The sequence below is a fragment of the Elephas maximus genome, chromosome 14 (assembly GCF_024166365.1).
Source record: "Elephas maximus indicus isolate mEleMax1 chromosome 14, mEleMax1 primary haplotype, whole genome shotgun sequence".
Lineage (NCBI taxonomy): Eukaryota > Metazoa > Chordata > Mammalia > Proboscidea > Elephantidae > Elephas > Elephas maximus.
The window spans coordinates 60,241,620-60,313,708 of record NC_064832.1 but is presented as its reverse complement, the minus strand read 5'-3'; positions in this window follow the sequence as shown (position 1 = coordinate 60,313,708).

Sequence of the window (72,089 nt, the reverse complement as noted above, 5' to 3'; positions counted from 1 at the left end):
AATTAACATCATTTCTGACTCATAGCGACCAGATTGAACAGAGTGGAACTGCCTCATAGGGCTCCCAAGGCTGTAAATCTTTATGGAAGCAGACTGCCACACCTGGTGGGTTTGAAACACTGGCCTTTCAGTAATCAGCTGGGCGCTTTAACAACTGCACCCCCAGGGCTCTAGCAATTATGAATTCTACATTATAAGACACTATAAAAAACAATAGCAACCCTTTCTGGCAACTGTTTCAAAATATAAGAAATAATAATCTATTTTGTGAGAAGTATTCGATGTAAAGTAATACTGTCTCAGAGAAAAGGGAAATTACTCTAGCATTTATTGAGAATCTATTATTTATCAGCAATTAAGTTAGAAAATTACATATATTAGCTGTTTGATTCCTCATGTGGGTATTACGTCTCTGACTGAGGAAAATAACTCTCATGCATTTTATGGGTAACTTTAATATATAAATTATCTCAAATGATAATTCACATCCCTATTTTTCTAGCTAGAAAATTGATAATGAGTTGATATAAAGTAGAAAATACTCATACATTAGTTATGCATGTGATAGTTTAGCAAGTTTTCTATATAGTTCATTACATCTTCTATAGCATAATCTTTATTAAAATATGCAGAATTCATTCTGAGTATTTTAAAATCTCATAAAGAATATTTTGTTTAGTCTTCATTATAATAGAACATATTGAATTAGTTAAATTAATAATACTGATAAACATAAATAATCAAAATTATATATTTTATTTTCATTTTTAAATTGACTATTTTTTATTACATAAATTTCATACCTAGAATACTTCTACAAGGCCAAACTTGGAGGCATCGTTAAGACCACACAGACTTGGACATAGATAAATGTGGACATGGGCTTGAATTTGGGCTTATCACTTTCTCTTAGTGTGTTTTTAGACATGGAACTTAACGGCTCTAAACATTAATTTTGCCTTCTGTAAAACGGGCCTTACCTCACATTTTCTTTTTAAAATGATAAGCCCTAAATAAATGACAATAATAATAACATAAATGATAGTTTAAAAAAGTTAACAATATTAATGACAGTAAAACCAAAAACAACAACAAAAATAAAAATGACATCTCTGTTTTTATTGGTCTACAACACCACTGATTACTTTTTGGTTATGAGGTCATTATTGAAATACCTTTGATTTATTCAAGTGTACCAGTTGACTTAGCCAAGTGTGTGTTTGCATGTGTGTGTGTGTTTGTGGTTGTGTCAATTTGTATGTTAAAACAAATAAAATTCACCTACTATTGGTTCTAACATTTTTCCTTCATTTTGCACTAAGGAGTTATAGTAAAATTCTATTTGTTATTTTAATTTAATTAATTTTAAGCAGTAAGTTCTAATGTCATGAAAAAGACAGTATAAACTTCAAAGTATATAATTTCAAATGGAATATGTTCTCCTATATTAGATTGTACATACCTTTTAGGAACAGCACATTTTAATTGTCATATGTCTTTGATAATCTTCTGAATATTTTTCACAGTTTAAATTTCTGAAGTTGAATATACCTTACAATTGAGGTAAAAAAAACTTTGCAGTCTCCAGGCAGAGGTGTATCCTGAAATAGAGACGTCACTTATTACTCAAGGAAATATTCAGCCATGCATGGAAGGTTCATCTGCTTCTTATTTTCTTTTAGACTTTTTAATATAGCATACAAATGAATTGTAATTTAATTTGAGTGCTAAGTGTTTCTTGGTAGTTTTAAAAGGGATTATAGTTGATGTTTTGCTAGAACAATAGCTTGGCACATACAAGAGGAGACAGATTGTCATATGTATAATAATTTAATTTAGAATAGATGAAAGTGCGACATATTTGAGAATTTTGTGTGAATCATTTACATATTGTGAAGGAATATCATTCAGACATCAAGAGAATTTCAATCTGTCAGAAATTCTGACTTTTATTAAAAGTCTTTATTTAAATATAATTTATTAAAGAACTATTTAGAGAAGAACATAATCATAATTTTAAAATATGGAAAATGGAGAAAAATCTAAGATCTGTAGACCTTAATATTTTATTTTCAGTTCTAAAGGCCCAAGAGATTAAAATTATGAACCAGGGTTATGAAAGACAAAAAAAGTTTCAATCCTACCCCTAACTGACATTGAATATAAAATAACACAGAAAGCTAAGAAATCTTGAAATCAAACTCTAATTATGATACTGAAAAACTGACTGCTATGTAATTTTACATATGTGTTTGGAAGTATTGATTAAAATCAATAAAATGTATAGCAAATAAGAGAATATTTTATTTTCTGTCACTAAATTGGTTGTGAATTTTGCTAAAATTATTGTCTTTAAATCAAAGAGCCATGATATGCTGATAGGTATATTCCATTCAATATTTAATAATACATGTGTTAGTGAACATATATGACTTGGTAATTAAAATTACTACCATTACATACATTTTCCAACTACCAATCCTTCTTCGTTTCCAACTTTCACATTCTAGTCACCAGTAACTATCAGTGCATCTTGAGTGCATGTTTAATTAATTTCAGACTGCAGAACTTGGAAAAAAGTCTTCAATTTCTTCATCTTTGGACCTAGTGGTTGGTGTATAAATTCGAATAATAGTAGTATTAACTGGTCTTCTTTGTGGGAATATGAATATTATCCTATCACTGACAGCGTTGTACTTCAGGATAGATCTTGAAATGTTCTTTTTGATGATGAATTCAATGCCATTCCTATTCGAGTTGTCCTCAGCATAGTAGATCATATGATTGTCCAATTCGATATGACCAGTACCCATCCATTTCAGCTCATTAATGCCTAGGGTATCCATGTTTATGTGTTTCATTTCATTTTGACGATTTCCAGTTTTCCTAGATTCCAATTATTAATGGATGTTTGCAGCTCTTTCTTCCCATTTTGAGTCATGCCACATCAGCAAATGAAGGTCCAGAAAGTTTGACTCCATCCACATCATTAAAGTGGACTCCACTTTGAGGGGGCAGCTCTTCCCCAGTCATATTTTGAATGCTTTCCAACCTGAGGGGTTCATCTTCCGTCCCACTATACCAGACAATGTTCCTGTGCTATTCATAAGGTTTTCACTGGCTAATTCTTTTCAGAAGTAGGCCACTGGGTCCTTCTTCCTAGTCTGTCTTAGTCTGGAAGCTCAGCTGAAACCTGTTCACCATGAGTGATCCTCCTGGTATTGGAATACCAGTGGCATAGCACCCAGCATCATAGCAACTCTCAAGTCCCCACAGTACAACAAACTGATAGACATGTGGTGGTACAAATGAAGCTGGAGATCACATGATTGAATTTTGCAAGACTAACGACTTCTTCATGGGAAATACCTTTTTTCACCAACGTAGATGCTGACTATACACACAGACCTCACCTGATAGAATACACAGGAATCAAACTGGCTACATCTGAGGAGACACAATGGAAAAGCTCAATATCATCAGTCAGAACAAGGTCAGGGGCAGAACATTAATCATTCCTATGTGAATTCAAGTTGAAACTGAAGAAAATTAGAAAAAGTCCATGAGAGCCAAAGTATGACCTTGAGTAAATCCCACCTGAATTTAGAGACCACCTCAAGAACGCATTTGGCATGTTGAACGCTAATGACCGAAGACCAGATGAGCTGTGGAATGACATAAAGAGCATCACATATGAAGAAAGCAAGAGGTTGTTAAAAAGACATGACAGACAGAAAAGACCAAAATGGATGTCAGAAGAGACTGTGAAACTTTCTCTTGAATGTCAAGTAGCTAAAACAAAAGGAAAAATGATGAAGTAAAAGAGATGAATAGAAGATTTCAAAGGGCAGCTCAAGGAGACAATGCAAAGTATTATGATGACACATGCAAAGACCTGGAGGTAGTAAACCAAAAGGGAAGAATATGCTCAACATTTCTCAAGTTGAAACAACTGAAGAAAAAATATAAGCCTCGAGTTGCAAAACTGAAGGATTCTACGGGGAAAATATTAAACTATCCAGGAAGTATCAAAAGAAGATGGAAGGAATACACAGAGTCACTATACCAAAAAGAACTGCTCAATGTTCAACCATTTCAGGTGGTAACATATGGTCAGGAACCAATGGTACTGAAGGAAGAAGTCCAAGCTGCACTTAAGGCACTGGCAAAAAACAGGGCTCCAGGAATTGAACAGAATACCAATTGAGATGTTTCAACAAATGGACACAGCTCTGGAAGTGCTCAATTGTCTATGCCAAGAAATTTGGAAGACAGCTACCAGGCTAACTGACTGGAAAAGATCCTTATTTATGACTATTCCCAAGAAAGGTGATCCAACCGAATATGGAAATTATGGAACAATATCAACAATATCACATGCCAGCAAAATTTTGCTGAAGATCATTCAAAAGTGGCAGCAGGAGTATATCGACAGGGAACTGCCGGGAATTGAAGCCAGACTTGGAAGAGCACATAGAACCAGAGATCTCATTGCTGAATGTCAGATGGATCCTGGCTGAAAGCAGATAATACCAGAAAGATGTATAAAAAAATACCTGTGTGTTATTGACTACATTAAGGCAATCGGCTGTGTGGACCATAACAAATTATGGATAACATTGTGAAGAATGGGAATTCCAGAACTCTTAATTGTGCTCATGAAGAATCTGTAAGTGGATCAAGAGGCAGTCGTTCGAACAGAGTGAGGGGATACTGCATAGTTTAAAGTCAGGAAACGTGTGTGTCAGGGTTGCATTATTTCACCAAACTTTTTCAGTCTGTATTTTGAGCAAATAATCTGAGAAGCTGGACAATATGAAGAAGAAAGTGGCATCAGAATTGGAGGAAGATTCATTAACAGACTGTGTTATATAGATGACGCAACCTTGCTTGCTGAAAGTAAAGAGGACTTGAAGCACTTACTGATGAAGATCAAAGACCACAGCATTCAATATAGATTACATCTCAACATGAAGAAAACTAAAATCCTCAAAACTGGACCAATAAGCCACATCATGATAAATGAAGAAAATATTGAAGTTGTCAAGGACTTCATTTTACTTGGACCCACAATCAACACCCATGGAAGCAGCAGTCAAGAAATCAAAAGATGCATTGCTTTGGGCAAATCTGCTGCAAAGGACCTCTTTAAAGTGTTGAAAAGCAAAGATGTCACCTTGAGAACTAATGTGCACCTGGCCCAAGCCATGGTGTTTTCAACAGCCTCATTTTCATGCAAAAGCTGGACAATGAATAAGGAAGAACAGAGAAGAATTGATGCCTTTGAATTGTGGTGTTAGCAAAGAATATTGAATATACCATGGACTGACAAAAGAATAAACAAATCCTTCTTGGATGAAGTACAATCGGAATGCTCCTTAGAAGCAATGATGGTGAGACTATGTCTCAAATACTTTGGACATTTTGTCAGGAGGGATCAGTCCCTGGAGAAGGACATCATGATTGATAAAGTAGAGGGTCAGAGAAAAAAAGGGAGACCCTCAGCAAGGTGGATTGACACAGTGGCTGCAACAATTGCCTGAAGCACAACAAGGATTGTGAGGATGGTGCAGGACTAGGCAGTAGTGCATAGGATTGGTACGAGTTCTGTTATGCATAGGACTGTTATGAGTCGAATTTGACTTGATGGCACATAACAACAACAACAACAAGTACATAGCACAATGTCTGATGTATAAATTGGGAATTAACAAATAGTACAGACTTATTTTCCGACTATAGTAAAGTTATTATTGTGTTTTCACGAAGTCAATGTCATTTTAAGAAAATCACTTTTGATTCTTGGGAGGAATGGTTTAGGATAAGGCAAAAGGAAAGCAGATATATCAAGGAAAATGTTCCTTTGAGAGTTTAGTAACATAAAATGATTGCCAGAACTAAGGGAAGAGATGTAGAGGTTAAAAGTTGTTGCATTAGAAATATTAGAAATTAGAAATGTATGAAATACCTAGAACAGGCAAATGCATAGTGACAGGAGTTTATTGGTGGTTGCAAGAGGCTGGAAGGAAGTGAGAATGGGAAATTTTGTTCTTGAGTTATAAGAATTGTTTGTATATTCTGGATATTAAACCCTTGTTACCAAATCTGACAAATATCTTGTCTCTTCATTTTCTTGATAAAGTGCATGGATGTGCAAAAATTTTAAAATATGAAGTCCAACTAATCAATTTTTTTGTTGTTGTTGTCATTTTGTTGCTAGGTCATTTGATGTCAGATCCAAAACCACTGCGAAAAACAAGATGTTTAATCTTTATCCCTGTATTTGCTCTTGAGTGTTTTATGGTTGTATTTATTTTTTTTTGTCTTTGATTCATTTTCTTTTTCTTTTTTTTTTAATATGGTATTAGGTATGACTCCCACCCCATTCTGCTGCATATGTAGCTCTAATTCTCCCAGAACTGGTAGATGAAAGGCTGTTTTTTTTTTTTTTTTTTTTTCCACCTAATGAATAGACTTGTTACCATTGTTTAAAAGCAATGGGTCATATAAATATGTATTTGTTTCTGGACTCTGAATTCTATTCCACTATCCTGTATGTCTTTCTTAATACCAGTAGAACACTGTTTTGATTATTATAGCTTTATAGTATATTTTGATTTCAAGAAGAGTAAACCCTCCTACTTTATAGTTATTCAGTTTTGTTTTGGCTATTCAGAGCCACTTGCAGTTTCCTATAAATGATCAGCTTCTCAATTTATGTAAAAAAAAAAAAAAAACCTACTGCAATATTGACCTGGATTGTATTAAATCTGTATATCATTTTGGGTAGTATTGATATTTTAACAATAAATCAAGTTTTCCTATTCATGGAGACAAAAGGCCTCTCCATTTATTTAGGTCCTCTTTTATTGTTTTAGCAATATCTTATACCTTCATTGTAGAAGTCTTTCCTCTCCCTGCTCAAATTTATTCCTAGTGTCAAAAATGGAACAGAGTTTCTGTAAAATAAGAATTTTATGCATTCAAAGGTTTGCAAATTGGGAAGCATCAAAAGGAAATTTCAAAATGGCATTCTGACGAGAGAGCATAAGTGCATGTCTTTTATTAGAACTTTGCACTGATGAAGGGGATGCATTTGACTGTCCGACATTCAATATGTATTGTAAGACTCACTTATCAAGAATTTATGTTGGCTGGGGTACACAACATTAGCCACAGTTTCCTGCATTCCAGTGTCATTTAAGAGTAAGGCAGGATACAGCCTGAAAGGCCCCCTACAGCCTCAAGAATTGATGGGTTTTGGTTCAGCCATTGTAGAGTTTTGCATCTTATTTTTCAATTTACAACATTCCTTTTTCCGGTATCCAGTTTTCTTTCAATAATGGCACACTCCAGAACAGAGTGGCCTAGGATTATTAGTTCTATGGAGTTTGCAGCTGTTGGAGCTGCAGAGCCATAATGCAATTTTGTTTGTTAGATTTATCTGTTCAGAGAGTGTGGACCATCTTTTCGGTTATGTTAGTAAGTTCAGTATGAGAATAGCCTTCTAGTCCAGTCAATGGCGCATTACTAAGGTTTCCATTTCTGGTTTGAGGACATTGATAAACAGAATTGAAAACTAGTCTACAAGCTCAAGAGCCGAGTGTTCAGAGAAAGCCTTGTTAAGTCTTTCTTTAAAGTTATACACAGATTCATCAGATTCTTGTTTGCATCCTTCCTCAATCAATTTTACAGAAAGCCTTTGGAATTCTGTCCAGTATTTTTTTTTTTTCCAGCAATAGCCTTTTAGCCTTCTTAATCAGATGCTGAATTAGGATCAATTGATTTAATGGCTCCTTTCCCATTTTTTTTTTCCCATTGGTGAGACTAATTCAATTTTGTGCTTCTCCTGGTCCAATTAGCATATGAATTAACTGATACAGATCCTACAGACCAGGCTGGTAAGCCTGAATTAAAATACAGAATGCCTTTTTATATTTTTGAGGGTCCGCAATGGGTTTTGGAAATTCCCTAGGTATTGCTCTTAGTTCAGCTTTACACCACGGAAAGAAAGTAATTACAGGGGGTTTGTTCTCTTGCCTTTCACCTTGTTTGTCATTAAAGGCCATCTGAGGCACCGGAGGAGGTTTAGGGTCAAGAGGCAGATCATCATTTGCAAATGGCATTTTGGACAGACCAAGATTCTTTCGAGGATATGAAGAAAGAGTGGGGTAGAAAAATAGAGGAGAAACAGAGGGGTCAAAAGGAGTGGGCTCATTCACTGTCTTATATGTTTCCTCCTTAAGAGACTTATTAATGTCTGGTGAATTTGGGTACCACATCCTCTAAAGAAGCCAATTTAGAATCATTGATATGTTTTTATAAACCTCTGAATACCAATCAAAACAAGCATCCTAAATCTTTTGTTTAATTGTACAGTTCTCTAATTTTTTTTTTTTCTAATTTAGATCTCAGGTATGCCAATTTTCCTAATTCATACAAACCCAAAAGTGGCCACTGGTCAGGCAAACTGTCTTTGGTCAGGGCATTCCAGGGTTCTAAATACAAACATGTAATGAGGCAGAGATCCACTAGGGGAATCCGAAAGCTTAGATTTGGCAGAACCCATGACCACACAAAAAAGAGAAAGACAGATGTCTGCAGACACAAACCAAAATCTGAGTAAAACGGAGCTGAGCTGCAATATAATCAGACAGAACTCAAGATCTGAGAGAGCTCACCAAACAGCCTCCAAGACTCCTTGTGGAGATTAATGCCTCAGGCCTCAGCAGGATTATTTGCCCATGACTGATAAGGGCTTCCAGGCCATAGGCTGGTCACTTCAGTCCCATTTCTGACACCAAATAATTGTCAAAAATGAAAACAGATTTTCTGTAAAATAAGAATTTTACTTAAATTCAAAGATTTAAAAATCAGGAAAAGCCAAAACGAAAGTTTAAAACACCATTCCAATAAGAGAGCATAAGTACATGTGTCTTAGAACTTTGTACAGGGTGAGGAAAAAGTACAGGGTTTGTTTGATTGGTTGACATTCTTTTATCAAGAATTTATATTGGCTTGGGTACACAACCTTAGCCACAATTTCCTACATTCCAGAGGTGGTTCCTTCTGGGTCACCTCAGAGTGTTGCCGAACAAGTTATCTTGGTCAAACTGTTTGTCATGGGTCATGTACATTAAAAAGCAAAAGCAGGGATCTAGGACAAAATGGAGTCCAATTCAGACTTAATTTTAGTTATGTCAAGTGCCTCCATTTTAGAGTGCTCTTTCATACTAGATTATTTTGTTACTTTAGATGCTCTTGTAAATAGAATTGTTTTTTAATTTCCTTTTCAGATTGTTCACTGATAGTGTATAGAAACAGGACTTTTTGGCCTGTTTGACTACAACTTTCATTGTAATGTAGAATATCAGTGGTAAAAGCAGGCATCTTTACCTTGTTCTTGATCGTAGGAGGAAAACTTCCATTTTTTTTACCACAGACTATGATTTTTTTTTTTTTTTATGATGTTAGTATGATAAATAGAGAAGAAATTGAAGTTGTCAATGATATTATTCTACTTGGACCAACAATCAACTTTCATGGAAGTAGCAATAAAGAAATAAAAAGAAATATTCCATTGGGCAAGTCTGCTAAAAAAGACTTCTTTAAAGTTTTTTTTTTTTTTAAAAAAAGAAGATATCCGTTTGATGGCTAAGGTGCACCTGACTCAAGCCATGGTCTTTTCGGTTGCCTCAAATACATGGAAAAGTTGGATTTAAAAAAAAAGGGAAGGCAGAAAGAGAATTGATGTGTTTGAACTGGGCCATTGGTGAACAATATTGAATATACTGTGGACTGCCAGAAGAAAGAAGAAATCAGTCTTAAAAGAAATAAAACAAAACTGGATTACTCCTTAAAAGCAAGGATGGTGATACTTTGACTCACTTACTTTGCACATGTCATTAGGAAAGACCAATCGCTAGAAAACAACATCGTGTTTGGTAAAGTAGAGGGTCAGCAAAAAAGGAGAAAAACCCTCAATGATATGGACTGATAAAATAGTCACAACACTGGGCTCACACATATCAAAGATCATGGAGATGTCCCAGGACCCTACGGTCACTATAAGTCTGAGCCAACTCAATGGTACCTAACAATAATCAAGGGTAAAGAAACCCTCTAGGTGTTGGTGTAAACACCTTACCAGATTTTAGTGAACACTTAATTGTGCTCATAAGGAGCCTATACAGAGATCAAGAGGCAGTTGTTCAAACGGAACAAGGGGATATTGTATGGTTTAAAGTCAGAAAAGGTATGCATCTGGGTTGTATTCTTTCACCATACTTATTCAGTCTGTATGCTGAACAAATAATCTGAGATACTGGATTGTATGAAGAAGAATAGGACATCATGATTGGAGAAAGACTCATTAATAACCTGTGATATGCAGATAACACAATCGTGCTTGCTGAAGGTGAAGAGGACTTGAAGCGCTCACTGATGAAGATCAAAGACCAAGCATTCAGTATGGATTACACTCCAACATTAAGAAAACAAAACTCACAACTAGACCAAAAAGCAACATCATGATAAATGGAGAAAAAAGATTGACATTGTCAAGGATTTCATTTTACTTGGATCTATAATCAATACCCATGGACGCATCAGTCAAAAAATCAAAAGACACATTACATTGGGCAAATCTGCTTCAAAAGGCCTCTTTAAAGTGTTGAAAAGCAAAGATATCACCTTGAAGACTGAGGTGCACCTGACCTAAGCCATGGTATTTTGCCTCATATGCATGTGAAAGCTGGAAGATGAATAAGGAAGACCGAAGAAGAATTGACAAATTTGAACTGTAGTGCTGGCAAAGAATATTGGATATACCATGGGCTGCCAAACAAATCTGCCCTGGAAGAAGTACAACCAGGATGATCCTTGGAAGCAAGGATGATGAGCTACATTGTACATACTTTGGACATGTTATCAGGAGGGATCAGTCCCTGGAGAAGGACATCATGCTTGGTAAGTTGGAGGGCCAATGAAAAAGAGGAAGACATTCAACGAGATGGATTGACGCAGTGGCTGCAACAATGGGCTCAAACATGGCAAAGATTATGAGGATGACACAGGTCCATGCACTGTTTTGTTCTGTTGTACATACAGTCACTATGAGTCAGAACTGACCTGATGACACCTAACAACATCAACAAGATTTTGGTGGCAACATTAAAAATAAAATAAAGGAGATAATTCCCTCTGAAGAAAGGAGTCCTTACGAAAATTCAGTTTGTGTATGTTATTTGTGAAATAAGCACACCGATCAAAAAAGCATGTGTTGAATGACTCTAGAAGAAAACTAAACCCAGTGCCATCGAGTCAATTCTGACTCATAGTGACCCTATAGGACAGAGTAGAACTGCCCCATAGAGTTTCCAGGGAGCAGCTGGCAGATTCAAACTGCCGACCCTTTGGTTAGCAGCCATAGCACTTAACCACTATGCCACCGGGGTTTCCCCATGAGAAAACTAGCTGCATGTAATTGTAAAAAAAAAAAGTAGATGTATTTATATATGCGTGTGTGTAAACCCAAAATATACACATATATATACAAACACACACATACACAGGCATACCTCATTTTATTGAGCTTCAATTTACTGCCCTTTGCAGATATTGCGGTTTTTACACATTGAAGATTTGTGGCAATCCTGCATTAAGTAAATTTTTATTTTTCCAACAGCATGTGCTCACTCTGTGTCTCTGAGTCACAGTTTGGGTTTTCTTGGTGAGAACAAAAATTACACCACCCAGGTTCCTCCTTTTCTACCCAATTTAATTTTTCCCTCCACTAAAAGTAAAAGTGTTGAAATTTGATTAATGTTTCTGTTCTTGAATGTATTTGCATATAAATAAGGAACAGAAATTTAAGACATAAGATTGGAGATTATAATCAGTTGATATCTGATTATAGCTACTCTGGAAGGGTTTTGTAATAAGATTCCAAAATGGAGTATTCCAGTGCAGAATCCTGGGCCCTAGTGTCAGCATTTATTGACATTTTGTATTTTCTTTTTGATAAAAGAAAAAAGAAATATTGAGAAACAGCATTTAATTCCTCAAATTTTAATTTCACAATTGTATATCTTCTGACACTGATAAATTCAGGCAATAATTATCATACACATAAAAGAAAAATGACCACAGCAAAAAAGAATTTTAATGCATTCTAAAGAGAATCAATATGGAATAAACAGTAAAATAACAAGTGAAAAAGAAATAGTAATTTGCTTATTTTATCCAACATGGATTTATTTTACCCAACATGGATTTATTTTACTCCAGGGAAGTTATAAAAAGTGAAATGTAATGCTGATCCTTCTCATTAATCCTTTATTTATTTAGCTTCTTTTTTTTAATTCCTAAGTAGTTTTCTCCTTAAGTTTTACACACCTTCAGTTACTACCCAGATCAAAATTTCTAATTAGTCTTTTTTTTATATATATTTTAACCACCAAAATCAAATTTTTCCTCCAGATGTCAGGTGGGGAAACACACACACACAAACACACACGCATATATACGTGTATATGTACCCGGCATACCTCGTTTTATTATACTTCGCTTTATTGCACTTTTTCCAAATTGAATGTTTGCGGCAACTGTGCATCAAGCAAGTCTATCAGTACCAATTTTCCAACAGCATGTGCTCACTTTGTGTCTCTGTGTCACATTTTGGTAATTCTCTCAATATTTCAAATTTTTCATTATTGTTGTATCTGTTATGGTGATCTGTAACCAGTGATATTTCATCTTACCATCGTAATTTTTGGGGGCACCATGAACTGCACTCATGTAAGATGGCAAGCTTAACTGATACATGTTTTGTGTGTTCTGACTGCTCCACTGACTGGCCACTCCCCCATCTCTCTTCCTCTCCACATGCTTCCCTATTCCCTGAGGCACTGAGGCATGATAATATTGAAATTAGACCAATTAATAACTCCACAGTGACGTCTAAATGTTCAAGGGAAAGGACTCATACATATCTTTCTTTAAGTCAAAAGCTAGAAATGATTAAGCTTAGTAAGGAAAGCTTGTCAAAAGGCAAGATAGGACTTCTGGCCAAAATGGTGCCATAGACAGAAGCAACACGCCATCGCTCCACAGCGAAGACCTGAAAATCTAAGTAGAACAGAGACAAATGTCATTTCTGAAACCTGAAGTGCCAAACGAAGAGACAGAGAACTCAGCCAAGCACTGAATGGAATAAGAAACTGACAGAGGTTGGAGAGTGAGGAGAGATACATGCAGAGGGCCCCATCAACTAACACAGCACAGATCTGCCATCGTGGACTCCTGTCGGGGATGGACACACAGGGAGCACGGGAAAGCAGCTTCGCGGAACTCCCAGCAGGAGACAGATCACCAGGTAACCAGCCATACACTCTTTCCCACGCCCCATTCTCTCCCTGCTGCTCTGCCTCTGAGCTTCCTGGCCGGCTGTGGTGGCTCAGCTGACCACGAAGTGCAGCATCCGTGCTGCCTGGATTCGCCCCACCCACGTCAGAGATCAGCGGACAGGCAGTACAGGAAAGCAGTTCCCAGCAGGAGACAGACCACCTGGTAAGGAGCGATATACGCTTTCTTAGCCCCCGCCCCTTCCCCCCCCCCCCACCTCCTTCAGCCTCCTCTGCTTCCCGCCAGCTGCAGTCTCTTGGCCAGGAGGCAACTGCTTTGGCCTCAGGCTGCTTGTATTTATTCTGACCACACTGGCCAGGCCCTTGGGCTGGTGTTGTTTATTTCCGTCTCTTGTGGTTTCTTCTGTGCCTCCTACCACATCCGCCTCCTTTCTCTGGAACACCTGGATCCGTGTGCCATCTTCTCTTCTTGAAAGGCTGTGAAGCCAAGCTCAACTGGGAACCACTGCCCCCAGCCCGTGACACCACGCTGATGGGATCCCCGGATTTTTTTTTTTTTTTTCCCTTGTTTTGCTTTGTTCTGTTCTGTTTTGTTTTCGTTTTCTTTTTCTTTTCACAGCTTGGGAGCCCCTTCTAGCCAGGTTGCACTGCACAGCTTAGGAGCCACTCCCCCAATCTGTGCAGCTGTGTAGGTGGGATCCCTGGGGGCATTCCTTTTTTTCTTTCTGCTCTCTTTTTCCCTTTCTGTCTTCATTTCTCAGGGGTTTTTCTTTTCTTTTTCAAATTTTTATCCAGTTATTTTTTTCTTTCTTTTTTCCTTTTTATTTATTTTTTTCTTTCCTTTATGCTTTTCTCGTTTCTCGGTTTCTCATCTCTCCACTCCAATGGCAAGCTCCATTAGTGCTCTTTTTTTTTTCTCTGTCTCTTTGCTTGTTTGTTTTTTACTCCTGTTTTTCTCATCTCTCTCTCCTTTTCCATACCCTTATTAGTGCCACACATCACAACCTCCCCCGTCTTTCCTGCCTACCTGTACCGTGCACTGCACATCACACCTCTGAGCAGCACAGGCACAGCCTACTGAAACCTGCCCAGCACTGATTCCTTGCCCCTCCCTGTCAGCCCTAGTACGTGCCATAAGCAACCCATCCCAGCTCCTCCCCTTCAGCTGGACCTGCTTTGCTGCAACATAGCTGAATGACTGGCCCTGCCCATTGGACAAGGAGGTGAAAATTATCATGACTACAGATGAGCAAACAACAAAGAATGCACAGTGGACCTGCTTAGACATAAACAAATAATAATAAAAAAAGCAGGTCAAATTAAACAAATCTACAATCAAGAAATGCAGAAAATAACTACTGAATTTCCCAGAGATGGCAGAGAATAACAAAACATAAAAAAAAAACAGGAAAGGATGGTCCCAGTAGGTGTTCAAAATAAAACACCAGATGACTTTCCAGTAGAAGAAAAGGCACGAGAACTACCCGACAGGGAATTCAAACCCCTAATATTCAGAGCAATCCAAGAGCTGAAGCAAAAAGCAGACAAAAATGAGGAAAAAATAGACAAAATTTTTTAAAAGACAAACAAATTCATGGAAAATACGGACAAAATATTGGAACAACTCAGGAAAGTAATACAGGAACAAAATGCCAAAACAAATTCACAACTACAAATCACACAAAAACAGCAATTAGAAATCCAAAAGATAAACAAGATTTCAGAAATGGACAGTGTGATAGGATGGAGGAGCAGGTTTTGAAATAACAGAAGACAGAATCAGCAAAACTAAAGACAAACACTTGGATACAACTCTGAGGAAAAATGAGAAAAAAGGAATGAAGAAAAATGAAGAAACCTTGAGAATCATGTGGAAGACAATCAAAAGCAAAAATGTGCAAGTGACTGGACTTACAGACAGGGAAAAGACAGATGATCATTGAAGAATTGCTGACAGAAAACTTCTCTAATATTATGAATGATGAAAAGCTGACCATCAAGAAGCTCACAAACTCCATATAGAATAGACCCAAAAGATAAACACCAAGGCATATCATAATCACACTTGCTAAAACCAAAGACAAAGAAATGAATCCTGCGAGTAGCTAGAGAAAAACAAAAAGTCACATACAGAGGAGAAACAATAAGCCTAAGCTCTGATTATTTGGCAGAAACCATGCAGGCAAGGAGGCAATGGGATGACATTTATAAAATCTTGAAAGAAAAAGATCGCCATCCAAGAATATTATATCCTGCAAAACTTTCATTCAAATGTGATGGTGAAATTAGGACATTTCCAGATAAACAGAAATTAAGGAAATATGTAAAAACCAAACCAAACTTCCAAGAATTATTGAAGAGAGTCCTTTGGTCTGAGACCGAGCAATATCAGACCACAGCCTGAATCTAGGATGCAAGATTATACCATCCAGACACCAACCTAGGAAATGAACTCTCAAGGACTATCCAAAACCAAAACAATTGCAACAGGAAACCAAAGAGGTTAATCTGTAAATGACAACAATGTCAGGACAATAAAAAAGGGAATAAAAGGTATAGGTATAGAATTTACTAATGGAGAGGAAGGCAAGGCGATACCAAGTAATAATAGGAAACTATTACCTAGGAAGACAAGGGTAAATTTCAAGGTAACCACAAAGAAAGTCCACAAACCCACTCATCCAAATAAAGAAGAAAAACATAAAGTCTCGATAAAAACAAAATCTACAAAAACGAAAGAAAGAAAAAAGAAATCCACAAAAAAAGGAACTAAGTACAGGAAAGTAAGAGGAACAAAGAAAACATTAGCACCATAAAAAAAAAAAAAGCACTATAAAATGACAGCAATAAACTCAACGATAAGAACAATTGATCTGTGAAGCATCTCATAACATGTATGCATCTGGAGGGCATTATGCTGAGTGAAATAAGTCAATCACAAAAGGACAAATATTGCATGAAACCACTACTGTAAAAACTCGTGAAGAGTTTCATATACAAAAAGAAACAATATTTGGTGGTTGTGAGGGAGGGGAGGGGTGGGGATGGAAAAGCACTTAATAAACAAAAGATAAGCAGTAACTCTGGCCAAAGGTAAGACAGTACACAATTCTGGGGAAGCCACACAACCTGTACAAGGCAAGGCCGTGGTAGCTCCATAGACTTATCCAAACTTCCTGAGGGACCGAATTGCAGGGCCGGGGGCTGTGGGGACCATGGTCTCGGGAAACATCTAACTCAATTGGCATGACAGAGTGTAAAGGGAAAATGTTCTACGTTCTGCTTTGGTGAATAGTGTCTGGGGTCTTAAAAGCCTGCGAGTGGCCATATAGGATACTTCACTGGTCTCACCCCTTTGGGAGCAAGGAATAACAAAGAATACTAAAGTCAAGGGAAAGATTAGTCCAGAGGACTAATGGACCACATCTACCACGGCCTCCACCAAACTGAATCTAGTACAACTAGATGGTGCCCAGCTACCACCCCTGACTGCTCTGACAGGGATCACAATATTGGGTCCCAGAAAAAGCTGGAGAAAAATGTAGAAAAAAATTGTAACTCAAAAAGAAAGACTAGACTTGCTGGCCTAACAGAGAGTGGAGAAACCTTGAGAGTATGGCCCCCAGACACCCCTTCAGCTCAATAATGAGGCCACTCTTGAGGTTCACCCTTCAGCCAAAGATTGAACAGGCCCACAGAGCAAAACAAGACTAAAGGGGCACACCAGCCCTGGGGCAGGGACTGGAAGGCAGGAGGGAACAGGAAAGCTGGTAATAGGGAACCCGGGGTTGAGAAGGGAGATTGTTGACATGTCATGGGGTTCTTAACCAGTGTCATACAACAATGAGTGTACTGTTTGATGAGAAAGTAGTTTGTTCTCTAAACCTTCATCTAAAGTTCAATAAAAAATATATAAACTAAAAAAGAAAAAAAGCCGAGATAGACAAAAAGCTAGGCCTCTTGTACCAAAGAGTTAGCCAAGTTGGAATTGCAAAGAAAAAGTTCTTGAAGGAAATTAAAAGTGCTACTCCACTGAACACAGGAATGATGAGAAAGTGAAATGGCCTTAGTGCTGATATAGAGAAAGTTTTCATGGTCTGGCCAGAAGATCAAATCAGCCACAACATTCCCTTAAGCGAAAGCCTAATCCAGAGCAAGATCCTAACTGTCTTCAATTCTGTGAAGGCTGAGAGAGGTGAGGAACTGCAGAAGGTAAGTGTGACGCTAGTAGAAGTTGGTTCGTGAGGTTTATGGAAAGACGTTGTTGCCATAACATGAAAGTGCAAGGTGAAGGAGCAAGCGCTGACACAGAAGCTGCAGCAAATTGTCCAGAAGGTCGAGCTGAGAGCACTGATGCAGGTGGCTGCACCACACAGCGGATTTCCGGTGTAGACGAAAGCCTTCTACCGGAAGCAGATGCCACCTAGGACTTTCATAGCTAGATAGGCGAAGTCAGTGCCTGGCTTCAAAGCTTTGAAGGGCTGAAGTGACTCTAAGTTGAAGCCAATGCTCATTTAACATCCTGAAAATCCTAGGGCCCTTAAGGATTATGCTAAATCTATTCTGCCTGAATATTGACCATTCCATGGACTGCCAAAAGAATGACCAAATCTGTCTTGGAAGAAGTACAGCCAGAATGCTCCTTAGAAGCAAGGTTGGCAAGACTGCGTCTTACATACTTTAGACATGTTGTCAAGAGGAATCAGTCCCTAGGGAAGGACATCATGCTTGGCAGAGTACAGGGTCAGAGGAAAAGAGGAAGACCCTTAGTGAGGTGGATTGACACAGTGGCTGCAACAATGGGCTCAAGCATAACAACGATTGTCAGGATGGCTCAGGATCAGAGCAGTGTTTCATTCTGTTGTGCACAGGGCTGCTATGCATCGGAACTGACTCCACGGCACCTAACAACGTTCTGCCTGTGCCCTGTAAAGGAAACAACAAAGCCTGGATGACAGCACATCTATTTACAGCATGGTTTCCTGAATAGTTTAAGCCCACTGTTGAGAAGTACTGCTAAGAGAAAAAAAAAAAAAAAAAGATTCTTGTCAAAATATTACTGCTTATTGACAATGCACCTGGTCACCCAAGAGCTCTAATAGAGATGCATAAGGGGATGAACGTTGTTTTCAGGCCCCCTAACATAACATCCATTCTGCAGCCCATGGGTATTTGCTTTATTGAGGTGGTTTGGAATTGAACCAGTAATGTTTCTGAAGAATGCCTGTATATATAAATACATAAATAAGGAGCCCTGGTGGTGTAACGGTTAAGTGCTTGGCTGCTAACTGAAAGGTTACCAGTTCAAACACAACCAATGGCTCCACAGAAGAAAGACCTGGCAATCTGCTTCCGTAAATATTACACCCTAGAAAACTCTATGAGGCAGTTCTATTATGTTACATGTGATTGCTATAAGTCGAAAAACAACTCCAAGGCACCTAACAACAACAACATATATGTAAATAAAGTTATAATTAGTCTTGGAGTTTTTAAGTTCATGTTCACAATTGTACATAGACATAGCAATAAAATTATTATAAGATTGTTATCTGTCCCTATTTTCATTTCTGATTTCTTTTAAATGGATATTGTCACAATAAAAAGAACGATGTAAAAGTGACACTATTCAATTCTTTTTGAGTTTTGTCTTTTCATATAATGACAAGAATATTATTGCAGCAAAACCATATTACATGTAGGTAAAGGTGTATATAGGGGTCCCTGGATGGTGCAGATGGTTCATCACTCAGTCACCAGGCAAAAGGTTGGCAGATCACATTCACCCAGAGGCACCCCAGAAGACAGACCTGATGATCTGCTTCTCAAAGACCATAGCCTTGAAAACCCTGTGGAGTAATTCTACACTGTACACATGGGGTCATCATGAGTTGGAATTGACTCGACAGCAACTAACAACAACTATATATATTTTGTTATACAAACCAGAAGATTATTTTTGCATAGAAATTTGTATAAGGATTAAAAAAAAAAAGCCTGTGTTCCTTTAAAATAATCTTGTGAGAAACAATTATACATATGGGTTAATTTAGTCTCAGTTGTGGGAATAACAGTTTGATGAAACTTATAAGCTAATGATGATAATGAAACTTCTGTTAATTCTCTGTGTATAATTATGACAACACAGGTAGCACAGACATTAGAAATTTACAATTTAAAAAATACTTTTTAATATTAACATTTTCGCTTTTTACTTATAATGAAGGTATAATTGGATAGTGCTCCTGAAAGAAAAGATAATTTGAATAGAAATTGTGTAGGCTTGAAATTAAAAGTTGTTGTGTGCCTTGGAGTAAATTCCAGCTCATAGTGACCCAGTGTGACAGAGTAGAACTGCCTCAAACTGGCTTTAATCTTTATGGTAGCAAATCACCAGGTCTTTTCTCCTGCAGAGCAGCTGGTGGGTTCAAACCACTGACCTTTAACTATAATATCCAAGCTTTTAACCACTGCACCATCAGGACTCCCATTAAAGAGGTTAAATACCCAAATATAGTATCTTGTGCAACAAGGAAAATGCTTGGGTAATTGAATAGATAACTTCATGGATAACTGACTATAACAATCAACACAAACCTAGTTCCTACGAAGAAGAGGTCAAATATATCTCTGTCTTCCAACTCTCCCATGATTTCTGAAACCAGCCCTTCCAGCACACTCTTTCTCTCTACTGAGTTTGATGATTCATTGCAATGTCCACAAAATTAATGGAATCACCGTGCCTGCAATAACAACTTTAATATAACAGAAGAATATACACAGAAATTCATGAGGTAGGGTTTGGAAGGGGCTCCCAGCATGGAACCTCAATATCCATTTACCCTCCCATGAAGAGAGTCCACTCCTTCAGCAATGAGAAAACTTTCAACCAGGAAACTCCCATCTGGCCCTGGACAGCTCTTGGCCAGCTAATCTGTCAATCACTTCTTCCCTGTAGGCTTCTGTTGGGGCAGGACCCTACATCTGCTCCCTGATGAGTATCCCCTTTCTCAGGGCAGCCCCTTGTATTCCAGGTGGCCTCTTTTACTCCAGATAAGTCCTTGCACTCCACCTCTCTGTGGGCTGGTTTGGCCCCACACCACTGCCTCTGTTTGGCTTGTTAGCTCTGCATTATACCACCACCTCTTCTCTGTAAGACAGACCTTACGCTGCCACCTCTGGGTCTGGCTCCTCCACTGCTCCTCCCTGGCTGCTGCCCTTGCACAGCTCTTTTATTGGTGTTATTGCTCCTTGACTGGGCAGTGTTTTGTTCTGTTTTACATAGAGTTGTTATGAGTTGGAACCTAACAACCACAACACTGCTCTTTCATCCATTTATATGTCTTTTACCTATGTACAGCTCTTCTTTCAAGGCTAGGAGGATCTTATAACAGGTCCCTCATATTCAAAGGATGCACTCCCCTCCCAGCTCTAGCCAAACAGAAGGCTCCAAAACCTCTTTTTGTTCCAGGGCTTTTTATACGCCATTGTGCTCCTTGTCAATTACAAGGTGGATTCTCCCTAGCAAGACCGGAGCCCATCCAATCCTCCATAACCTAGAAGATATCGGTCAAGTTGTTTACAGGTTACCCAGAAAATGTCAATTAACTCAGGCCTTGTCAAATACCAGGTAAGCTTCTGAGCCAGATGCCTGCTCAATTGTTTTTTCAAAGAACCAAGGGCAAAAGGCCACATAAAGGAGCCTATTGCACTGCACTAATAGTCCACGCATGCAACAGTCTGTATAATGCAATTGAAATCATACTTGTACTTTATGAAAATGTCTATGAACAAAAACAAACCCATTGCTGTCCAGTAGATTCTGATTTACAGTGAACTTACAGGACAGAGTAGAACTGTGCCATAGGGTTTCCAAGGAACGACTAGCTGGTGGATTCAAACTGCCAACCTTTTGGTTAGCAGCTGATCTCTTAACCACTACACCACCAGGAGTCCAAAAATGTCTAAAAATTACCATGAATTATGAATACTTGAAATAACTAGAGATATTTGGCTATTTAACATTACATGTAAAATTATGATATATGAAAATAATTTTATACATTTATGACCATGAATTTAAGCAAAGGTAATTTAATAATGTAGTAGTTTTTAATTGCTTCATAAAGATATAAATAATAAACAGGTTAACTATTCCTTATTGATATCTTACATATCTCATGCATAAACAAGAAAAACATGATTAAGAGATTAACCAGAGGTAGCAATTTTATTGCAGACTTTTAACAGCTTTTAAAACCATGAGCCATAGAACACTTGTTCTGGATTATTTTATTGTTGTTGTTACATGCTCTGGAGTTGATTTCTACTCATAGTGACCTTGTGTACAACAAAAGAAAACACTGTCAGGTCATCCTTACAGTCATTGCTATATTTCAACCCCTCATTACAGCCGCTGTGTCTATCCTCCTTGTTGAGGGTCTTCCTGTTTTTTGCTGACCCTCTACCTTACCAAACATGATGCCCTTCTCCAGGGACTGGACCTTCCTGATAGCATGTCCGAAGTACGAGAGAAGAAGTTTCATCATCCTTGCTACTAAGGAGCATTTTGTCTGTACTTCTTCCAAGACAGATTTGTATGTTTTTCTGGCAGTTCATGGTGTGTTCAATATTATTTGCCAACACCATAATTCAAAGGGATCAATTCTTCTTAGGTCTTCCTTATTCATTATCCAGCTTTCTCATGCCTATGAGGTGATTGAAAATATCAGTCAGGCGCACCTTAGTCCTCAGAGTGACATCTTTGCTTTTCAACACTTTAAAGAGGTCTTTTGCAGCAGATTTGCCCAATGCAATGTCCTTTGATTTCTTGACTGCTGCTTGATTGTGGGTCCAAGTAAAATAAAATCCTTGATAACTTCAATCTTTTCTCTTTTTTTCTTGATGTTGTTAATTGATCAATCATGAGGATTTTTTTTTTTATGTTGATGTGTAGTCTGTGCTGAAGGCCATAGTCTCTGATCTTCATTACCAAGTTTTTCAAATCCTCCTCACTTTCAGCAAGCAAGGTCATATCATCTGCATATTTCAGGCTGTTAATGAGTCTTCTCCAATCCTTATGCTGCATTCTTCCTTATATAATTCAGTTTCTCAGGTTATTTGCTCATCATACAGATTGAATAAGTATGATGAAAGAATTATATATTGCAACAAACTTTTTTATTAATTGCTTTGTAGTGGGAAAACAAATAAATAAAACTTCCCTAGTGGACATTATTAAAGTTTTAGTATAAGTAAGTATAAATAGATTTATGGAGAGGGCCGAAAATGTTAAAAATCCATCAAAAGTTTTTAATTCAAATGTAAATGTTACTGAGTTTATTTTCTATTTTTTTTATCATTATAGCTAGAAGCTTGCCAATTAATTTTATTTGTATTTTCTGTTTTGTCAGTTTAGTTCATTAATTCCCGTGTCTTATTTACTTCCTTATACTTACTTTGGGGTTAATTTTTTCTTTTTTATATTTTTAAAGTAGAGGTGATGACCATTGATTTTATACCTTTTTTCCTCTGATACAGTAAAAACTATAGGCTTCCTTCTGGACACTACTTTAAGTGACTCATACCAATTTTGATATGTTGTCTGTTAATTTTCATTTAATTCAAAATACTTTCCAAGTTTTTCATGTTGAATTTGTTGTTAACTCACTCGAATTTTGATATGTGTTGTTTATTTTGCATATATTTTTGGATTTGACAGATATTAATGTATTAGCTTATAATTTAATTTTATTGCAGTCAGATAATATAATCCATATAATATCAATCATATTAATTTTATTATGATTTGTTTTATTACCTGGACTATTCTTTGTCTTGGTGAATGAACAAAGTGTGCTGGGGGTACTCTGACACCATGACTGGTGGGCACCCATCTGTCCCACTGGACATCCTTGAAGGATTATTTGAAGAGAACTTCTACTTGTTTACACTGAGCACGTCAGGTTTTTCAAATATCACACACACACAGAACAAACCCACCAGAGCCCCTTAACTCTCACACCAAAAAAAAAGAACTAAACCCAATGCCATCAAGCTGATTCCAACTCACTGCGACCCTGTAGGACAGCATAGAACTGCTCCATTGGGTTTCCAAGGAGCAGCCAACCTTTTGGTTAGCAGCTATGTTCTTTGCACCACCAGAGCTCCAACAATCACACAGGAAACCATAAATATGTTTACAATGGTTATCTATCTGTATAAAAGCCAAAAAAAGACAAACGTTTTACCCAGTCACACTTCTGGATGTACTACTACCTCATATTTAAGCCTTCTACTGTAGCTTTTTTTTTTTTTTTTACTGCAGCTATTTTGAGCCAATAAGATTTTTTGTTTTTCACCGTTACACAAGTCCCCGGTGGAGGGCAGCAAGTAATTTTGGCAGGAAAAGCAAAGTCCCAAGAAATCTAAAGGGCAGAAAATGTGAGTGGGCAACCATATATCCCACTGGTCACCAAAATGTTTAAGTAACATTAGAAATGTTTTAGGAATATACAAACACAGTATATAAAAAAATCAATGAAGAAACACAGAAAATGTGTGTATATAAACCTAAAAATAATGAATAGCAAAAAGTGAATTTATCTCTTTAGAACTAAATACAGAAGTTTTGGGGTGCAAATTATTATGACTGCTTGAAGTCTGCTTCAGCCAGGTGACTACATGACTTCAAAACCTGGTTTTTGTTTCTTTGAACTAAAGATTCTTAAGCTGACAGAGTTTTCTTTGTGATGCTTACCATAAACTAGGCTAATATTTCCATGAAAATCCAAAATCAATTTCTTCAGTGACATGAAGAAACTTCTTAGGTACAGGGGAGAATTTATTGATCAGCATCTCTCTTATGTTTCTGAATTTTTGTTTTGTTTTGTTTTACTTTATATAATAGCAAAACTAATCTGTTTTGAGTAATATTTATATTTTGGAGAGAAGACCATTTTATAGAATTATTTGGTTTAAAAGAATGCCTTATAAGTTACTCTGGAGATTTGTATGCATAAATTATTTGCCCACTTGAAAGAGAATCATCAGAAGTGTTGTTGAAATGTATGAATTTGAATCTTAGACTCCAACCGAGAAAAATAAAGCCAAAAACAAAAGGCAAAATTTTAACATAATCCTTTACAGACCTAGAATATTTGAAAGTTGCCATCTTGTTCCATGGTGAAGACTTAGTGGACATCAGCCATACTATTTTAACTATATAACAGAATAAAGTGTTTATTTTGTTTGTCCTTTTAACAGCCAATAAACAAATTCTAGACAACTTCCATTCCTTAAATATATGCCATTTTAAAAATCTCAGAAAATTATGGATTATGGTGCCATCTCATCTCTTATGCCCTGGTGTATACTTTGTAGCTTTTAATTTTTTCCACACACACATAACTGGCAAAATATTACCATTGTCTTCATCATCATTATCTTCATATCTCTATTTCTAGTTCCATCTCCAAAGTCTAGTCATAGAGTTGAGCTATGAACCACTATGCAATAATGTTTCTAATAAGTAGTATCTAGCCTTCTCATAGAAAACAGGTAGGAGTAACTATTGCTCTGAAACAGGTGTACTACATTTAAATGTTACTTGAAAAATAACTTGTCTTTACCCTTTCTATAGGTCTTTTGACTTGTTTTATAGTAATGATGTGCTTAGCAATTCGTTGCCAAAAGTTTCTATTCCTATGCATTAATGTGAACATAATGTTAGGTCAAGTATTTGTAAAAATCTAACTGAGAATGTTGCTCACTTCACTGGAAAAGTTTGGCCATGTTGTTTTCAGTGGCTTGTCAGTTAGTGGAGAGAAAAACAAAACTTCTGTTTTCCAGTGCCCAGGTTGAATGAAGACTTGCCTTTTTAGGTTTCTGATGTTTTTTAGAAGGGAAATGCCTGCCTTCTTCAAATACTGAAAAACCCAAACCCTCAGCCGTTGAGTCGATTCCTACTCATGGCGACCCTATAGGACAGAGTAGAACTGCCCCATAGGATTTCCAAGGAGCTCCTGGTGGATTCAAACTGGTGACCTTTTGGTTAGCAGCTGTGGCTTTTAACCACTATGCCACCAGGGTTTCGCCTTCTTGAAATAGTGTGGGTATAATCTAACAAGGTAATTTATAGAAAATAAAACTAGACTTCAAATTCTTATCCCCATTACTAAACTCAGTTGCTTGGTGCCTAGTGATTTCAATCGAAAGTATCCAACTATAAACTTATTCAAAAGGGAGAGACCTTCAAAGAGTACTAAATCTGTGTTTACATGATGCATAATTCTGTTATATTTTAAATTATGCCTTTGGAAATGAAATTATTCTTTATGTTTATAGCTGCCTCTACTCTCGTTATATGCTGTGCACATACTTTTATTTTTTATAAAGATGTATACACACTATAGTTATGAATGCATTTTTTTTAAATACTATTTTGAGAATATTCAATATTCATTTTCAATATAATATCAGATAGCCCAGGAAATTTGCCAATGATGTTTCATTAATCAAAGCATTCCCCAAAAGCAAAACAATAGATGAGAATTCATGTAGGGTGACATTATATACCTTCCCAGGAAGAACTACTGGAGGAATGGGGAATTGGTGCAGGGTAGGGAAGGAGATTAAGCAAATGTGTAATAAGCAATACCCAAAACTTATATTTTTGGCTCAGTCATACAGGGGCATTCTAGGGTTAGTGTAGGTCACATCTCACTTTAGCATTGATGAAGGGAGGAAGGGAGCTGCCGTATATCGTACCTAGCATCTGATGAGGGGATGTGAGTTCACATGCATTGGTAGCTCTTCAAGTGCAGACAGAGTGGGTAATGCAGGCCTATAAGGAGTCCTTTGACAAAGAGATACAGATACTGGCTACTGGGAGTGTGATGACATTGAGAAAGAGAGTTGAAAGCAAATGAATGGAGTAGCAAAGTGTTTACTACGTATTGCATCATATAATAAAATTTCATTCAATATTTGATCCTTTATCAAGCTTCACCAATCCCTAGTTCAGAAGGTTTCAACCTCATTGCTTTCATCTGATTCTAGGTAATTTAATAATCCAATTAATTTGTTTATTTTAGGTTGATGAATATTATAATGATATATCCAGGGTTTTGTTTTCGGTAGTCTGTTCCTTCTATTTGGTATTAATTCTAGGATTCTTGTAATAGACATTATATTACTCCCACTAAACCCTGGTGGCGTAGTGGTTAAGTGCTATGGCCGCTAACCAAAATGTTGGCAGTTCAAATCTACCAGGCACTCCTTGGAAACTCTATGGTGCAGTTCTACTCTGATCTATAGGGTCGTTATGAGTCGGAATTGACTTGACGGCAATAGGTTTGGTTTTGTTTGTTTTTACTATGACTATTGCTATAGTTACTACAGTTGCATGTGCAGATAGCAGACTATAGTTTTACAAACATGTAGACCTGATACTATGTTATGAAATTATTGTAATTTTCTGAAGCTTATCTCGAATGAATTAAACACTGACATCCATTTGCTGTATTAATTATGCTATTATGACAATAATTGGGTCTATTATTAAATTGAATTATTATTATATTATTAATTGAGTCTATTATTAAATTGAATTGAACAAATCTGTCTTGGAGGAAGTACAACCAGAATGCTCCTTAGAAGCAGGGATGATGACACTGCATTTCACATACTTCGGACATGTTGTCAGGGGTGGATCAGTTCCTGAAGAAGTATATCATGCTTGGTAAAGTAGAGGGTCAGTGAAAAAAAGGAAGAACCTCAACGAGATGGATTGACACAGTGGCTGCAACAATGGGCTCAACCATAGCAACAATTGTGAGGATGGCCCAAACTGGGCAGTGTTTTGCTCTATCGTACATAGGGTCACTATGAGTCAGAACCAACTCGATGGCATATAACAACAACAATAAAAATTATTAAACTGAAGTCCCTGGTTGGTACAAATGGTTAGTGTGCACAGATGATAACCAAAAGTTTTGAGGTTCAAATCCACGCAGATGTGCCACAGAAGATCTACTAAAAAGAAAGAAAGAAAAAAAAAAGCCTTTGAAAACCTTACGGAGCACAGTTATACTGGAACACACATGGCGTTACCATGAATTGGGATTAATTCAACAGCAACTTTTCTTCATTATTAATTTATATATTATATAGCTATTTTATATTTTTTGTAAAAATTTTTAACACATTGATTATAAACAACCACTTTTTTTATTAAAGAATTAAAGCATCTTCTTGTGTATGCATAAATAAAAGAAATAGTAGTGACAGTTATCTATCTACATGTATCTATTCATATCTTTACCTGTCTAAGTATTTTTCTGCTTGAATCATATCATCTATTTATAACTTTGAACATCTCCTAATTTGGATGTTTCATATATTTTACATTATATGCATTCATTGGGTGGAAGAAAAGAATCTCCCCAAAATCTTTTATTATTACTTTCCAGTTTCTATGCTATGTGATCATTTTAAAGTTTAAACAATCTAGTAATGCCTAATTTCCTCATTCTCCTTTTTCTTCCTTTCTCCCTTACATGTCTATCTGAAAAGATATTTGGATACATGCAGTCACAGCTTTACCTACTATTCATTAAATTCCTTTTATTTATTTTATTCATCTCTATTTTTTCAACATTGTTTCCCGGGGTGTCATAGATTGAATTGAGCCCCCCAAAATAAGTGTCAACTTGGCTAGGCTATGATTCCCAATATTGTGTGATTGTCTATCATTTTGTCATCTGATCCGATTTTCCAAAGTGTTGTAAATCCTACCTCTATGACCTTAATGGGAAACCTTAATGGCATAGTGGTTAAGAGCTATGGCTGCTAACCAAAAGGTTGGCAGTTCAAATCCACCAGGCCCTCCCTGGAAACTCAATGGGGCAGTTCTACTCTGTTCTATGGGGTCACTATGAGTCAGAATCGACTCGATGGCAACGGGTAATGACCTTAATGAGGCAGGATTAGAGGCAATTATGTTAATGATGTAGGACTCATTCTACAAGATTAGGTTGTGTCTTAAGTCAATCTCTTTTGAGATATAAAAGGGAGAAACAAACAGAGAGACAGGGGGATCTCATTCCACCAAGGAAGCAGTGCCAGAAGGAGAGTTTGTGCTTTGGACCCAAGGTTCCTGCACTGAGAAGCTCTTAGACCAGGGGAAGATTGATGACAAGAAACTTCCCTCAGAGCCAACAGAGAAAGAAAGCCTTTCACTAGAGCTGGCATCCTAAATTTGGACCGCTAGCCCCCTAAACTGTGAGAGAATACATTTCTCTTTGTTAAAGCCATCTGCTTGTGGTATTTCTGTTATAGTGGCACTAGATAACTAAGACACAGGTTTTTCCTGAATTTAAAGTGTTTCTTTATTATTTAGCTTTTCTTTGTAATATTTCATGCTTAGGTCAATACTTAAAACCACCTGGAAAAGAATTGCTCACAGCCAGATACAGAGACAATAACAATGGTCCTAAATATTTATAAATAGAGCATATTTGTAAAACATCAACACAAAATATATTTGGATTTAAACAACTATAAAATATTTTCAAAGCAGAAGAAAAAATTAAAAAAAGATAATTTGGACATCTCTGTAAATGTATAAAGGTAATGTTAATAAAATAAATCTCAGTTACCAGCTTTCCAATTAACGGCTTTATTGAGATACAATTCACATTCTGTAAATTTCACCCTTTTAAAATGTGCAAATTTTTTTTTTTTTTTTAGTATGTTCACAGGGTTGTGCAACCATTACCACTATCTAATTTTTGAATATTTTCATTACCCCAGAAAGAAAGCTCATGTCCATTTGCAGTACTCCTCATTACCTCCTCCCTCTCAACCATTAGCAACCAGTAGTCTTTCTGTTTCTATGGATGTGTCTAGTCTAGCCATTTTATATGAGTGGAATCAGACAATATACGGTATTTTTTGATTGGCTTCTTTCACTTAGCTTAATATTTTCAAGGTTCATCCATATATTAAACACCCCATTGCCATCGAGTCCATTCAAACTCATAGTGACCCTATAAGACAGAGTAGAACTTTCCCGTAGGATTTTCAAGGAGTACCTGGTGGATTTGAACTACAGATCAATGGTTCACAGCTGTAACTCCTAACCACTACACCACCAGGGTTTCTGCGGCAGATACTAGCACCTGTAAAGCCTGTTTCCGAAAAATGAATACAGTGTTTCTTGTTTGTTTTTTAATTTTCCACTATTTCTCCATTATGTAGTCCTGCATATTTCAGACACAAATCATTCCCAATTTATATCCATAGTGGAATGTCACAAACTGTTAAATTATATTTAAATAGAGCAGAAGAAATCAAAGGTTATTAAAAAGGCAGGAGGAGATAGTATGAGACATGAGGGATATGATTGAATCAAGTTAGATTAAAAAGTGAGAAGTCAGCTTCTACATATTGCTTTGCACCTCTGTAAGCTTAATTGCCATCTGTTTAGTTAAATCAGACTGAACCAGTATTCATTCTCTAGTGACTCTGAGCAGCTGGGGGGGGGGGAGGGTGGTGGTGGTGATGATAAATAACTCCATAAAGCTACACCAAAATGGTTGCCCTTCTTTAATTCACTCTCTTGGTCACTCCATATGTGTCAAATTACAGCTGTCCTCCATAGGCTTTAAATGACTGATTTTCCAAAAGCAAATTGTTAGATCTTTCTTCCAAGGCATTATGCTGGACTCAAACCAGAAACTTTGGGTTGGCAGTGAGCATATGAACCATTTGCACCACCAGCAACTCCAGATAGCTCTATATACATTGTCGCAATTCAGTGATTCTCAAATTTATATGGTTCCCTCATACTTCGCGAGTGTTAAATTTAAAATTGATTGGTGGTCTAATTTTTTTTAATGCAATTTTTTAAAAATTGAGGAAAAGTAACAGTCAACAACATTCAGCAGCGTAGATATTTCCGCAGTGTTACCAACTTCTTTGGATACCTATCCATCTCTATCTTAAACAACATTTTTAGGATTATTAGACAAAGCTGAACATTTTATCCATCTTAAAGTAGTCTTCTGTGTGCAAATCTGTCAAATTACTGTAAAACGTTGTTAGTTAATAATATGCCTCTTTTAGTAAAAGAGAATGATACATACCTAGATTCCTGTAAATTAGCATAGTACCACAAATTCATTAATTTCTAAAAAGTTTCTAAAGTCCTACTCCAATTCTCCGTTGTTTCTTTATCTGTTGTAAGTTGCTAGTGCAAAGATCTCTACACTGTATCGTATCACCAGGCTTAACTGTGAGTCTATTTTAAAGTTTCTAAGTCTCCTTCACTGTCACCCTCATTTATTGCCAAAAATTGTCTGTCTGTTTATTTATTTTTTCTTTCTTTCATTAAACAACTATGTCTTTAAAAATACTGGTGCCTCATCTGAATATTACTTCTGCTTCAAGTGTCATCTAGGTAACATAAGGAAATCGAGTATTTGATTAGGGTCAAAACAGAAACTAATTCAACTGATTGATTTGTATTCAGGGAATGTTATTCTAAAATGCAACTTTGTTTTAAGTTTAGAAATTCAGCTAATTGAATAAAAAACTCATTGCTTGCTTTTAAAAACAAAGGGAACTATCAAGTGCCAGAGCTGTTGCTGCACCTATGATTTCTTATAGCACATGGGGAGTGAAGCTCAAAGCTCACATCTTGAAAAGCTCTTCTCCCTTGGCTTAGAGTGGTGTATTTTCCTCTCTCTCCCCTTAATTCTCTCACTCTGTGGCTTTCTTCCATGTTTCTTAGTTCAAACAAAGATCTTCTTTTAGTCCTAGCCTGACTGCATGTCTGGGCTCCTTTTTCACTACACTGCAATCAAACTAATCTATTCATTCTTCCACAACCCCTTCCACTGAATCCTATTTATGAATCTAACACTTCTAGAGTACTCCTATAGGAGGGCACTCTTCTAAGGGCCTTACATTAGCTCTAAACTCTGGAAAGCAATGGCATGCAATATAGATACTGGAGCCACAGTGGCACAGTGCTTAAGAGCTCAGCTGCTAACCAAAAGGTCAGTAGTTTGAATCCACCACGTGCTCCTTAGAAACCCTACGGGCAGTTCTACTGTGGCCTATACGTTTGTTTTGAGTCAGAATCTACTCGATGGCAGTGAGTTTGTTTGTTTGTTTTGGTGTTATGTCTATTTTCCATTTCATTGGAAAATATGCATAGTATCAAAAAAAATGCCTAATTTCCAATGAAATGTGAAATAGGCAAATCACCAAATGGAATAGAATGCGTAAACATTGGTATCCTAGGCATCGGTGAGCTGAAATGGACTGGTATTGGCCACTTTGCATCAGACAATCATGTGGTCTACTATGCCGGGAACTACAACTTGAAGAGGAATGGCATTGCATTCATCATCAAAAAGAACATTTAAGATGTATCCTGAAGTACAATGCTCTCAGTGATAGGATAATATCCATACACCTACAAGGAAAACCAGTTAATAAGACTATTATTCAAATTTACAAACCAAACACTAAGGCCAAAGATGAAGAAATTGAAGATTTTTACCAGCTTCTGCAGTCTAAAATTGGTTGAAAATGCACTCAGAATGTATTGATAATTACTGGTGATTGGAATGAGAAAGTTGGAAACAAAGAAGGATGGGTAGTTGGAAGATATGGCCTTGATGGTAGAAACAATGTTGGAGATTGCATCATTGAACTTTGCAAGACCTATGACTTCTTCATAGCAACTACCTTTTTTCAACAACATAAACAAACTGTGACTATACATGTGGACCTCACCAGATGGAATACTCAGGAATCAAAATGACTACGTCTTTGGAAAGAGATGATGGAAATCTCAATATCATCAGCCAGAACAAGTCCAGGGGCTGACTGTAGATCAGACCATCAATTGCTAATACAGAGGTTCAAGTTGAAACTGAAGAAATTTCAAACAAGGCAACAAGAGCAAAAGTATCACCTTGACTATATCCCACCTGAATTTAGAGATCATCTCAATAATAGATTTGATGCATTGAACATTAATGACCCAAGACCAGGTGAGTTGTGGAATGACAACAAGGACATCATACCTGAAGAAAGTAAGAGGTCATTAAAAAGACAGGAAAGAAAGAAAAGACCAAAATGGATGTTAGAAGAGACTCTGAAACTTGATTTTGCATGTCAAGCAGCTAAAGCAAAAGGAAGAAATAATGAAATAAAAGAACTGAACAGAAAGAAGATTTCAAGGAGCTGCTCTAGAAGACAAAGGAAAGTATTATAATGACACGTGAAAAGAGCTGGAGATAGAAAACCAGACGGAAAAAACATTCTTGGCATTTCTTAAGGTGAAAGAACTGGAGAAAAAATTCAAGCCTCAAGTTGCAATACCGAGATTCTATGGGAAAAATATTAAATGACATAGGAAGCATCAAAAGAAGATGAAAGGAATACACGGAGTTCAACCATTTCAGGAGGCAGCATATGATCAGGAACCAATGGTACTGAGGGAAGAAGTCCAAGCTGCAAAAAAAAGAAAAGACTCCAAAAAATTGACGGAATATCGGAATATCAATTGAGATGTTTCAACAAACAGATGCGGCACTGGAAGTACTCACTCATCCATGCCAAGAAATTTGGAAGACAGATACCTGGCCAACGGACTGAAAGAGATCCATATATATACCTATTCCCAAGAAAGGTGATCCAGCCAAATGTGGAAATTATTGAACAATATCATTAATATCACACAGAAGCAAAATTTTGCTGATGATCATTCAAAAGTGGCTGCAGCAGTATATCGACAGGGAACTGCCAGAAATCCAGGCCAGATTCAGAAGAGGATGTGGAACCATGGCTGATGTCAGACAGCTTCTGACTGAGAGCAGCAAATACCAAAAGGGTGTTTACCTGTATTTTACTGACTATGCAAAGGCATTAGACTGTGTGGATCATAATAAGTTATGGATAACATTGGAAAAATGGGAACTCCAGAACACTTAATTGTGCTCAGGAGGAACCTTACATAGATCAAGAGGCAGTTATTCGGACAGAACAAGGGGATACTGTGTGGTTTAAATTCAGGAAAGGTGTGTGTCAGGGTTGTATCCTTTCACCATAACTATTCAATCCGTATGCTGACCAAATAATCTGAGATGGACTATATGAAGAAGAACATGGCATCATGATTGGAGGAAGAATCGTTAACAACCTACATTATGCAAATGACACAACCTTGCTTGCTGAGAGTGAAGAGGGCTTGAAGCACTTACTGAGGAGGATCAAAGACCATAGCCTTCAGTGTGGATTACACCTCAACATAAAGAGAACAAAAATCCTCACCACTGGGCCAATAAACAACATCATGATAAATGGGGAAAAGGTTGAAGTTGTCATTTTATTTGGATCCACATCAACACCCGTGGAAGCAACAGTCAAGAAATCAAAAGATGCATTGCACTGGGAAAATCTGCTGCAAAGAACCTCTTTAAAGTGTTGAAAAGCAGAGATATCGCCTTGAAGACTAAGGTGTGCCTGACCCAAGCCATGGTATTTTCAATCACATCATATGCATTTGAAAGCTTGATAATCAATAAGGAAGACCCAAAAAGAATTAATGCCTTTGAATTGTGGAGTTGGCGAGGAATATTGAATGTATAGTGGACGGCCAAAAGAATGAACAAATCTGTCTTGGAAGAAGTACAACCAGAATGCTCCTTAGAAGCAAGGATGGTGAGATTGCATCTTACGTACTTTGGACATATTGTCAGAAGGGATCAGTCCTTGCAGAAGTACATCACGCTTGGTAAAGTACAGGGTCAGCAGAAAAGGGCAAGACTCTCATCAAGATGTATTGACACAGTGGCTGCAACAATGGACTCAAGCATAATAATGATTGTGAGGATGGCGCAAGACTGGGTAGTGTTTTGTTCTGTGGTACATGGGGTTGCTAAGAGTTGGAACCAACTCAACAGCACCTAACAACTACATGCCTATTTTAAAGAATGGAAATATTGAGGTATAGAGTGGTAAAATATTTTCTCAAGGTCTTCTAACTGATATGTGGTGAAATCAGAATTGAAGCCCAAGCTGTCTGGGCCCAGCTTTTGTGCTCTTCACTGCTATTCTATGCTGCCTACCATTACATAAGTACTTTCCTTCCTTTTTTAAATTTTATATTCATTTTGGAGACACTGAAATCTTGACTATCTTGACAGCCTCATCTTGCAAAATGCCCAACTTTCATTTTACATTATCAATGCACCCTCATGGACCATTATAAAGTTGCTAATCACTCAGACTTGCCCTACGTCTGACATTTGAAGAGCTCATTTTTGAAACATAAACTCTTATGTTCCATCATTTCCTGTGCCTGTACTCATTACATGTATTCTTTGACTTCATAGCTTATATTATATGGTCCATTACATAATCCAATGTCTTGCCAATCTTAGCAAACTTACCACAATATTTTTCTACATCTAATATGTGGATAAATCCTACCTCAATTCTCCACTTTACCCTGCCTATACTGTTGTTGTTGTTAGGTGCCGTCGAGTCAGTTCCAACTCACAGCGATCCTATGTACAATAAAACAAAACACTGCCTGGTCCTGAGCCAATTTCACAATTGTTGTTATGTCTGAGCCCATTGTTGCAGCCCCTGTGTCAATTCATCTCATTGAGGTTCTTCCTCTTTTTTGCTGACTCTATACTTTACCAAGCATGATGTCCTTCCCCAGTGACTGATCCCTCCTGATAGCATGTCCAAAATATGTGAGAGGTAGTCATGCCATCCTTGCTGTAAGGAGCATTCTGGTTGTACTTTTTCCAAGACCGATGTGTTTGTTCTTTTGGCAGTTCACAGTATATTCAATGTTCTTTGCCAACACCACAGTTCAAAGGTGTCAATTCTTTGGTCTTCCTTATTCATTATCCAGCTTTCCCATGCATATGAAGGGATTATAAACACCACAGCTTGGGTCAGGCCTGCCTTAGTCTTCAAGATGACATCTTTGCTTTATACCACTTTAAATAAGTCTTCTGCAGCAGATTTGCCCAATGAAATGCATCATTTGATTTCTTGACTGCTGCTTTCATAGGTGCTGATTGTGGATCCAAGCAAAATTAAAATGTCTACTCTGTCCTCTAGGGTTGCTGTGAGTCAGACTCGACTCCATGGCAACAGGTTTTTGGTTTTTTTATACCTAGGTTGCTGAAAATCAGTGGTGAAAAACAAGCATCAAAGAAATAATAACAGAAATTTATGTTCACATTTATATTCTACAAGTTACACTCATGACTTTGGGCTTAGTATATCTAATTTCTTACCAGATACCTAAGACATCTGAAAAAATCATACGTTAATATGAATTTAGCTAGTGGTTATGCACATGAACAGTGACATCACATATAAATTTTGCATTTTATTATGTGGTCTAAAAACAACAACTATCTCCCCTAATAAAAAAATCTAAATCTTGCTACTGCTGCCTGCTATTTTTGATGAGAAAATTGCAATCTTGGAGCACTCTTGTGAAAAAGGCTGCTTAGGCCGTGCATGATCTGTTGTTCTACCTATCTCCCCAACCTTATTTTCTTTACTTTCTCTCAACTGCTATGCTCTGTTTACCCTGGCTTATTTTAGTTCATCAACCGCAACAACTTTTTTCTACCTCAGGGCACTGGCATATACTGTTCCCTTTTCCTGAGTACCTTTTCAAGCACTCTCAACTGCCTTATCTCATCACTTATTTTGCAATTTAAATGTCCCAGCAGGGAAAAAAAAAGGAGAAGTTGTCAATGATTTCATTTTTGAATGAACAATCAACTTCCATGAAACCAGCAGCCAAAAAGTCAAGTAGCATATTGCATTGGATAAATCTGCTGCAAAAGATCACTTTTAAGTTTTAAAAAGCACAGTTGCCACTTTCATGAATAAAGTGCAGCTGGCTCAAGTCGTGTTCTTTTAAATTGCCTTATATGCATGTGAAAGTTGTACAGTGGAAAAGGAAGACAGAAGAAGAATTGATGCTTTTGAATAGAGACGTTTGTGAAGAACATTGAATATACTGTGCTCTGCCAGAAGAATGTACAAATGAGTCTTAGAAGAAATAGAAGCAGAACTTCGGCTCACTTACTCAGGACACATCATCAGGAAAGACTAGTCACTTAAAAACGGCATCATATTTGGTAAATTAGAGGGTCAGCATAAACTAAGGAAACCCTCAATGAGATGGATTGACACAATAGCTTTAACAATGGACTTAGACATATCAAAGATCATGGAGGTGTTACAGAATCAGGCAATGTGTATGATCTTATGCATAAGATAAATATAAGTCAGAGCTCACTAAAGAATAACTAACAACAAGTTTGGGACTCGGTAGTGACCATACTCTCCTTCAACTCATGCACTGATTAAAAAGAAACCTGGATACAGGTTTAAAAAGAATATGTTCTATGTGAACCTGCCTAGTCTTGTTCCTTTTAATTTGTCGTTCTTAGTTGCCATCAAGTCGGCTCTGATTCATGGCAGCCCCTTGTATGCCAGTATGAAACATTGCTTGGTCCTGTGCCATCTTCATGATGTTGCATTCATTGTTTGAATCCATATCATTGATGGTTTCCTTCATTTTCCCTGGCTTTCCACTGTAGTAAATGTGATGTCTTTCTCTAGCAATTAGTCTTTCCTGATGACATCAAGTACCATATAGGACAACATTCTGTTGTGATCCATTGGTTTTTCACTGACTTGACAGAGGCTAACAACAACAACAATGACTTTCAGAAGTTGATTGCCAAGTCTTTCTTCCTAGTTTGTCTTAGTTTTGAGGTTTTGCTGAAACCTGGCTACTATGGGTGAACTTGATGGTATTTCAAATACCAGTGCACAACTTCTAGCATCATAATAACATACAAACCACCACAATTATGACAAAGTGACAGATGGTGGTAGCTTTTAAACTTGTGTGATGGTTAATTTTATGTGTTAACATTGCTAGACTATGGAGCTCAGCTTTTTGGTCAAAAAGTAATCCAGATATTGCCATGAAGGTTTACACGTGATTAATATTTAAGTCAGTTGACTCTAAGTAAATCAAATTGTCATCCATAAGGTGAGTGGGCATACCCAATAAGTTGAAGGCCTTAAGAGCAAAAGCTGAAGTTTCCTAAGGGAGAAGGACTCTGCTGTAGACTGAAAATAAACATTATATTGGAATTTACAGCCTACCTCCTGGTCTGCTGATTTTGGGCACAAGAGTTCCAGTTTCTAGTCTGTCACCCCACCTAAGGTTTTGGACTTGAAAACCCTTCAATTACATGAGCCAATTCATTAAAATCCATCCATCTATCTATCTATCTATCTATCTATCTATCTATCTATCTATCTATCTATCTATCTATCTATCTATCATCTATCTATCTATCTATCATCTATCTATCTATCCATCTATCATCTCTCTCTCTCCATCCATCCATCCACCCACCCACCCACCCACCCATCCATCCATCCATCCATCCATCCATCCATCCATCCATCCATCCATCCATCCATCCATCCATCCATCCATCCATCTAATCTATCATCTATGTTATTGGTTCTGTTTTTGTGGAGAACCCTAAGGTAATGTCCTCTTTAGGTTGTTCGATTAATACTAATTTCTATGGACTTAGACCAATTATTAGCTGTGTGTGTGTTTCCTTTGCTTTCTGTGAACCAGGTCCAGTTTTTGGATGATCGTAATAGAAGTCTCAGAAGATAAACCAGTTTTCCTACTTCTGTTACAGCAGAGAAATCCTGTCTCCTCCTTGATCTACCTGAACATCTACTCTCAAAAGTAGAGAAGGTCTGTTCATTTTAAAGGTATATTTAATTATTTGAAGATTGGTTGTTATAACAAAAATGAACACCATTGTCATCATTCAGGGACCAAAAATATGGCTTGTACTTTATTAAAATATGTAATAAATTATTACAGTATATTTATATTAAGGTATGTTTCTAAGTATAAATAAGTAACATCATTTTATTATAATTTTTAATATTGCTCCAATATTAAAGAAAAATGTGACTCTAGATTTTTTTTTCCCTTGTTGGAAACTACACTTATCTATCTTTTCATATGGTAAAATATGTATTTTGATAAGTAAGATATCATTTGAATTATTAAAATATGATTTTTACATACCTAAAATGACTGTTAGAAATAGTAATCAAATGTGTGGCTCTTCTTGCCTTTTAGGACAATGAAATAATGTCAGTCTTTGCTATTTGCTAGGAATGTAAAATGTATCCTTTGTAATATCTTAGATAACCTTCAAATAATTATTTTGAACTTGTTAATCAAATCCTTAAAAAAAAAGTCTGCAGCAAATGTATGTACTGCTTTTTTGGGCAACAACAACAAAAAAAAAAAATTAAGAAAAGAACCTAGTGCTTAAAATAATCACCATTTTTTAAATGAAAAATATTCATAGAACAGTGTTTATTTTACCTGTATTTAGCCAGTTTGTGTGATTCTAATATTAGTTAACTTGGGAAAATATTACTAGAAATGAGAAGCAATAAAGCAACTGTATACTTTGAACAAGACTGTAGTGCTGGTTTTTCAACAACTGTAAATAAAGCTAAATATATACAGTTACACATATGACGTTATAATTTGTGTAAATTACCCTTATTTTTGATGTTTCTCCTAATATTGTTTTCATATCTAATGTTTACAAGATTAGCCAAAATTTTAAATTTTGCAAAAGTAATCAAAGCCAATTATTCCAATTGGAAAATTTGGGAGAAAAAAAAAGAACCTCAAATTCTTCATAAAATAACACATTTCAGTTGAATATTTTATGTGTACATGTGTGTATATGAAACATACTTTGCATGATATCTTATAAAGCTTAGCTGCTGAAAAATAACTATTTTGATTCACATGTATTTCACTATGTATTTTTTTTTTTTTATTAAGCTTCAAGTGAACATTTACAATTCCAATCAGTCTGTCACGTGTAGGTTTACATACATCTTACTCCCTTCTCCCACTTGCTCTCCCCCTATTGAGTCAGCCCTTACAGTCTCTCGTTTCTCACTATGTATTTTTAAATCAAAGGCTACTTTGCTGAAATATATTTAAGATGTGTTTATGAGATATCAGCAATTAATTGACTTAAAATTACTCTTTTCAAAAAAACTTTTATTCCCCAGTATGAAACATACGAAGACAAATATTTTTAGTTGAGCATTTTAAGTCATATAATCATATCTTAAACATGCTGTGAGTTGGTGCATGTATTTATGATTAAAGCAAAAACATATGGTATGGCCAGTGATAGAAATATAGTTGGATATTAAACTTTGTGAAACAAGGCAAATACAAAATCCATGATCATTTCATAAATGTAAGCAACTGTCTCATATGTTAGTCTTTGCTCTTTTTCTTTAAACACCAGAATGAAAATATTTTGCTGCTTTCATCCACTATAATTTCCATTAAAATGTTTTTACAATATAGCCTACCAGATAAAAATTTTAAGAATTTTTACCATTTTTATTAAAATTTTGTCAGATACTGTGTTTAATAAATCATTGTCATTAGAATTATATGTGTAAGTTCTTACTAATATTAAGTTACTCTGAAAACTGTACATAACTAATTAGTTCAGTGGTATGCAAACCCAATAGAAGCTTATTTCCTAGTCTTGTAAAAAATTATATTACTACCTATAATTTTCTTCCACAGCTAAGTGCTCACTCTTCCTCTCTCTCTCACACACACTGACATACATATGCACACACATACAAATTGGAGAAAGTATATTGAAAATATTTAAAGATTATATTTTTGAGATTATTTCTGAGGATTTATTTCAACCTACTCATTTACAAATCTAAAAGAACCCTATTTGAAACCATTATTGGGGACCACAATGACCTTTTCTTATGGCAGCTTACAAAATTATAGGACTTCCAAGAGGAAATAAAGTAGTTCCAAAGCCACTAATGGAGTGCCTGGTCTTGCTTCAAAATTTTTGTCTAAGTATCCAGTGAAGTACAGGATGGTCTGAGCTCTCTCTACACCATTTCCAGTTTCACAAGGAGATTATAATTGAAAAACATGATCTTATAGTTTATACAGGAAAATAAACATCCAAGTTCATTTTGAAGATATTTAAAGCAAATAGTGAGAATAGATTGTTTTACAATGTAGCAGACTACTTATAAAGTCACTGTTAAAAATTACTAAGGATTTGTGTAGAATGGACAAATAAATCAATAAAACATAATTTGTTTAAAATCCAGCTATAGTTTCTAGAAGGAGCCTGGTGGTGAGGTGGTTAAGGGATAGGCTGCTAACTGAAAAGCCAGAGGCTGGAACTCACCAGATGTTCTGCAGACTAAAGATGTGGCAGTCTGCTTCCTTAAAGATTCACAGCACTGGGAACACTACAGGGCAGTTTTACTCTGACCTATAGGCTCACTATGAGCCAGATTCAACTTGACAGCAAGGGGTATGGTTTGGGTATACTTTTAACATATATTAGAGCTATATTAAAGATAGTTCAGTTCAGATGAAAATCAATAAGGAATATAGTAAATTTTACTTACATAACAAACAGGTAGAAGTAAAGTAGTACCTTTCTATTATGTCATAAATAATATGAAATTCCATCCATATTAGAGAAATAAATGTAAAAAAAGATAAAGCCATGTAAACATCAGAAGAAATTTTGGGTTACTAAAAAATAATATGTTGTTGTTGTGTCACCAATGTATAAAAATTTGTTAAATAAGCAGATGAATAAATGTTACAATTTTTCTACTCTGCTTTCTGAATATGATCCTTTTACTACTGCTGAAATCTATGAATAACAACTTTGCCAAAATTGTTTCATTTGGTCAAGCTCTTTTTCCTGAATGTTTCTTTAAATATGGAGCTTCCTCCTTTGTCTTTGGTTTGCTTTAAAAAAAAAAAAAAATTCTAAAAGTAAATGCTTTCTTTGTATTTGAATATATGCAGTGCTTGCATTAAAATTTTCCTTCTCTTTTGTATACTATATTTTAAACTGTTCACTGGGGTATCTTGGTATCACCCCCTTTAACCTCTTCTTGGCTCCTGTGAAGTTTTACAAATTCCAGTTCCCAATAATTTTATTTAGTACCAGAATTTTTTACCAACTACTGTGAAATTTTCAAACACTAGTCTCCTGTAAAAGGAGGAATGATGTGTGTGTTTTTTTCCTCTTGATCAACATGGACTGTTATCAACTCTGTCTACACAAACTGTGTCTTAAGGAAAGTCAGCAAAATTTAAAAATCTCAAATACTCACTATTAGGAGTTGTAATTTGCAGATTCAGAACACTGACCACAGAGAATACACTCCAGAAACTTTTTTTACACGCTTTACTTTTCCCCTTCCAGAGTAACCACTATACTGATACATAAGAATATAGATTAGTTTCACCTTTGTACTTTATATAAATGGAATCATGCATGTTTGATTTTGTGTCTGGCTTCTGGTGCTTGGTACTAAGTTTGTGAGTTTCAACTATATTTTTGTGTGTAGTTGTGATCATTCATGCTCATTGTTGAATAGCTTTCTATTATGTGACTACAATTTATTTGTGCCTGGCCCTGAGTAAACGGGCCAAAAGTGGACTCTTTTTTTCTTGGTGCTAAGTAAGTGACCCAGGAAAAGCTTTTTATAAAAAAATTAAGGGGTTTTTTTTTACATAGATATACATAGATAAGGTAATGGAGGGATCTGAAAAGTTAAAAGAGACAGAGTGAATACTAGAAGACAGGTTCAAAACAAAGGGGAGAGAAAAATATTAACTTACTTGAAAGTATTTATCTCATATTCTTGTTTATTTATTTGGAGAGCAAGGCCAATCATCCTTGAGTCATCTATGTTATAAAACTATGCACTTATTATCCTTTGATACTTTAACTATATATGTCATTGGATTCTCGTTTCAAAATGTTATAGAAGTGTAGATCGGTCATTGCACATCGATGTATTAAAGAACTATTATAGCCAAGACAAATCCAAATCTAGCTGCATGAAAAGCTTTTTAAGAAAATATAGGTGAACATGTTTTAATAAATTACCATGAAGCAACAAAGTGGAGAACATCCTGTGTCAACAGGAAGTTAAAACAATTTATAGAAATAAATAAAAAAAAAAAAAACCTATGTAAAGATGTTGGTGAAAGATTGTGTTTAAAAGATTGGTAGCTTTTAAGTTATATCTGTCATAATTTATACAATGCCAAATAAAATATTATTCTGAAAAAAAATTAGCAACACTAATTAAACCAATTCTTATACATGTATTCCATACTTACATTATCATTTGTAAAATTTAATGCAAATGAAAACTGTTGTTATGAGGTGCCATCAAGTTGGTTCCAACTCATTGCAACCCTATGGAACAGAGTAGAACTGTCCCATGGGGTTTCCAAGCAGCAGTTGGTGCATTTGAAGTGCTGACCTTTTGGATAGGAGCTGAGCTCTTAAACACTATGCCACCAGGGTTCCAGACTGAAACTAAGAAAGTGGTATCAATAGGAACCAAAAAAGCATACAATTGTAGGAAATACAGTGGTCGAACTGGTGAACTGAAGACCACGTGCTCTAAAGTGGGAAAGGAGGCTGGATCTAGCTAATTATCATCGGCATGGAATAAAAACCAAAGTATTTTTCCCCCCCCAAAATCATAATTTTTTAGTACAGAATTTACCAATATCTAAACATTGTTTTAAAAGTTGAAATCATAATGCAGGATGCTATAAGGCTGAATCATCTTTTGCCAACCAATTTATATATATACTTTTTTTTTTTTTTCAGGGACTTCCACTTTCAGCTTGGGCATGTAAAGAGATTTGAAGTTGTCACTCCTGTCATTTCAACATCAACAGCGTAAAGCTGAACAAATTGAAAATCAGCGACTTGTCTTGGGCCCATCAGAAATGTGGGGTCACAGAGAGACAGACTAATAACAGTCACGTCGAAGATGTCCTTACACAAAGAAAATGCTACTGGAGCCATAAACTCACAGGAACACTTACAAGGTAATTTTAACAAACTGATGGAGGTTGAATGTTGATAGAGTGGGAGTGAAAAATTCCTTGAGGTCTCAGTCTTGTAGGGGCACCCAACACACCTTCATGAACTCCATCAGGTTCACATGGTAATGAGCCAAAAAATTTCTCTTCGTAGCTCTGTCATTTGAAGTGAAAAAGTAATCATTTTCTGGCACACTCAGAGGGTTTCTCACAACAAAGTCCTCCTCTCCAGGGAAAAAGGTTTTACCAGAGCCTTATTCCACTTAGGGGAAGGGTCTTTCTCTGACTCCAGTGCCCCCAGCTCTCTTGTCAAAGAGAGAAGAAAAAAAATTGCAAAGAATTACTTGTGAAGATGACTGCCCAGAAACATCAGCACACTAAAGGCTGATATTTAATAATAAGATTATAGGACACTTCTCTTTCCCCACACAGTACCTGGACATAAACAGGGACAGTATAATAACAGTGGATTACAGATGAGAAAGCTTCAAGGTTCAGATGCCATAGATAGAAGAGTTCTTAGGGAAGCTGAAGGACAATCAGGGAGACAAAAAGATGGGCCCTGAAGGAATTTAGAGCCTGTGGCACCTACAGCTAACCCATTGCCATTGAGTGGATTCAACTCATAGTGGCCCTACAGGACAAAATAGAAATGCTCCATAGGATTTTCAAGGAGTGGCTGGTGGATTCGAACTGCCCACAGTTTGGTTAGCAGCCAAGCTGTTAATTACCAAGCTCTTAATTACTGTGCCACCAGGGCTCCACCTACAGCTAAAGCAAACATTAAATTTAGTCCAACTCAGCAGCAGATGAATATAAAAACTCACACTAGAAACCTGTTTACCACTAGCCTAGGATTCTGTATCCTGTGGAATTATCCCTCAAAATTGAGGAGACATAAAGACTTTCTCAAACAAAAACTATGGAAATTAATCACCAGTAGACCTATTCTTCAAGAAATGTTAAAAGAAGCTTTTCAGGGAGAAAGAAAGATGATGCAGGGCAGAAATTTATATCTAATAAAGAAAAAAAAGAACATCAAAGAAGGTATAAGTGAAGTTAAAACACAATCTTTTATTCCTCTGATTTGTAATTGATCTAAAAGATAATTTTTAAACAATAATTTAAAGTAATAATTCTAAAAATATGTTGAGTGAAAATAGAGTTCGATAAGTGAACTGGACAACAGCAATGTCTTAGGGAAGGGAGAAAGGAATTGGAAATGCTGTGTTATGAATTATCTACACCTCAGGTGAAACTAAAGCAAACAAAACCCATTTTTGTCGCGTCGATTCCCACCCACAGAGACCCTATAGTATAGAATAGAACTGCCCCATAGGGTTTCCAAGGCTGTTATCTTTACAGAAGCCAAGTGCTACATCTTTATCCAGTGGAGCCTGGTTGGTCTGAACCACCAGCCTTTTGGTTAGCAGCAGAGTGCTTAACCACTACACCACTTCCAGGTGAAACAATTTAGTGTTATTTGAAAGTAGACATGGATTACTCAGGAGCCCTGGAGGTGCAAAGGTTAAGTACTTGGCTGTAAGCAAAAGGTTGGTCGTTTGAACACACCCAGCAGCTCCAAGGGAGAAAGCCCTGGCAATCTGTTCACATAAAGGCTACAGTTTACACAGAGCCAGATTAAAGCATGTGAAAACTAAACACAAATAATCTGTGATACCCCCTTGTTTGCATACTCATGTATTCGAACAGGATATGTGAGTTACACATATACATGTGTAGAGATTTATGTGCGTGTCTTAGTTATCCATGATGTAACTTCTTTTTAAATGTGACTATAATATTAGCGATTGAACACAAAAGTGGCATATGCCATTTTAGCAGAATAAAATGAACTTGATTATAAAATTTTTACCCAAGTGGGTTACTAAGATTTTTATACCATACACCACATTTTTTACAAAAGAATATTGAACATATTCTACAACAAAGAAAATGAATCAGTGAACTTAGCTTTTTCAGCGATCAATGGAAAATTGCACTGATCTCCCATAATGAAAAGTTGGCTTCCACAATTTGGTTGTAAGTGGCCCATACTTCAATTTTAATGCTTGTTTCATAATAAATTCCATAATTATAAATGAAAAGATGTTATAGAGGAAAATGTAATGATCAGAAAACAAATATTGCAATAAATTACTGTATGTTCTATTAGATAGATCTTTAATCTATAACATGTTATAACCAAAAACTTTTCTTTCTATTTTTTGCTCTTACAAATTCATCAATGATTTTGACAGAATTAAGCTGCCAAACAGTATTTACATCCATACATAACAAGGATAATGAACCCAGTGGTCCAGGGAAAAGACTACTATCTAAGCCATACTCTGGCCAGGAATCAAGTCTTTCTTCAATCATTGTTCTACCTGAGGATTTTTGAGTTTCTTCATTTTTTCTTTTTCATGTTTATAGGAGAAACCTTTGTCCTAAATGAGAGTTCTTGACTCTAGAAAGGTTGGGAAAAGTGTTGAATTTGCACAGTACACTAAGCACACTCTTAAGAATGGGTACTTCTAAGCTGATACAGCTCCAGCACATAGGAAAAGATAGAGAAAAAGCACCTCAGGAAGCAATGCAGTTTTCTCCCAAAATGGAAAGGACAATGAACAAAGTGAAAAACAGGATCAAAGATGGGGGATAAATATTATGACAGATTCCTTAATGATGCTTCTTGAAATGAAATAATTAGGTTATGATTTTCAGAATAAAAAATAAAAAAGCAATAAAAAGGAAATTGATGAGCTGCCAAACTCAATTAAAGAAGATATAAGGTGAGGACATGGAATTATATGAAATCCAAATGGAACTAAAGAATTTCCAATAAAAGAAAGGATTCACAATATAATATATTAAAGAGGAAAGTTTAGTCTTCAGTGAAGATAACCCAAAGATGTAGACAAAACATAACTTTGGAAATGTTGTCTTTAGATATTAGAGCCTTTCTTTCTGACTTCACTAGCTTCCTTGGAAGACACTAAGCCCACTGTGTCCTCAGAAAAGGGGTCAATAGATGGCACCAATATTTTTAGCAATATTGAAATAAACTATTGACAAAACCTCTTGCAGCCCTCATTGTCCTCTTGTAAGTCTAGTACTAATCTGTGCTCCAAAACATGCCTATATCCAATTTGAGCACTTTCTAAGTGAAAAATGCTAAAACAATATCCTGGTCTTGCACCATCCTCTCTCTTACATCTCAGACACATGTGCTCCAAACCATATTAAATGGAGGAAGAGGATCCCAGATATTCCTGAGATTACTAGACATAGGAGTTCATAGTATTTCCATTTATCTGAAAATAACCTTGGGTAATCCATTCTCCTTTTGACATTTGGTGCAGATGTCAGCTATAGGTCAGTTAAAGTCACAATCACTGTGGGTTATTTTAATACATTGAATGGACTATTATAGCCATCTTCATTGTCATAGGGCATAAATCATAAGGGCATTTTGGGTCTCTTCAGCTCAATGCAAGTATTTCAATAAGTAGGTTGGACTCTCTCACAGAGTCATCTTTTAGGTGACATCCAAAACAGTGAGTTAAATTGCATTCCCAGTTCTTTCCAAGGTCATACAATTGAGATAATTCTGTATACAAAGAGGAGAAAAATAAGTGTTTTTTTTTTCATTGAAGATTTTATTCAGATAGAGATGAGATATAATAAAATCTTCCATTTTACTAATCTTGTCTAATAAATTAAAAAGGTCCAGTGATATATATCATGATTTTTTTAAGGAAGTACCTTACCTAACTATCATGATTCCTGCTGTGCTGGGTATACTAACTGGCTTAGATTGTATTAATGCTATAACAAACTACCACAAATTTAGTGGCTTAAAACAACATAAATACTTTCTTACAGTTTTGTAGGTTAGGAGTTCAACATGGCTCTCACTGGACTAAAATTCAGTATCCAGAGAGTTGTATTTTTTTTGTGGAGGCTCTGTGTTCAGTTTGACCCAAACAGATCTGTGGGCTTTGGATGGTCTGTGAGGTGTGGTGTGAGGAAGTGAGATTCATGCAGGAAAGTCAGGAAACAAATAGAATTTAGCACTCACAGTTCCCAGAGACAGGGAGGCAGAGCATGCCATGACTCAAAGCCACACAGGAAGTGGCACCATGGGACAGGAAACAACAAATTGGCATTGCAGGAGAGGAATTATGGGTGGCAGACAGAGTGGGGTAAGCTAGGTTTCACAGGTTTTCTGGCAATTGGGCATTTTAAATAACTCTGAGGGCTCAGGGGCTATAGGGGCTGTCCCTAGTTGTTGGATACCTGGAGTCAGGGCCATTAGGATAGGTGGATAGTGGTCCAGGAGTGGGAGAAGCTGATAAAGGGAGTGGTTGGATAGTGGACTTAACATGCTGCTCAAGAAGGGGAACAGACTGGCCTCCTGTCAGCCTCAAAATTGGTTTTAGACAACATTTAAAGAAAATGGTATTGCAGTAGAATCTGTTTTTGCAGACCCTTCCTTCACCATCAAAGCTAGCAATGTTGTGTCTCTCTGATGATTGCCTTATAGTTCTATCTTCCTCTGATCACAGCTGGGAAAGGTCTCTGATTTGAAAGACCCAAATGATTAGATTGGACTCACTTTACCAATCCAGGATAATTTCTGCATCTTAAGATTTTTAACTTAATTATATCTGCAAAGTCCCTTTTGTCATGTAAAGTTACATATGAATTGGTTCCTAGGATTAGGTAATGAACATTTTTGGTGGATCATTATTTTGTCTACCACAGAAAAAAAATTAAATACACTGCTGTCAATAATGGGATATCATATGACACTTTGTGTATTACAGATACTTTTTTCTTATTCCTCAGTAAATAAAATTTTAAAAAATCATCTTTGTTCTATCAGCAGCATTTTCAACAGTTAATTACCTCCTTTCTTTCAAATATTTTCTTCAACTGGTATCCAAGACACCATACTTTCCTTGTTTTTCTACAAAATTTTTGCTGCTTCATTCTCTTTTTTAATTTTTTTCCTCATCTTCCCTATCTTTATATTTTGATGTGCCACTTCATTCTTGAACTTTTATTTTTTTCCTCTAACATCACAGTGCTCCCAAGCCCAATATGACCAATTGCCATCAAGTCAACTCCAACTCATGGCAGCAATTGCATGTGTGTCACAGTATACTGTGCTCTGTAGAATTTATTATTGTTGTTGTGAAAATATAGAAAACATATTCTTTAACTCTTTTCTTCTCTACTTTTCAGTCTTTCTCAATTTCATCTATTCTCATTACTTCAATACAATCAGAGTGTTAATAAATCCAAAATGTATACCTACAACCCAGTTATAATTCACATCTGTATTTACATATATATATATATATTTTTGTCAATGCCTTCAGTGCAGCTTGGTCTTCTACCTTCAGTACCATCAGTTCTTGATCATATGCCACCTGCTAAAATGGGTGAATGTAGACCAATTATTTTTGATACAGTGACTCTGTGTTTTCCTTCCATCTTCTTTGGATGCTGCTTGCATAATTTAATATTTTGCTGAGAGAATCCTTAAATATTGCAACTTGAGGCTTGAATTTTTCTTCATTTATTTCAGATTGTGAAATGTTGAGGGTATTCTTCCCCTTTGGGTTTCTAATTCCAGGTCTTTGCGCATTTCATTATAATACTTTGTCTTCTCAAGCTACCCTTGGAAATCTTTTGTTCGGCTCTTTTACTACATTATTTCTTCCATTTGCTTTAGCTACTCTCAAGAGAAAATTTCAGAGTCTCTTCTGATGTTCATTTTAGTCTTTTCTTTCTTTCCTGTCTTTTTAATGAATGTCATGGATTGAATTGGGCCCCCCCAAAATATCTGTCAACTTGGCTAGGTCATAATTCCCTTGTATGATTGTATGATTGTCTACATTTTATCTTCTGATGTGATTTCCCTAAATGTTGTAAACCCTATCACTATGATGTAATAAGATGGATTGGTGGCAGTTATATTGATGAGGTCTACAAGATTAGGTACTGTCTTAAACCAATCCCTTTTGAGATATAAAAGAGAGAATTGAGTGGAGAGAGATGGGGAACCTCTAACCTCCAAAAAAGCAGTGCTGGGAGCAGAGAGCCTTTTGGACCCAAGGTTCCTGCTCTGAGATGCTCCCAGACAAAGGGAAGACTGATGACAAAGACCTTCCTCCACAGCCGACAGAGAGATATAAGCCTTCGCCTGGAGCCAGCACCCTGAATTTGGACTTCTAGCCTACTGTACTGTGAGAGAATAAACTTCTCTTTGTTAAAGCCATCCACTTGTGGTATTTCTGCTGTAGCAACCCTAGATGACTAAGACGATGACCTTTCATTTTCTTCCTGTATGATTTCATTCCATAACGGGTCTGGTTTCAGTCATTGGTGATCAATGTGTCAAATTTGTCCTTATATACAAAATCTAGATAGTGAATAAGGAAGGCAGAAGAAGAATAGACGCATTTGAATTATTGTGTTGGTGAAGAATATTTCATATACCATGGACTGCCAAAAGGACATCTGTCTTAGAAGAAGTACAGTCAGAATGCTCCTTAGTAGCAAGGATGGCAAGAGACTTTGCCTCATATACATTGGACGTGTTACCAGGGGGGATCAATTCCTGACTAAGGACATCATGCTTACTAGAGTGTCAGCAAATAACCCAAGAAGCTGGACTCTAGGAAGAACATGGCTTCAGGATTGTTAGAAGATTCATTAACAACCTATGGTATGCAGATGACAGAATCTTGCTTGCTGAAAGTGAAGAGAACTTGAAGCACTTACTGGTGAAGATCAAAGGCCACACCCTTCGGTATGGATTTCTCCTCAACATAAAAAAACAAAAATCCTTGCAACTGGACCCATAAAGAACATCATGATAAACGGAGAAAAGACTGAAGTTGTTAAGAATTTCATTTTGCTTTCATTCACAATCAATGCCCATGGTAGCAACAGTCAAAAGACCAAAAGAGGCATTGCACTGGGCAAATCTACTACAAAAAAAAAATAAATAAATAAGACCTCTTTAAAGTGTTAAAAGGCAAAGATGTCACTTTAAGGACTAAGATGTGCCTGGCCCAAGCCATGGTGTTTTCAATCACCTCATATTCATGTGAAACAGACAATGAATAAGACCCCTGAAGAAGTGGGAAACCCTGGTGGTGTAGTGGTTAAGAGCTATGGCTTCTAACCAAAAGGTTGGCAGTTTGAATCCATCAGGCAATCCTTGGAAACACTCAGAAACCCTGGTAGTGTAGTGGTTAAAGACTACAGCTGCTAACCAAAAGGTTGATAGTTTGAATCTATCAGGCATTCCTTAGAAACTCTATGGGGCAGTTGTACCCTGTCCTATAGAGTCATTATAAGTTGGAATCGACTTGATGGCAACAGGTTTAGTTTAGTTTTTTTTTTTTTTTTTTTTAAGAAGTATTGATGCCTTTGAATTATGGTGTTGGGAAGAACATTAAATCCACCGTGGACTGCTGGAAGAATGAACAAATCTGTTTTGGAAGAAGCACAAACAGAATGCTCCTTAGAAACAAGGATGACAAGACTTCATCTCGAATACTTAGGACATATTATCAGGAGGGATCAGTCTCTGGGGAAAGACATCATGTTTGGTAAAATGTCAGTGAAAAAGATGAAAACCCTTAACTAGATGAATTGACACAGTGGTTGCAATAATGGGCTCAAACATAAAAATGACTGTGAGGATGGCGCAGGACCAGGCAGTGCTTCCTTCTGTTGTACATGAGGCCACTATGCCTTGGAACCCACTCAACGGCACCTAAAAACAACAACATTTGAAATGTTGTAAAACCTCAAATTCTAAAAAAAATAGCTAAACATCAGACAGTAGACAACAATGTCTTGATTAAGTGTGGACTCTTTTTCCTGAAGTACCCATTTATAAGTAAAATGAAGAAAATAAGAATTTTCTTGTATATTGTTGTATGGGTTACATAACCCAAAAACCCAGTACATAGCACGCACATAAAACACCTGTTAAGTGGCTTGAAAGTAGTGTTAACAATAGACATGATATAAATGAGGTAATATTGTAATAAAGTGAATCTGGTGAAGATGATACAGGACTAATATTTGAAGAACTGGCTTCAAGATGCTTATTTACTATAATGCATTTTTAGCAAAATTATGAAATGAGAGAAAAAAATAGAAACAGAAGTTTGGGTTCTCAGCAAAAACTACAATCTTTTCATGCAAAATACCAAAAATACAGAACAGTGGCAGAGGCTATAGAGAATCAATATGTTATCTCAGCAGACTGCCCGTAAGTTACTTTCTTTCCTGGTGTTTAATGTGAAACATCAGCAGATTTTTAAGTATCTTAGAAGAACTTCTGGAAATGAGAAACACTAAAGATAAACAAAAACCAAAAAGGACCAGTTAAAAACTAAGATAAAATATTTAACATATTATAATGGACAACACAAAAAGAAAACAGTAATGTTTATTTATTATAACCTCTTGGCTTCTGAGGACGACTTGTGGAGTGCAAATGCCAACTACTGTGTTTACATTACAACTTCCATTGTACGATCAATCAGTTGGTCATAAATTGGTGATGCTGCTGCTTTGTAGAAGAGAAAAAATGCTAATTTGGCTATTACTCTACTGCAAAGCAGCTGTGATTGCAACCTCCTGAGCGCTGAAAATACCTCCTCCCAGACTCATGTAAAACTTTCACATGGGAAACTTCAAAAAAAGCTAGATATGCATGTTTCATAATTTACTGAGATATATTTTGCATCATGCTGTTACATTCTGCAAATCAGCAAGAATAAGTATTATATCCTGGGACTTTTCCCTCATAAACTGTGTTCCAACAGTCAAGTACAACATATACCTTTTTACAATCAATATAGTTTGAGCTTAAGAGGCAACCCTGAGGAAAAAAGAAAAAGCATAGCTAATCAAAGACCTCCATAAATGTCATTAACCCATCCCCCGTACAGTTGATACATTTGGTATTAATTTGCATACTCTCATTGAAGTTTTGGAAATATCCCTTAGTTTTAGTTTTAATCTAGAATGTCAAATATTATTTATATTTGAAATCTAGCTCAAGGATGTTAAGAATATAGATGCAATATTATGGCTTCAGGAACCATATTTTGGAGATAACTACTATTTATATATAAATGTTTAAGGGATAAAAACCAAGCTTTATTTTAGTGAATGATAACCAATGGTATTCAGCCTAATTTTAAAATTCAGATGTTAGGGAAAATAGTGTTGTAATAAAATAAAAAATCCTTTCTTCATTGTCAAAAAACTTGCTCTTTTCAAAACCTAAAAAAAAAAAAAATTGAAAAAATTTCTAAGTAAATAAAAACTCGAAATTATTCATACGGAGATGAAAGGGACCTTCACATTTTCTTCACCATATATTTGTGAAAAAGATAAAGTCATATTTATGTGTGCTAAATATAAGTACCAATAGAAGCAAAGTTGGCAAGAATTCAGCAACAAGGAAACTGAGGCTCATTTTTTTTTTTTTCCTTTTTGAAGACTGTTCTTTTAAGAATTTCTGGAAACATAGCATGTAACTTAAGACACTGATAATTTTAAAGGGCTCTTAAGACTGTTTTTTACGACTGTTACCTGATTAGGGCCAGTGCCCTGGAACAGTCAAGCCAATGAAACATAATCCAAGTCAGAAAGAGTGAAAAAATTTATTAAGGAGACGCATACATCACCCCGGGCACCCGGCAGCAACACAGGCTGTCTCTATGGAGTCCCAAAGGGCATTTTTACATTAGAGCTTATATAGAATCTTACAAGGGTTACAAGTGTCTTTGTAGTCCCCTGCCAGAGATTTCTTTATCAGGCTAAAGATATACATATCAGATACCTGGGCTCTGATATTCCTGTGGGGGTTGTATGCCATAGCCAGTCCGACAGAACAAAAGATTATTTGCATCAGTTTAAAACAAAGAACAAAGTCATTAACAGAGGTATGTGAAGGAAGGGCAGGCAGAGCAAGTAGAACTTATAGGCTCATCATGGCATTAGTTATATCAAGCTCTCAGGTGCCCATTTTGAAAAAGGAGAAAACATGCTGGGGAGGCGGGTATTGGGGTCACATGACTTAAAGATTTCAAGGTGTCTTAAATGTGAACACCCAAGGCAGGGCCCAAATATTTCATTTCATTCTGCCCTGCATTCTTAATACTTATCATACTTACAGATGATGAGAAATAATAATGAAAGCACAAGAAATTACTGAATCATACAATACAGGTTTCAGAATATCACATTTGAAGAACAAAAAAAATTGTCCAAAATATAATATGCAGTCAACTAATTTCCTGTACTTGAATGCAACATAAGATCACCCACTACTTCCACTACCGCAATCACATTTTCTTCGCCTTTACACTGGCTATGCAAACAGGGTGATCTCCATAAGAATTTTGTCATGAGGAGGGGGTCACTATGGACTACTCTAAATGATTGGTGTCTTTCCACACTGTCTTTATTAATTATTAAGCACACAGGTTCTTGGCAACCCCAGATGCCAGAGGCCTCAGTCACCAAAAGGGTAAGAGAGAGAAAGAGAGCAAGCAAGCTTATAGCAAACAAACTCCAAAGTCTAAGGTCCAAAGTCAAAAGTCCAGGCCCCTCTGTCACTCTTGATCACGTTGTCTCGTTGGGCTCAGAAGCACTATATCAGGCCTCTACCTAAGCAAGACTTTTGTCAAGCTTGGGTCGTGAAGGGATCAACTTCCCTTCAGGCTGAGTGGAGACGGGGGTGGCTCGAAAGCCAATCACCCTTACTTCCAAACTCAGCTGGCTCTGGGACCTGGGTCAATCACCTCTCGCACCGGGAGTCCTCTGGCAGGTGAGGGGTCCTACACCGCCTCTCCACTGTCCAAGAGAGGGTGGCTCTGATATGCTCAGAGCAAAGCTGAATCTTAGTGTCTCTTCTTTTATACACCTTGGGGCTCTCTGAGCCCTTTTGGTTGGTGTTGTTAAGTACTTGTTTACGACTTACCTGGAGCTCTTTGAGCTGGTTTGGTTGATATTGGTAAGTTCTTGTTTGTGACTTAGTTGGTCCCCCAGTTCTTCTGTTGATAAACTTGTTTTTCTACTATGGGTTACATCATCTTTTTTATCTCCTTTCTTCACATGTTGTTTACTTCTTCATTTGCTTTCAGCTAGCCTGCTCTCCACAAATTTCAAGAAACAGACTATCCTTTGGACCCTTAAAAAAATCAAACCGATCAACAAAACTAATGACTATTAAAAAATGGCTTTTAGACCAGACTTAATGGTCTGACTGAGACTAGGAGAATCCCGGCGGTCATGGTCCCCAAACCTTCTGTTGGCCCAGGACAGGAACCATTCCCGAAGACAACTCATCAGACATGGAAGGGACTGGACCATGGGCTGGAGAGAGATGCTGATGAAGAGTGAGCTACTTGTATCAGGTGGACACTTGAGACTGTGTTGGCATCTCCCGTCTGGAGGGGAGATGGGAGGGTAGAGAGGGTTAGAAACTGACAAAACGGTCACAAAAGGAGAGACTGGAGGGAGGGAGCGGGCTGACTCATTAGGCGGAGAGTAGATGGGAGTATGTAGTAAGGTGTATATAAGTTTATAAGTGAGAGACTGACTTGATTTGTAAACTTTCACTTAAAGCACAATAAAAATTATTTTTTAAAAATGGCTTTTACTATTTCACTACATATGTAAATTGTAGCACTTAAGGAAAGAGAATTCTTTCTGTTTTTCCCTGGATGCAACAGTTAAGCACCGGACTACTTACTGAAAGTTTGGTGCTTTGAACCCTTCAATCCACTGCTTTGAACCTTCAATCCACCCAGAGGAACCTCTAAAGAAAATCTTGGTAATCTGCTTCCAAAAGATCAAGCCATGAAAGTCCTGTGATACACAGTCCTATTCCAAAAGAAAGGAGGTTGCCATGACCTGGAATTGAAAGCAGCTGAGAACTCCATAAAGCAATTCTATACAGTCTATACAGTAATCTGCATTCTAGTTACTTCCATATCTATTACTACAATTTACAGACTTTCCATTATATTCCAGGACTGGCTGCTTTACATCTCAAAACCAAAAAAAAAAAAAGACAACCAAACCCACTGCGGTCGAGTTGATTCCGACTCATAGTGACCCTATAAGACAGAGTAGAACTGCACAATAGAGTTTCCAAGGAGCGCCTGGCGGATTCAAACTGCCGACTGCTTGGTTAGCAGCCGTGGCACGTAACCACTAAGCCAGGAGAGTTTCCTTTACATTGCAAGACATACAAATACAACATATTTAAAACCCAATGCATCTCCTTTTATCCTTCATCAATCATGATGACCCTCTTGTAGTCTTTACATTAGTGGGTGGCAGCCACAATGAAAGGAGCTCCAGTGATGCAGTGGTTAAGTGCTCAGATGCTAACCAAAAGGTCTGCAGTTTGAACCCATCAGGGGCTCCACAGGAGAAAGATGTAGTATTCTGCTTTCATAAAGATTTACACCTTTGGAAATCCTATAGGCAGTTCTCTGTCCTACAGGGTTGCTATGAGTCAGAATCTACTCGACACAAATGAGTTTGGTTTTTGGTTTACCCAGAAGGACCAAAATATTCATAGAAGGAAAATGGTATGAATTGCCTTATCCTCACAAAGATTGAATTGTCAATTACTGTCTATTCTACTTCTTAGTTATGCAAGAAACACATGCTTTCATCTTTATATTGTCTGTGCCAATTTTAGACTTTTATTTATGACACATATTATACAATAGACATACAACTATTCTTTCCATCTTCAATTTTGACTCTTTCGTGTTTATCCCCTACCAAGCCCACAGAGTCATCTAAATTGATAGTCTCACCATGCTTCAATTATTAGGATAAATCTACAGTTTCTTAGTGAACAAATCAATTCCTTAATTTTATGGTCATTACGAACTAAGCCAGCATCAGCTTTAGCTTTCTGCTTCGTACACTATGGCAGTAACTCAGACATGTTATCTGACATAGTGCCTCCACTTGCATTGCTTTCTCTACTAGAAACATCCTCGCTCTCTGCTCTTTTTCAGCTTCTTCACATTTCCGATTTTCTATTTCCTAAGGCATTGCCTAGTGTTTCATCACAGATTGGTGCTTACTTCTCTGCTCCCACTTGTACATATTCATATCTTTACATAGAAATTTGTCATTTTGATAAAAATTTAAATTAAATTAAAATTAACGGTGTTTCCAGCTGTGACATAAGCTGCTTCCAGCACCGTCAGAGATCCACCACATACTGTGCTTCCCTCTCACCTTTAAAAAAAAAAAAAAAAAAAAACTTTGCCATTGGGGCTATTCCAACTCATAGAGATCCTATAGGACGGAGTAAAACTGCCCCATAGGGCTTCCAAGGAGTTCCTGGTGGATTCGAACTGCAGACCTTTTGGTTAGCAGTGGTTGCTCTTACCCACTACACCACCAGGGTTTCCCTTCTCACCATAGGGGGTGCATATTGTATTAGCATTTCTTCAACTTTGGAGGGAATTTCTGCCCACTGTTGGATGTTGGATCCTCTATAACTTGACTGATGAGGTAGGCTCCCTGAAATTTCATAACATTTATCTCCCACATCTTTGGAAGTCCAGCCTCCCATCAGACTATATCAACATATCATTAAAGTATTTTATCAATAACTTACTATGCATGTCCATTTGTATAGATAATCCAAATTTTCTCAGACTATAATATGAAAATGCTGGAGAGAATTAGCATATCTCCAAAATGAAACTATATATGGATTTTGTTTCTATTTCATATGAATGTGACCTTTTCTAAACTTCTTTTCTGAATGGGAAAGAAGAGGAAACACCCGAAAGTCAATACCACATACTATGTACCTGAAGTCATTGTAATCACTTCTAACAAAGTTGCCACATCCCGCACGGCAGCTGAACCCATGGTCACTTCTTGATTGAGCTGAAAATATTCTGTGGTTATGAGCTAAGAGACCTTCAAGTTCTATAGGGACAGACTGGGGAATTAAATAAAGATATGACAGAGATCAATGCTTCTGCATTTTTTTCAGATCATTAAAGGTAATACTAACCACCACCATACCATTGGAATGTGCGAAATCATATATATATACACATATGCATATATGTACATATGTGTGTGTGTATGTATATATACAATCTTGGATGGGTGGAAGAGGTAATTTCAGGGGCATATCAATCCAATTATACATAAGTGATCCAGGGAAAGGACTACTATCTAAGCCAGATTCTGGCCAGGGCTTCACTTCGCATTCTAACAGTGGGGCATGATGATCCTTTGAGTCTCTCTCTAGGTATCAATATTTTATCTAGGTATCAACTATTGAGGAAACCCTGGTGGCGTAGTGGTTAAGTGCTACCACTGCTAACCAAGAGGTCAGCAGTTCAAATCTGCCAGGTGCTGCTTGGAAATTCTATGGAGCAGTTCTACTCTGTCCTATAGGGTCACTATGAGTCAGAATTGACTCGATGGCACTGGGTTTGGTTGGTTTATCAACTATTGATGTCTGATAGTTCTCAAAATATACTGGTATTGTGTTTCATCCAGTGTGTAGTTACCTAAGTAAAATGGCTTTGATATTTTAATTACCTCTTACTGTATAACTAATTACTTGAGCCCCTGTGGTGCAGTGGTTAAGAGCTACGGTGAGCTATAGCTGGTGACCAAAACGTTGGCAGTTCGAATCCACCAACTGCTCTTTGGAAACCTTGTCAATCTGTTCTACTCTTTCCCTTAGGGTCGCTGTGAGTTGGAATCAACTCTACAGCAAAGGGTGTATAACAAATTATTGCAAAATGTAATGGCTTAAAACAATAAGTATTTATGATCCTTACATTTTCTGTGTTTTAGGAATTCAGGACTATCTTAGCTGAACAGTTCTGGCTCAGGATCTTTATGAGGTTGCAGTCAAGGCATGTGCTGGGACTGTGGTCACCCAGAGGCTTGACTGAGGCTGGAGAAACTGTCTTCAAGGTGACTTATTCATGTGGGTGGCAAGTTGGTGCTGGTTTTTGATAGAAGACCTCAGCCACTCTCCATTAGAGAATTCAATATGCTGTTTGAGTTTCCTCAGAGCATGACAATTTGCTTGCTCCATATAAGTAATTCAACATGTATCAAGAAAGAAGTGGGGGTTTCTTTTATACCCTAGACATAAAAATCATGCATCTTCATTTCTACCACATTCTATTCCTTAGAAGTAAAATCGCTTCATACAACCTACCATTCAGAGTAAAGGAATTTGAATTCACCACTTGAAGGAGGAATGTCAAAAGATTTTTGGACATATTTTAAAACTTCAATAGTCCCCAATATGACCACAAGTTATTTACATCCTCTGTCACTGAATATACAGTAATGCACTCCTAAAGCAGGAAAGCCAAACCTACTGCCGCAGCATTGATTCCAGCTCATGGTGACCTCATATGTTAGAAAGCAGAACTGCTCCATAGGGTTTTATTGGCTGTAATCTTTATGGAAGCAAATCTCCAGAACTTTCCCGCCACAGCATCACTGGGTGGGTTTGAGCCTCTAATCTGTATTTTCACAGCTGAATGCAAACCCTTGCATCACCTGGAAACCTCATAAACTCCTGTTGCTGTTGCCCTGGAAACCCTGGTGGCATAGAGGTTAAGTGCTATGGCTGTTAACAAAAGGGTTGGCAGTTTGAATCCACCAGGCACTCCTTGAAAACTCTATGGGGCAGTTCTACTCTGTCCTATAGGGTCGCTATGAGTCAGAATTGAATCAACAGCACTGGGTTTGGTTTTTTGGTTTGGTTGTTGCCCTGTAGTGTCAAGTCAATTTTGACTCATAGTAGCCCTGTAGGAGAGACATGAACTGTCCTAAGACACTCACAATTATCATGCCTCTAAAACATCAGTTAGAACTCCAGCATACTGTCATCTAAATCAAGCTGGGGTGCAATAAATGTGCTCCTCAGAACTAGTTTCTCGATACACTCTTTATGTGTAATTCCTCTGAATATGATGTCATGTGAATTAAAAATACAGGTTATCTGTTCTCCCCACATCAAATAAAATAGTGGGAGAAGCATAACTGATACTAACATTTCTGTTCAAAAGTGCATAAACTTGAGGCAAATGGAAGTCTATACAATTCTAAAACCCAGAAGGGTGTATGTGGGCAGTTCTTTGATTAGCATTCAAGGCCTAGAAATGATTTTTCATGGCCCTCAGCTTTGCCACCTGAATCCTTGGTTCTGAGTCAATTTTTTCCCCCTAAATGTTGCCCACACATTTCTCCACATGCTCCCTGTCCACAGCATGCTGAAATTCAAAGATCCACGTTTTCTTGTTTGTTTTTGTGTTATGTGTGTATGTTCTCGGTTCCTCTCTGTCATTTTCTGTTGAAGCAAGCTGGTGTTATTTCTGACTGTACTATTCTCTGAAAAAAAAAGTAGATCTCCTATGAAACACACTGTCTTAGATTATTTTGTGCTTTTAACAGTGTATTTTATAGTCATACTCTTAGCTTCATCTTTGCACCATTATTTCCTGACAGTGTGCTAGATATGATTTTTTCCTGGAAGCAATTTTGTATTTATAACATTATTGGCCTTCTGGGAAGGCTTGACATTTTCATCCCGCATAAAATTTTCAGGCCACACCTAAGGTAATCACATGAGGGATTGTGTATGAACACACAAAATAAAAATAAAAGAAAACAAAAGCTGGCATAGTATGTAGGTCCAAACCAACAAGAAATATCAGCTGCCCTGAAGTGACCTTGAAAATCGTGGTGAGAAAAAAATCCTCTCAATTGGCAGAGCTTTAGGCAGTACAATTGATTGTCCACTTTATGTAAATGGAAAAGTGAGCCATGATTAGAATATTTAGACTCACAGGTAGTGGCAATTCTGGGATAGTCCTATGGGAGTGGATTCAAAGTGTGAAAATCTTTGTCTGACATGCTATTGCTCACCAGAGAGCATTCATCCTGGAAGAAGTACTAAACAACAAAGTTAACAAAATCACCTATTCAGCTGATTTCAGGAAGTCTCTCTTATTGACTGACTTACTCTTGGCAATATTTTCTACTCCAGTGTATTCACTCAGCTGCTTAGGCACTGGAAGAAGTATTTAAAAGTTAAGTTTCAGTAGTCACTGTAGCACAATGGAAAAAAGAAATCTATTTTAAAAACTATTTTATGAACTTTTAATTAATTTTCTTCATTTGTGGCAACTGCAGCAACAGAGTGGCAAATGGACTCTGGCTTCTGTGCTATATGTCATTTAACTTTTATTGTGATCCTATGAAGCTGAATGTTTCAGATGAAGAAATGAAGGAGCCTCTAACGGTAATATGCCAAATGGCCAAAAAGTGTTAAGTGGCATAGCAGTACTTCCAACAAGTAATGTCTGACTTCAAGACACACACTTTCTACTACAATAGTCCACATGGTGATAATAACACCTAAGTATTATATTTATGAATGAGCCCTGGTGGCACAGTGGTTAAGCACTCAGCTGTTAACCAAAAGGTTGGTGATTTGAACACACCAGCTGCTCCTTGGGAGAAAGACATGGCAGTCTACTTCCATAAAGATTACAGCCTTGGAAATCCTATGGGACAATTCTACTCCACCCTACAAGGTTGCCATGAGTTGGAATTGGATCGACAGCAATGAGTTAATACATTTATATTAAGTGAGATAAGGTATTAAAATAACTGATAGGTCGTATGCACACAATAAATGAGGTACTAATTACTAAAAGTTCAATTACTTTGAAAGTTTTAGCAAGCCTAAAATTACCAAAAAATATTTTATTGTAAGCAGTGAAATTTTGTAGTTATGTGGATAAATTTGAGTGTTAGAGTAACCTGGATATCAGAATAAATAAGCTACTTTCTGAGAAATCATAGCCAAATTACTCAACTCTAATTTTAGTTTTCCCATCCATAAGATTGAAATAGCATCAAATTTTTGGATTTGCTTGAGGACAAAATGAGTGTATTGGCTCAAGGCACTGTATTTTTCAAAAGTACAAGAAATTACAGCCCTAATTACTAGTGATTAGAAAGACATCTCATTAGATGAAGCATGATTACAACCTAGAGAGGAGAAAGCAACAGAAGATGGTATAAGAGCGAGCTGTTTCCCTGAGGGCATCACAGGTGACATTACAGCTGTAGATATGGTTAGCAGGGGAGAGAAAGTGGAAATGAACAGGTTAATTGAAGATGTGATTATGCTAAAACCCAAACCACGGGCTACCTCCAACCACATGAATGTCAGGGCCACCAAAAGCTTTATTTGTAGGCAATACGGGCAAAAATAATGAAGACTTTTTATCCTAAATCTTGTAGGGGAAAATAAGGATTGTAAGAGCTGACTTTGATTGTAAAACTAATTATGTACATTTCAGCACTAGAAGATTCAAAGGCAATGGCTCTTTTCCTACCCATTTAAAAAGAAAATAAAACACGTTTTGATTTACAGAAGGGTTGCAAAGATAGGACAGAATCCTCACATACACTTCACCTAGCTTCCGCTAATGTTAACACCTTACAAAGCCATGATAAAAACAAAACAAAATGAAAAACCCATCGCAGTTGAGTCAATTCCAACTAATATTGATCCTATAGGGCAGAGCGAGCCCTGATGGCACAGTGGTTAAGGGCTCAGCTGCTAACCAAAGGTTGGTAATTTGAACCCACTAGCCACTCTGTGGAAGAAAGATGTTACAGTCTGCTTTCATAAAGATTAGAGCCTTGGAAACCCTATGGGCCAGTTCTACCCTGTCTTATAGGGTCACTATGAGTTGGAATTGACTTGAACGCAATGGATTTTTTCTTGGGGGGTTTTATAGGACAGAGTATAACTGCCCTATAGGGTTTCCAAGGCTGTAGTCTTTATGGAAGCAGACTGCCACATCTTTCTCCCTCAGAGAAGCTACTGTGTTCGAACCGCTGACTTTTCAGTTAGTAGCTGAGTGTTTAACCACCGTGCCACCCAGACTCCTTAAGCCATGAGTTACCAAAACTAAGATATTAATGTTAAGATAATATTACTAGTTAAACTATTACATTATTTTCCACCACTGTCCTTTTTAAAATTTCTATTCAGATATTTCATAGAATGTCCCCCAGTTTGAGTCTGTCTCACATTTTCTCAGAATTAAATTGAAGATAAGAATTTTACAGAATAGCACAGAGGTGTGCCCTTCTCATGTCATCATATCAGGAGCACGTAATACAAACTTGACTTACTATTGCTGGTGCCAGCTTGAACACATGGTTAACACACTGTCTGCTAGGTTTCTCCACTGCAAGCTTACTATTTTTCCCTTCCCATACCCTAGTCAGTAGAAATGAAACTCTAAGTTCAACCCACACTCAAGAGAAGAATTGAAGCCCCATAGATATTTGTGGGCATATGTTAAAACCACTACAATAGTTAAATACTTCGGGTGAGACACTCTGTAAACCCAGAACACCAAACCCATTGCTGTCAATTGATTACAACTCATAGAGAGATACTTTGTGGCTATGAAAATATCCTGTTTCTCCTTAATATTCTGTCCACTAATTTTCACATTTGTAAGTCATCTTATCTACAGAAATTATTACTGCGGTGTTCTAATAGTGGTTTTGTATTTCTCTCATTCTTTCTACATTTAATGATTGCATTTCTTTTCTAATGAAGACTTGTTGCTTCTCTTCCATGTTTTTATTCATTCAGTCATTTATTTATGTTAAGTATGCACTCGTGGATACTCACTATATTCTTAGGCTATGCCCCATACTATCTTTTTTATTTTGTTCCAGTTTTGGCCATTGTGAACTCTTTTTGACTGGATCCTATGTCTTTTTGAAGTACCCTCATCCTCTTTTTATAGCCTTTCTTTCCTCTCCGGTATGACGAGATGCTCTAGGCTCATCTTGTATGTTCTGTCCCAGTTTTAGGTTCAGCAATTTTTCCAAGGAGTCTTGATCTTTTTTGTTGGAGACTGGTATTTAGAAATCAACTTCCAGGTGTTAGGCTTGATTGTTGCTACGGACATTGGTAGCAGTAACACTGCTTCTAGGCCCTCTCCAGGGACACAGCTAAGGAATGTATATACACTAACCTATGCATACACATATATCTATACTTTTGTATCTATGTACTTTTCATGCATATATAGACACACACACACAGCTATATATGTGTGTACATATATATGCATACATATATAGAGAGAGATATAAAATAAAACCAAATCCATTGCCGTCAGGTCAATTCCAACTAATAGCAACCTTAGGGGACAGAGTAGAACTGCCCCATAGGGTTTTCAAGGAGCGCCTGGTAGATTCAAACTGCCAACTTTTCATTAGCAGCCATAGCTCTTAACCACTACTCCAGGGTTTTATATATATATATATATATATATATATATATATATAAAAGAATTTCCATCAAGTTGATTCCATCTCATGGTGACTTCATATGAGTTAGAGTAGAGCTTTGCTTCACAGGAATTTCAAAGGTTGATTTTGTTGGAAGTTGATTGCCAGACCTTTCTTCTTAGGTGCTTCTGGGTACTCGAACTTTTCACTTTTTGGTTAGCAGCTGGACGAGTTAACTGTTTACACCACTCTGGGACTCCACAGATATATACATACACACACACATATGCACAAGTAAGTATGGGTTCATACTGATATTTTTGACTTTAATTCAGCAACACAGGGCTCATTCTTGCCTCCCTGCCTACTCCTCTCCTAACCCCAGATTTATCTGTAACTTCTCTCTCTAACAATGAGAGTTCTAGCTCTTTGTGTACAAATCTTGCACTTAATTGTTCAACCCTGGTACATATGCAAATTAGTTTCAAATTTTCTAACCTTTCAATCATGTGGCAAGTAGCTCTGGTGGTGAATGGTTAAGTATTCGACTGCTAATGAAAAGGTTGGTGGTTTGAACCCACCCAGTGGCTGTGCCCAAGAAAGACCTGGTGATCTGTTCCTATAAAGGTCACTGCCTAGAAAACCCTATGAAACAATTCTACTCTGTCATGCAGGGTTACTATGAGTCGAAATCGACTCAACGGCACACACAACGGCAACAACAATCACGTGACAATCAATCTTACCAGATAGAGGTTAGTGTCTCTGGACAGTTCTCTGTCTTTAGCTTTACTTTATCCCATCAACTCTGTTTCCAAGCTATTTAAGTTACCTAGACGTTTTTTTAATGGGTTAGGCCAGTTCCTGTTTCCCTCACCCACTTCTGCAAGGTAGTGTCATATATTCTTAGAACAGAAATATTAATTCATCAAAATCTGAATTTCAGTTTCCCATAATGTGCTATTTTTTTTAATTTGCATACAGTAAAAATCTCTTTGTGGTATATACTTCTATGTGTTTTTTCTAATGCATTAAAAAAAAAAAAAAAAAAACCCAAATCCGTTGCCGTCGAGTCAATTCCAACTCATAGAGTAGAGCTGCCCCATTGGTCTTCCAAGGAGTGGCTGGTGGATTTGAATGCTGACCTTTTGGTTAGCAGCCTGAGCTCTTAACCACTGCACCACCAGGGCTCCTACTAATGCATAAAGTCACATATTCAGCCATTGCTCTAAAAATCCCCTCCTATGATCCTCTTTTGTAATCTGCCTTCAACTTCTGGCAAATACTTACCTGTTTTTCTTCTCCACAGTTTTACTTATCAAGAATGTCATATAAATGAAATCATACTGTATGTAGCCTTTTGGACCTAGAGTCTTTTACTTGGAAAAGCACATTTAAGGTTTATTCATGTTTCTGCATGAATCAATAGTGTGTCCCTTTTTACTGCTGAGCAGCATTCCATTTCATAGATTGAATATCATGTATTTATCCTCGCATGCTGGCTAACTGTCAGGAACTGTTAAGGGGTTTGATACTTTGCCCAGATCCAGGCTAACAAGTTATCCTGCCACCATTTCATGGATGCTGGCAGAAGGCATGCAACCCCTCGTTCAGAGACAAAGCACATGCTCACTCATGAGACAGCAGGCAGCTGGAGTTTATGTTTGCACCTTTGTCCACCAGTCCTTCAGGGACAGGGTCATCTTCATGGGCATGCACACTGTCCGGTAACACTGGACTCTGTCTGCACTCAGAAGGGGCCCTGTATTTAGTTTAATGCTCTGCTGTTTCCTTCTTGAAATCCTTAATAATTTTATCTTTGAAAATATGTTTTATAAGTGATTTCTCATGAGATAAAAAAAAAAAAATGCAAGTGAGCAGAGTTGATACTCTGGGTGACAGCATGCATACATGTATGTATCACCTTAAGACCATACTGGCAGTGGGCAGTGTGCATCCTGAGAAGTGCACACACACCTGGGGTAGTATGTCGCAGGCCTCAACAGATCTGGGCCCACATTGGCAGTCATTACAGTAGCAACAAATGCAGAAGCAGCAGTGGTGGTGGCAGCAGCCTCTGCCTTGGAAGGAAAAGAGGTTCCTCCTGGGAGCGGTGCAAGGACCTGCAGTAGGAGGCTGGCTTGCCCATCCATCTTTGTTGCTCATTTCTTTGGCATCTCCACACATATTAACTCTTCACTTGTGCTGGAACATAAACTGCTAGAGCTCAGTCAATATACTTGACCAGTAAATTATTACAAAATAAAAGCCTATGCACAGATGTTACAGATTGCATTGTGTACCTTAAAATGGTATGTTGAAATCTTCATGCCTGTACCTGTGAATGTGGCTCTGTTTGGAAGTACGCTTTCTGTTTTACGTTGATGAGGGCTTACTCTAGTAGGGTGGGTCCTAAACCTAATCCCTTCTGAGTGGTATCTTATAAACAGGGAAAAGAAGACACTGAGATTCACACACAGGGAAATTGCCATGTGAGGACCCATCTACAAAGCAAGGAAGGCCAGCACATGCCTGGGGCTACAGAAGATGAGTAAGACAAGGAAGTACCTTCCCCTAGAGCTGATACAGAGAAATCATAGCCCTGCTGAGGTCTCAAAGTTGTGAGAAAATAAATTCTGTGAATTAAAGCCACCTGCCTGTGGTATTTTTGTTATGGCAGGACTAGCAAACTAAGACAGTGGACATTGCAGGTTCTTCAACTTCTTCAGAGTGTTTGGGATATCTGGTTTTGAAAACTGTTGTAACACGACAAATATTTACAGAGTTAGGTATAGAAATAAAATTTAAAGATCATTCCATATTAGAGGGAAAAAAAAAAACAATTTCCTAGAAAGTTTCAGATAAAGATATTATTAACAAGGAAGATAATTTTAAAACTAATTCTCCTTATAATTAAAAATACAATAATAGAATGTGTAAGTACACATTAGGAATTCTATACAAATAAAGAAGTCACTGAAGCCACTTCAGTTGTTTGTACGACTTTCATAAGTTACAGGAAATGTCAGAGGAAACATTTAAATGCTGTTACATAAATCTACTTTTAACATTAAATTCATACTTGCATGGAATTGATTTGTATGAAAAGTTAAATGTTTGTAGAAAAAAAAAAAAAACAGTTCCACAAAAATCATCACCTCTAAGGCACTAATACTTGAATTTCAAAACAATTTATGAAAAATTTTTCCTAGTGTTGTCACAACCTATAAAATACTCTCGACAGGTTCAGTAACAGTTGGATCAGCAGAACAATCCTCTACAAAAAAAAAAAAAAATGGTCCTAAATGCCAACAAGCGGCCATCTAAGATACATCAGTTGGTCTCAACCCACCTGGAGCAAAGGCAAAGGAAGAACACCAAGGTCACACGACAACTAAGAACCCAAGAGACAGAAAGGGCCACATGAACCAGAGACCTACATTATCCTGAGACCAGAAGAACTAGTTGGTGCCCGGCCACAATTGATGACTGCCCTGACAGGGAGCACAACAGAGAACCCCTGAGGGAGCAGGAGATCAGTGGGATACAGACCCCAAATTCTCATAAAAAGACCAAACTTAATGGTCTAACTGAGACTAGAGGAATCCCGGCGGCCATGGTCCCCAGACCTTCTGTTGGCACAGGACAGGAACCATCCCCGAAGACAACTCATCAGACATGAAAAGGACTGGTCAGCGGGGGGGAGAGAGATGCTGATGAAGAGTGAGCTAATTAAATCAGGTGGACACTGGAGAGTGTGTTGGCAACTCTTGACTGGAGGGGGGATGGGAAGATAGAGAGAGAGGGAAGACGGCATAATTGGCACAAAACGAGAGACTGAAAGGGCTGACTCAATAGGGGGAGAGCAATTGGGAGAAGGGAGTAAGATGTATGTAAACTTACATGTGACAGACTGATTGGAATGGTAAATGTTCACTTGAAGCTGAATAAAAATTAATTTAAAAAAAATTCAATGTTTAATTTTCTAAAAGCAACCCACTGCTTTAAAATACTTCAGCTGAAAAAGAAGGTGCTGGAAGCATAAATTCTGACTTGTTAAATTTGCAGAAAACTGACCCAAAAAGTCTTATAAATCAATCAGGTTATCATATTTACGAACTAGTATTATTTATTGTATTATACTATGACACCAAAATTCTTTTTTATGTGTGCAATTTGTAAGCCATACTGTTAATCTTGTGCCAGTGTTAGTCATATCCTATAAGCAATAAAATATATATTTTTAAAAAGTTTTATATTTTAGCACCTTGAACTGCACTCTTTCTCTGTACCTTATGAAGAAGAGGCCCCACATTTTCATTTTGCACTGGATTCCATGAGTTATATAGCTGGCCTGCACAGAGATGGCACAGATGGGAGTAGACGGATGCTGTACATACGGGGTTTGCATCACAGCCCAGGAAACTTGAGCTTAAGAAATTCCAATCTTTTCTAAAGGGCTGCTAGCAAACATGTCTGCATTTTGCCCCAGAAGATCTATCATTGTTATACTGAACAGCAAACAAATCTGCCTTCCTACATAAGGAGACACTCTCACTATCATCCAAGCCTATCCGTTATACAAACATCTTTGAAAGGATAATCCAGAGCAAAATGCAATCAGTGCTCCTGCTTGTGTAATATGTAGAAACATGAGACAATCATGGAGAAATGTCTTCCAACAATATCCATTCTCATTTCTATTCTGACTTTGCTGCTGGTGCATTTTCCTAGGAGTGTGTTACTTAGAATAATTTGACTGGCATGGGCTAGGACTAAAGAGGCTTGTTTTTTCTTATGTAATATCGAATTAAGGGTATTATCAAGAGGATATTAAGACTATCAGAATCAGTTTTCATGTTACTTGCACTATCTCATTTTAAGGCTTGATAGGGTTAATTACATATAATAACTCTCAGATAACTTATAGATTAATGAGTCGGAAAAGACAGTCCAGAAATATACCCATATATATAAATTAAAAAAAAAAAAAACCGTTGTCGTCGAGTTGATTCTGACTCATAGCAACCCTATAGGACAGAGTAGAACTGCCCCATAGAGTTTCCAAGGAGCACCTGGTGGATTCCAACTGCTGATGTTTTGGTTAGCAGCTGTAGCACTTAACCACTACGACACCAGGGTTTCCATATATATATAGTCAATTGAGTTTTGACTAAGGTGCCTAGGTAATTCAATGGGCATGTATTAGGATTCTACAGAGAAACAGAACCAACAGGATATATATGGAGAGAGAAAGAGGAAGGGAGAGAGAGATTGTAAGGAATTGGCTCACACTATTATGAGGGCTGACAAGTCCAAAATCTACAGAGTAGGTCAGCATGCTGAAAACTCAGGAAAGACTTGATATTGTGGTCTTGAGTTCAAAAATTATATGGAAGACCAGCAGGCCAGAAAGTCAGGGAGAATTTCTATGTTGCAATCCTTAGGCAAAATTCCTTCTCCTTCCAGAAACTCAGATTTTGATCTTAAGGCCTTTAATTTATTGGATGAGGCCCACTCACATTATTTACTTAAAATCAAGTGATTAAAAAGGTTAACCATATCTACAAAACATCTTCACAGCAACATTTAGACTCATGTTTGACCAAACAGCTGAGTACCATAGGCTGGCCAAGTTGACACAAAAAATTAACTATCCTTGGGGTAGCGGGGCAGGTTTGAGGTTATAGTATTTTAAACAAAAGGTAATGGATAGTGATTGTATTAAAAAACAAAACAAAACAAAAAAAAACTCAAACCTTCTTGCATATCATATAGAACTTAATTCAACATGGATTCTGCATCTAAGTAGAAAAGCTAAAACTATAAATCTTTCAGAATGTAATCATAGGAGAAAATCTTTGTGGCATTGCATTAGGAGAGCATTATCCTATGGGGGTAATAAAATGAAGCATAATAAAAAAATATAAACTGTACTTCATAAAACATTGAAAAGTTTTTTTTTCTTTAAGAAAAAAAAAGGCAAGTACTCTTAAGAAAATGAAAAGGCAAGTACAGATTGAGAGAAATATTTGCAAATCACACATTTACAAATTATTTGTATACAGGATATCTAAAGAACATTTATAAATCAATATAAAGACAAAATTTTTTAATAAATTTGCCCAAAAAATGACAGGAAAGGAATATAAGCAGATGAAAACTTGCTCCTCAAGATTAGTAATTAGGGAACACAAATTAAAACCACAGTGAGATATCACCATCTAGAAAATTATTTGAATGCAAATTCTAAAAAAGGTTACATGCTGGAGCATGATGCTTCCATTAAAAAAGCTCAAACACACACATGCAATGAGTCGTATTTCTTCAGACCTTTGTGTATGTATGTGTTTTAATAAAAGCATAAATTATCTGATAGTACCCAATTGATTACTGTCTTGGTTTTCTAGTGATGCTGTAAGAGAAATACCATAACTGGATGGCTTTAACAAAGAGAAATTTATTTTCTCACAGTCTGGTAGGCTATAAGTCCAAATTCAAGGTGTCAGCTCCAGGGGAAAGCTTTCTTTCTTTGTCAGCTTTGGAGGAAGGTCCTTCTCATTAATCTTCTTCTGGACTAGGGGCTTCTCCATGCAGAAACCTTGGGCCCAAAGGACACACTGTGCTCCAGTCCCTGCTTTCTTGGTGGTATGAGGTCTCCCCTCTTTGCTCCTTTCCCTTTCCTTTTATCTCTTGTAAGATAAAAGGTGGTGAAGGCCACACCCCAAGGAAATTCCTTTTACATTGGATCAGGGATGTGACTTGAGCAAGGGTGTTACATCCCACTCTAATCCTCTTAAATAAAATCAAATCTTGACTCTTTAACCACAGGTAGAGATTATGATTTACAATACTCAGGGAAATTATATCAATCACAAAATGGAGGACAACCATACAATACTGGGAATCATGGCCCAGCCAAATTGATACACGTGTTTTGGGGGGACACGATTCAATCCATGACAATTACCAAATGATTTATAGAGATAACAAATATCTATGTTTGCAGAGTCCATTGCCATCAAGTCAATTCGGACTCAAAATCACCCTATAGGACAGAGAAGAACTGCCCCACAGGGTTTCCCAGGAGCAGCTGGTGGATTCAAACTGCCGACCTTTTGGTTAGCAGCCATACATTTTAACCACTATACCACCACGGCTCCTGTTTACAGAATAAATTAGACTAAATAGTGAATTAAATAATGTCCCTATTAGATATTTAAATGATGTGCTTAATTTCGGTTAACCTAATTTACTGTTTTAAATAACATATGAATTTCATCTTACTCATCATTCTTTCTACTATTATTTTTCTTCCATTTTCACCAACTTTGTTTAATAAGTAACAAACACATTAACCAACCATGTAAAAATCTCAATAAAGAATTTCAGACATTAAGAATAAGAGTCCTACTAACTTATAGATAAAAACAGGAAGCTAAATTTTTAGTTGAAAAGAAAATAGAATCATACACAAATGACAGGACTATTTTAGCTGGAAATACTCTATCTGAAATTATTTTACGGAAAAAAACTAAATGATCCATTGGCATTTCCACATATATTGGTATGGATATTAAAACACATGTTGATAAACAATGAACATGTAAAGTGAGTATATTTGTTGAGCACTTACTATGTTTAGATAACTGATACTGCCTGCAACACTTTCAGAAAACAAATACCATGACTATGTGAAAAAATGTTGAAAATGAATTGTCTAGAAAAATATAAACTGTGTTTTTGGAATTTTGGAATCCAAAATTGACTGTTATTATGAGATACTCAGGTTTGCCACCTTGCCAATGTTGTTTTTTTCTGAAATTTATACATTGGTGACTATCAGAATTTAATCTCTAACTCAAGTCTCTATCTCTCTAAATCTCCATTTCAAAATATTTCCTGGACATCTATAAATCATGCAATCTTAATTCCTAATTTCTTAAATGTTGGCTTCTGTTATTTCAAATCTTGTATATCTCTGTCACCATGAACTAAGAGTCTGCCACAGTGACCTTTTACTGTCCTGACTGTCCTGTGCCACACTGAATTGATCATCCTGTTCTATACCAGTTAAGTATTGCTCAGTTCAATTCCTTTCTTTGTCACCGGAGGGATAAAACACAGATATACATTTAGAGACAAAATGGAAATAGTATACATAATTTATATCAACTTGAATAGTTTACAGAAGGGTGTGATATGTGAGTATGTGTGTGTGTGCATGTGTCTCT